Source organism: Agelaius tricolor, unplaced genomic scaffold, assembly GCF_023055355.1.
Source record: "Agelaius tricolor isolate 1412-34295 unplaced genomic scaffold, bAgeTri1.0.p SCAF_53, whole genome shotgun sequence".
Classification (NCBI taxonomy): domain Eukaryota; kingdom Metazoa; phylum Chordata; class Aves; order Passeriformes; family Icteridae; genus Agelaius; species Agelaius tricolor.
In genome coordinates this window covers 438,853-510,670 of record NW_027269313.1, presented here as the reverse complement: position 1 = coordinate 510,670, position 71,818 = coordinate 438,853, and the positions used below count along the sequence as shown (strand labels likewise).

The window sequence follows — 71,818 nt, the reverse complement described above, 5'->3', positions numbered from 1 at the left end:
GCAGCTTCGTCGTGCTTCCACTCTGTTACAGAGCAATAACAGCCTTTTATTTTCTGTGTTTGACATCATCTGCCAATTTGAGCTCTGCCTGAATTTTTCCTTCACTAACAACATCACCGCATGCAGGAGCACTATTTCTCTATTTCTTTGTGTTATTCTCACCTTTTCCATCTCTCTCACATCTCTCTTTTGCATTGGAGCTCCTTCAGTAACTCACTGTTTACAGGATGTTTTCCTGTAATGATGGTTCCTTTTTCTGATGAAGCATGTAGGCCAATTTTATGCCTTGAAACTGAAAGTATTCCAGTACTCCTGAGCTTCTTTGCCCTCCAAGGGGCACAGAAAAGCTGGTGGCTGGTGTAGCACTGTGCTGTTTTCCCAGCAAATACTGAATTAACTGGAGGATGGATAGCAGCTTGCATTTGAGTGAGTTGCTGATAATCAGATGAAGCTGCTTTTGACAAAGGGTGGTTTTCTTGCACAAAGGCATGAGAAGAGAGCCTGTCCTGCCTGTGCAGGATTTGCTGTGAGCCTGTACACCCCTTTCTGTAATAAGTTGAGACTGAGAAACAAAGAATCAGAGAGGTGCTTCTGAGAGCTGGTCATACGTAAGACAGGCATAAGGCGAATTTATGGCCGTGGGTGAGCACCTGAGGCTTCAAAACGTGCGGAGGAAAAAGATCCTTTCCACAGATAATTAGGGAGGAATAGAATTATTAGAACCTGATAGAATTAACAGAACCTGAGCTACCTGCTGAAGGATCAGAGAGGGCCTTTTAATTGCCATTTACTGTCTGCAGTGGGCATAGAGACAATGACAGCTCACTGAAGCTTGCCTCCTAAGCACAGTTACAGTCCTGCTCACTGCCTCCACCACAAAGAAAGAAACTGAGGACACCAGTTCAAGTGATCCTCACCTCTGTTTGACCCTCCCCATCGTTCCATTGACTTTGATGATTGCAGAGAAAGAGCCTGCAGACAAAATGTGCTCACAAACCCAGTTTTTTTCTCCTGCCAGCAGAACAGGCAGTCTGGATATTACCACCCTCAATTTCCTAAAAAAAAAAAAAATCAAGCCTCTATGGAGATTCATCTGAGCAGGAATTCTGCTGGAACAATAGATAACTCTTTGTCAGTTGTCCTGCAGCACCACTGGGGGTTCAGATGGTGTTGGAATTTAGGGTATAGGGAACATATTTTATTTCTACCTTTCTGCCAATAATTAATTATTTGTCTGTTCATGCAACATTTGCATTGTGGCTCTTTCTAACCAATCACCCAATGCTCCCAACACAGCAGAAAATGGAGTAGATGAAGAACAAGAAGGAGATCAAACAACACCCAAAATCCTCCATCTTGTCCTCTATCTACCTCCATACTAAAAACCCAAAACTCTAAGTTTTTCACCCTGTGATAAACTACACCACTATCTATTTCACACACTCATAGATTCCAGTTCATCCCAAAGTCTTGGAAGTTTTCTCCATGGACTAAGGTTAAAAGCAGTGTTTTCCTGGGGATCAGGACTTCTCAGGAACAGCAGGGGGACATTCCCTGTGCCCTGGGTTCCAGCAGGATGGAGATGTCTTGTCACAGACACATTTTGTAAAAAATCCTTTCCTTAGGATTTTTTCTCCTGAGAAGCTGAGGGACCTCAGGAACAAAATGTAAGCAATGATTATCTGCTGCTGTGGGATGCAACAGGTGCATCTGGGATTGGTCTCATGTGGTTGTTTCTAATTAATGGCCAATCACAGCCCAGCTGGCTCAGAGTCTCTGGTCAGTCACAAGATTTTATTATCATTCCATTCCTTTCATTTCAAGCCTTCTGATGAAATCCTTTCTTCTATTCTTTTAGTATAGTTTTAATATAATATATATAATAAAATAATAAATCAAGCCTTCCGAAACATGGAGCCAGATCCCCGTCTCTTCCCTCGTCCTGGGACCCCTGTGAACACTGTCACACTGTCTGGCCATTGCCAGCTGTGTCCTGGAAAAGCAGCTGTGTCCTGGAAAAGCAGGGGGCTCAGGGGCTGCCCAGCCAGGGCCACACAGCACTGGGAGCTCCAAGGTCTCACACAGATCACTGGCAGCAAATCCTAGCACTGAGCCCTTGCCCAGCAGCCTGAATCAAAACCTGGTAAAGGCAGATTCCCCCCGCCTGCCATTGCTTCTCTTTCACACCTGCATTTTGTTCTGAGAGCAAACTTTGGCTTCTGGTGGCAGAATACTGAGTCAGCCACTTAACCTGGCAGTCCTCAGTACTTATTCAATATTTAACAAGCATCATTTCACATTATGTTTTCTACAGTTGTTACTTTTGTTTACTGCAATGGTGTAGTAGCAATTAAGTTATTATGTCTGTTAAGTGATTAAATAAATAAAAATAGCTATTTTGAAGCATCATTCAAGAAGGAGTATTATTTGTCTTGTTGGGAATGTTATGCAAGTATGCAACCATACAGATCTGCATTAAATTAATCTTATTAACAACCAACATGTTATTTATTTACATGTGATAAAAGGTGTCATATTACATATCTGAAAAAAAAAAAACTATTGTTAACCAGCATGGGTAACCTTGGTGAAACAAATTTAAGAATAGAGAATTAGCATAGTTTTTAAGAGTAGAGTCAATAACAGTAGAATTAGAATTAATATGAGCTGTAATTTTTAATGATTTGGAAAATAATCACAGAGGAAGACACTTGTATGTCCTGTATAACCTAAAAAATCTACTACCCAAAACCTAAATAATACTCAAGAAATCCTTAACAAATACCTTTATCACAGAATCCATGCCACTGAGGGATGTAAAAAGTTGTTGATCCAGATGTTGCTGTTTTCCCAACATCAGTAACTGAATTTACAATGGATAAACTGGGAACAGGCAAAAATTACTCATCCAGTGTCTACATACATCTTGAGCAATCCATGATTCTGAAAGTCAGAAGAAATCCCATTGCCAGAAAAGGTTAGCCTCCTATCTTATTTAAGCCCGAATGGACTTCACTTTTTTAACTTCTCTTATCTATTTTATTGTTCATATCAGAGAGACACAGAAAGATATTTGAGTACCACAAATTATGAGGGATGAGCTACAATTATTTCATCCATAAATATTTTAATCAGATAAATGGCTCAATGCTTTTTTTCCCCCTAAAGGACTATTTTCTGGATTTCTGAAGAAAAATATTCTACCATACATAAGTTCTGTTGAGCTAAGAGAATTATTTGGACTCTCCCATCATGTGTAATTTAATATTCCTGTTGTTGGCAGTGCTAAAATGGTTTTGTTAAAAAGAAGAACAGCAGGAAAAAACCCTACTAGCTGAATACTTTTTCTTGTTCGGTTTGCACCTATAAAAAGTGCTTCCTAGGAAAGAAACTGGCACAAGACACTTTCCATGAGGACTGGTGTGTGTGGGATTAGACACAGACAGTCAGCTGTCTCTTGCCATCCTGGAAATGAAAAAGCAAATGGGTTTTACTTTACTCTTTATGAGAAGTGAAGTGATAATTACAAGTTCCTTTCTTCTAACAAAGTATAGAAATCAGAGTCCACTTTGCAACTGAATTCATTAGATCTTACATAGTCACTATGGGCTTTTTGGTATTAGTTTTTTTTTCACGACATGTAAGGAGCAGTTTTGCACTGAGTATTCATAAGTTATTGAATGCTATACATAAACTGTGAAGTCTAACATCAGGAAGCAATACAATTTAGAAATTATATTACTTTAATACATTTGATTCACATCTGCTCTTTTACCCAAGTCAGCATTCATAATAACCAAACTTCTGGAGAACAAATATTAGTCTAAAAAATGAACTTGAGAAATCAGACTTAAAATGAGATATAAAATAAATCCTCACTTAAAAGCATGATAAGAGAAATTCTTAAATTTCCTCTAAGTACCCTGAAGGAGAAAAGTAAGTTAAGCTTCAGGAGAAAGATCACCAAATTTTAAAAATGTGTCCATATACTATTGTCAAAAGATTCTTCTAAGTTAACAGCAGGCCAAATGGAAGCCTATTGAAATAATAATGTTTGCACCAAGATGTCGAAGCCAAAAAGAACCTGGTCATGGTCCGAGAAAGCGGTGACGTTTCTGGAGCTTCGATGCCATCTGCTGTCCGGGTAAAAAGAGTGCAGCGATCCCGACATCCGCACAGCACTTTTCCATTCCCACATGGAAAACTGACCACGGGCTGGCCCCACAACTGCCGATTCCTAACAAAGTGACAGCAGAATTGGAAAAAAAAAAAAACCAAACATCCCCAAAAGCTTCTTGGGACCCGGCAGCTCTCCAGGGAACGGGGGAAAAAAAGAGGGATAAAAGAAGGATGCAAAACAGTAAACTGACACCTCAATTCCATGCAAAGAGGGAATAACTGTTTCAAGAAAGAGGGAAGTGGGCACCAGCTTCACAGCTTTTGAAAAAGTTTCTCCAGCAAGATTCCTTTCAAGACAGTAACCTCTCTGCTTGGGTCCCAAAGTTAGGACAGGAGTCTTGTCTTTAAACAAGACTTACACTTCAAAGATGAGAGACATGAGAAGAAGCTGCGACAAAACTGCAAGTACAGATGCTCTAAGATTTACGTCTTATTTGTAAATGGCACTAAGACTGACAAATGAAACTCCAGGGATAAAAGATTCCAAAGGACTTTATGTCCTTTGAAGGCCCACAAAAGTGAGATTTCTAGTCTATTTTACACGACACCGGATTTCTGCTGTGCAAGTTTGGGCTGTTACACTGACACATTCTGTGATGTTCACAAAGCAGTAAGGTTTCTGTGGCACTCCCACTTCAGGGAGCAAATGGCAACGTCGCTTGGCAGAGAAAAATGAGGCAGTGCAGTAAGTGAGCAGTAAGGTTTGGGAATCTCCTACCTGAAGCAGCAATCAGACACTTGAAAAGTGCATCTTGAGACATGAGCTAACTATTTTTCCCAACCCAAAACAGTCAATATGTGCATATTGGATGAAACAGCACTTATCATACTACAATTAAATTTTTAGTATAGGCGTGAACAACATAAGTGTTTTCCTTGGGGAATGCAGACCTGAATCTTCATGCTAAGCCAAATAATCTCCACTGCAGTTCTTGGCTGTGGAGCTTTCTGCTCTTTTGGAGGGTCCTTTGCCCTGTCTTTTTTTTTTTTTCTTCAGCAGGACACTGAGAGTGTCTTCTGCAAAGCTGGAAGTCTCTGATGAGATCCCAGAACGGCCTGAACCATGGCAACCAGCTGCAGCAATCGTGCATGGCTGCTGTGCTGAATAGCTGGGGCTGGTATCACTTGGGTTTCCATGCACAGGACACATCCTCTGTCCTGTTCCCAGCAGGGAGAAGAGGTTTAATCCATCCTGGATGCATTGGGTGGCATTTGTACATGGATAAACATGTAATTCACGTGAGCTGCCTGTCTCTGGTGCTTCAGCTGGAAACATGACAGCCCCTGTTCCTTATAAGAAGCAGCACACTGCTGAGGGTTGTGGTTATTTGGGTCTTTTGCCTCTCAATGCGAAGTGCTATTGAACATGTACTATTGTTGCTCCACTGCCAGGTTGTTTCTGTTTTCCCCATTACTGCTCTTCTGCTGTTTTTTTAAGTGTGCACTCCTATGGAAGCAGGGTCCTTTCAGTCTTTTCTCTTGCAGCAACCATGCAACAGCATTGCTCAGGAGAAAGAAAAATTCATAACCGATAAATTTATAATGCTGATAACTCTAATTTCTCTCCTCAGTGCCAGTTAACTTGGACAACATGACCTCTCCACCGGGTCTCACTGAAGCTTGGTGAAAGTCTGCCTGCTTTGCCTGATCAGATGTTTGCCCTTTATACCCAATTTGAATGACTTTATGCTTAGTTTTTTTTAAAAGTTCTTACCTCAAGCAAATTATCCCTTTCAGGCCTCTTGCACTTCCAATATCTTATTTGTATGTGACAATTGTAGCAGAAATGAAGTGCCACTGTAACTACCAATATTTGTAACCTGACATGCAAGCGAACTCTGCATAAATCCTGAAACAGAATTGCTGTTGTTTGGCTCTCTCCTTGATCTCAGAAAACACCATTTAGCCAAGAAAGTATGAAGACAAACCCAGCAATACCGATCAAGTTTGATTTTCCCCTTCACTGAACCTGTTTTCTGACAAACAATTAGTGAATGACTGTTACTTCTGTTCTCGCTGGCAGTAATTTAATTTCCTCTTTCATTTTAATTAAAAAAAAAAAAAGTGAAGCTAATTTTCTGCATTTTGCAGAGTCTGCCCGATGGGAGAGGATTGAGCCACATACAGCTAAAATCAAAACCATTAGCTGATCATTTACTTTGGGCAGGATTAGCAGGCAAGCCTCTTTACCCCCAGTCAGGCATCCTCCCCACTCCCCTGAACCACTTCTTAAACTTGCAATTGGAAACTGCAGAAAAAGAAAAGAAGGGAAGATTTTAGCCAGTTGGGAGTAAAGAGGAGGAAAAAAAAAAAAGCTACTAAATCCCAAGGAAATCAACTCTCTGTTTTATTCATATTTGATTTCACTGGTAACCATGGGAAACTGGAGCCAAACCTGGTACCCTCTTGTGTACTGCAATCCCTCACTACACTGCAGACAGAGACAGAAGAGCTGCAATGGAGAAGGGCATATCAGCTAAAGGTGGCTCAGTTAGCACTAGAAAAGGCTTTACTTGAGAGGTTCAGTAGGATATCCAACCCTAAATATGAAATGGCCACTCTTGAGAGACTCTGCTTGGGAACAGCACCCTTGGACAGGGTATATTGCAGGGACCTGGCGTGTGCAGCCTGGGCACACGAGTCCTGGTGATAAGCTGGTGTCAGAACACAAAATACAACTAACCAAAGATGTGAGACTGCTGTGTGCACTGCAGTCTGAAGCACGATTCTAGGCTGTGGGAGAGAGGCAAGGCCCCTCTGAGCTAAGAGACTGCCACTACCTAGAAGCTGAACTTTTTTCCCCCCCCACCAAGGTTGACAGGTAGAGGGAACAATCTGTTCATCTGTTTTACACTTCAGCCTTTTCACAACTCTGTAATTATTCCGTCTGCCCTAGCTCAATTGCTTGCTGAACCTTGAAATTTGGCTGGTAAGTAGTGCTCGACTGGAATGTGTACTGCAGCCAACTAAGAATCTGGGCAGATCTCTCTTAAAGATAGCACCCAGCACGCTCCTCAGCCACCTAATGAAGCAAGGCAGTAATGCTTCCCTGTGAGCCTGCTGCCCCATTTGCATTCAAGCACTTGCTCTGGCAGTCGTGTGCAAATGTCTGTGGATGCCTTCCTAAAAAATGACATTGACAGCGTTAAAGGGAAGTACAGAACATGTATGAATGTACAGAACAGGGATATGTGTGTGTGTGTGTATCCGCTTGGGTGTTAGGAGTGTCTAGGCACAACAGCATCATTCAGCCCAAGTCATCTGAAGCAATCCAAAACATAAAAATAGCCTTGAGTACCAAGAGCCATCAAAAATATATTCTGCTGATGCCCTTTGCACAGACAAAACATTATCCACGTAACTCAAGGTCATCTGAGAAATAATTAGCATTGCTGGCATGAATGGTGATCAAGGTGCAACAGGTAAGGAGCTGACTCCAGGAAGAGTAGGAAAAGCAGGTGCAGAGAGAGGACCTTATTTCAGGAGTAAGATCTTTGAGAAATTCTCTGGGGACTCACTGTGAGTTTCCTTTAATGACAGCGCTGCAAAATGTGGAAACACTCTGCTGAAACTTAGGTGTATTAGCTCAAAGTTTACAGACACTGTCTGTGTGGAAAAAGATGTTCCTCTGAAAGCTGGGAGAAAGTGTATAAATGCAAGCAGCATAAACTCCAGACTCTCGTTTGGCAACCATAGTAAGAATTTCTGTGAGATCAGAGGTTGAAAACTGCTGAAAGAGACAGGAAAGTGTGTGCAACTGTGTCCTAAATGTATCAACATGTCACTAGGAAGAGAAAGCTGTGAGAAACTCAAGCGGTTCCACAGGGCAGGTGCAAAGCAAGATCCAGAAGCACAAACCACACCAGTGAGATACTGCACAGGCTCCAGCTCAAGTTCAAGAAACATTGAAACAACTCAGAACAATTGCAGAGAATAACAACTAAAATATTCATGAGAAAGAAGGCAAAACTACAGAAGTTTGGCATATTTAGTCTCACAAAATGCAAGCCGAGAGTAGTACAATTACTGTATCCTGAATACAAATGAATGCTGAAAACCTAAGTGGTCGTGCTGGCCCAAGACTAAACAGGTTTAAACTGATCACAAACACATTATACAGCAGACAGGAAAACATTCAGTTACAGGAGAAGCAGTTTCTGACTCATCATAATTAATTAAGAGAGTCACATGGAGTAAAATACCCTGAACAGAACAACAACACAAAGCCTACAACAAAATCTCTGTTTTTATTATGTTTTAAGATATTTCTAGGAAACAGGGACTCATATTTGTTATGCTGCCTCTGTCTCATACTCCTGCATTCTGCATTTGAGATGGAGCACAGTGTGGGAGACAGAACTACAGTGCTCCTGCCATGGTCGAGTTTCTGGTCCCCAGAATTGGTTCTCCTGGAGGAATTCATCATCCCTGGCACCTGCAGCAAGGGAAAGGCCACTAGGGAGATTTCTAGAGGATGTCAGGGATAACACAGACGTTAGATGTACCAACTGGGATTATGCTGATCTGGATGTGTTACTTAAAATGCTACTTAAAAATAAGGAAGAACTGGTCAGGGCATAACTGCAATGATCCAGACCCAGGGGAGTTCAAGATCCTGGGTCAGGGTGGGGAGTAGGAATGCCAATAGCCCTGACCCTCACTACAGAAAGCTGTGGCTTACTCAGGGAAGAGGTAGGTGTGAGACAGTTCTTATGGGAGCCAGCTCTTGTGGGGTTTGAAGGGCAAAGGAGTACAAAAAAAAAAACAAACCAAACGTCCTTGCTGATGGTCAAGGAAAAAACACAACAGATATTTTAGGAGGCTGGCTTGGCTGAAAAGAGAATTCATAGGAGAGCAATGCAAAAAAAAAAATTATAAGCACAGTAGGAATTAGGAGAGGTTATGACAGAGATTATATTATTATTTCTGCTGAGGTGTGTAGAGGTGTGATCAGAAGAACCAAAGCTAAGCCAGGGTTCAAGAAGTGCTTCTGCTGCTATGTAAGAAGTAAATCAGGTAAAGAAATTATGACAAATGGGTTCAGCAGTACATTGACAGCAAATGCAGGCAAAAATGAGGTACTTGGTGCCTTCTTCCTCTCAGTTTCCACTGCCACCGTTCCCAGGTGTTTTAGCCCAAAGGCAGGGATGAAGAAGAGGAGGAATTCTAGGAGTAGAGGGCATTCAGCTCAGGGGTCTCCTATAAAATCTTGTCTTATATTATTCCATTGAGCTGGGTGGGATTTGTCTGAAGGGGGTTGAGTGAGGTGGCTGATGACAGTGCGAGGCCACTCAGGACATTTTTGAGCCTGGGAGAGGTCCCTGATGATTTTATGTGCACCCAGAAGGTGCCTAATGATCCTGTGATTCCCAGGGCTCCCCCAGGTCACTCTGTCTGGGGCAGTGAACTCTGGGCACGTGAGGTAAGAAGGTTCATTGGGCAGTACCTCGTGTCTCCCTGGGAGGCTGCAGTGCAAAGTTCCACAGGCTCTTCCCACATCTCAGCACTTCTGGCCAGCCCTCTGGGCTCCCCTGATTCCTCCCCCAAGGAGATTTTCATAGAACCTTGGAATGGTTTAGGTTGGAAGAGATCCCTAAGATAACTTAGTTCCATCCCTCCCCTTCATCCCCAAGAGCAGCTGGATGCCATCCACTAAATCAGATAGCTCAGGGACCCATATAGCCTGGCCTTGAATGCTTCCATACAGAGCACTCACAGCTTCTCTGGTCAAGGCTGTCAGGGCCTCACTATCATCTGAATTAAGATTTTCCTCCAAATATGTGCCCTCTTTCAGCTGAAAGCTATTCCCCTTTGTTTTATCACTACATGCCCTTGTAAAATATCTCTTTCCAGGTCTCTTGCAGGCCCTTTAGATACTGGAAAGTGCTCTAAGATTTGCCTTCACCTCTCCAGGCTGAACAACCTCAACTCTCTCAGCCTGTCTCTCCTTAGCACAGGTGCTCCAGCCTTCTGAGCATCTTTGTGGCCTCCTCTGGACCAGCTCTAAGAGGTCCACATCTTTCTTGTTCTGGGGAATCCAGAGCTGGATGCAGCTCTCCAGGTGGAGTCTCCTGAGGGCAGGGTAGAGGGGAACAATCACTCCCCTTGACATGTCTTTCCCCTTGTTTTTGGTGCAGCCCAGGGTGTAGCTGCCTTCTGGACTGCCAGCGCACACCACTGGCTCATGTCCACCTTTATATTCCACCAGAAAACTCCAAAGTCCTTCCCTCAATGAGTTCTTCTCCCAGTCTGTGCTCATGTCTGGGACTGCCCCAGGTGCAGCACCTGGCACTTGGACTTGCTGAACCTTATTGGGCTCTTTGGGACCCCTTCTTGAGCTTGTCCCAGTGCCCCTGGCTGGCCCCATCCTTCAGGTGTGTCACTGTACCTGCAGCTTGGTGCCAGCTGCACACCTGCTGAGGAGCTGCTCTCCCTGTCTGTGTCACTTAGGAAGGCATTGAAGACTCCCAGTCCCAGAACAAAGCCCTGAGGGAGACCACTCATCACCAGCCCTCAGCTGGACATGGAATCCTGGACCACTGACCACAACTCCCTGGCTGTGTCCATCCATCCAGCTCCTCCTCCACTCAATCCTACACCCTTCAAACCCAGGTCTCTCCAAAGGCCTCAGAAATCCAGGTGGATGATGTTGGTCAGTCTTCCCTTGCTGATCATTGCAGTCACTCCGTCACAGAGGGCCACCAGATGGGCAGGGACAATTTTCCCTTAGTGAAGCCATGCTGGATATCTTAGAACACCTCCTTGTCTTCCATGTGCCCTAACATTGCTTCAAAAGGACCTGGTCCATGATTTTCCCAGGCACAGAGGTGAGGCTTCCTTTCTCCTGGTTTTAAAAATAGGAGTGATGCTTCCTTTTATCCAGGCCAGAATATTCCCTTGACTGCCATGACTTTTCAAATGTGATGGAGAGTTGCTTGGCAACATCAGCCAATTCCCTCAGGATTCTGGGATCTATCCCCACAGACTTGCATGTATTTTCTCTTCTATCCATGGCGCAGGGAGGTGGGCCAGGGTGATCCCCTCTGCTCAGCACCCACCAGGCTTCACTGGGGCACTGTGTCCTGTTTGGGGTCCCAGGCAGAACTGACCAACCAGATGGGCTCAGGGGAGGCCACTGGAACTGTGGGACTGAAATAATCACCCTGAGAGCAGGGTCTGTGGGGTTGGGGCTGGTTCAACGTGGAACAGAGAATGGTTTGGGGCAGCTCACAGCACACCCTTGTGCACGTGGGGACGAGATCAAGTGGATGGGGCCAGGGTCCTTCCAGTGAAGAACGCTCCCTGGCAGGAGGGCAAAAGACAGTGACATCAGCAGAACATAGAGAAGTTCAGCATATGGTTAGAAGGGGAAAAAATGAGAATTATTATGCACTATAGCAGGAGCCAGAGGAGGCTGTGGGGCCTCTGGAAATTTTCAAAATCTGGCTGGACAAAGCTCTGAGCTTCAGGATCTGAATTCATTCTGGAATCCATTCTTCTCCTCCAAGAAAAAGTTTGGGGTAGAAGCTACCCATAGTTTTCTGTGCCAACTACTAAGTTTTTTTGGTCTGTGACCTAGGAGTTGGTATTGTTTTACACGAGGCTTTATGTAGACAGAATAACTACACATCCAAGTGAATTCCTGTTGAATCCAGAGGGCTCACACTCCCCAGCTGTCAGGTTACACATATGCTAGGAAAGCAATGTACTGTAGCAGCCACATTACTCCACAGCAGATGGCCTGTACAAGCTACAAACACTGTGACAAAAGCTTCAGAGCACAGTGTATTGTTCTCTTTGATCTGGCAGTCAGTACAGAAAGCAACGTGTTGGAAAGTGCATGCTCAAAATCAAGTAATGTAAAAATCCATAGTTGGGTCTCTGTAGAAAAATCTGTTTTGGTGTTTGATTCCTCACACCACACTGGAAAAGACTGGTCTGTTTGTGTGGCTGTTCAGCTTAGGCCAAGTTTGTTTACATGAGTTTTAACTGCATTTTGATTAAATTAAAATACTTTCAGATAACCACAGTGATGACTGCAATATGATTAATGACTCATACAAAAATAAACTGATCTAATTTACTCATAGTAGGCCCAGCTAGACCTGCAGGATTTGATTCACTATTTTTCAGATAAATATTATTCTTGGAATCGATGTTCCAGATTAATTACTGATGATTCCTGACGTCATTTTCCTAGAAGCTTTTTATAGAGCACTCAGCAATCCACTCTGGAACTGCTCGGTCCCATCCTGAAGCTGGGAAGACTCACCCTGTGACAACAGTCAATAGAAATGGGCTGGCTGCAGTATTTGCCACTCTAATGGCTCATGCAATTATTGGCCTTGCTTTGGAATATTCAGATGTCTGGCCTTTCCACAGCAGCTCTGCAGAACCACAGGAGGACAATGTGCAGCTTCCGGCTCCCGTTTGTCCTTGTTATTACGGGACAGGCAGGGACACAGACAGGAGAGAAGCTCAAACAAAGCCCAAATATTAGAAGAGTTGGCAAAGAGTCTGCACTCTGAAATACTGTAAACCCCCCCGCTAGAGCCACAGCAGCCCTTCCTGCTAATAGACACAGACATCAGATAACTGTCTTCAGAGGCATTTGTCAAATCCCAGTCATTTTTATTCCCTTCCCTTTTAGCTGTCTGGCACTCCAAATAAACCAGCGATTAAATAAGGAAACTTTACATGGGTAAAAATATTTTTTCATTCCCAGATGAACTCTCTCGAAGCATACAGAATTCAATACCTCCCTCTCCTAGGCCGTTTCTGCACACAGAGATTTAAAGAGTTTGATTCCAATGCCAGTCAGGGCACTGACACTGCTGGGATAAGCTTCCAGAGCCACTATCCATGGCTGTTACAAGTCTGGAAGATGACCTCTTCTCTGAAATGCTTGGGGCAAGAAGCACTATGCAGCCTGGTACTCAACTTCAAGTCCCATTTGGCCTCTCTTGGCAAACCTCATTTCCTGCAGCTGCAAAATGACACTGACCTGATGGCAAGGGAGCATATAAAAAAACAAACAAACAAACAAACAGATACAGATAAAACGGATAAAGGGGTTAGATTCCAACTGCAAGCCCACTGCTGTTGTGAAGCTGGACTATGCTGCAGGAATAGCCCCTGGAGGCAGCATGCCTTGCAGACACACCCTGGACTGAGATGCCCCTTCCCACCCCTTGTCCCTTACTTCCTTAATAAGTGGTATAAAATAAATTAATAGCAATTTCAAATTAAGAAGTTCATATACTTACTATAGCTACCGCTCCTAAATCTCTGTATGGAGGAAATAAATTAAAGTAAAAGGCTTTGCAGCTGAATGAGAACTTTTATTATATGTTTAAGGAAAATTTGCAGATTAGAGTCAGCTGAGAAATCTTTTGCGGGTTTCCCCATACTTGGAACTGATTTTACTGATGGAAAATATCTTGATATTCCTAATACAATTACTACACCCACATAATTAGCATAATAAATATATAAGCCTGTCAAGATGATAGTCTAATGTACTTGCCACTCTGTTATTTAATAGTGAATTCCAAGTATTCTTGGCAGCTGTTTGAGTGTCAATCAGGCTAAAAAACTAACAACAGAAAAGCAGTTGCTCTCAAAATAAAAAATAAAAATTGCTCTCAAGTATGAACCCTGCATAAAAGAAATTTTAGTCCCTTTTATCAGTAACCACTGGGTTTCATTCTGATCTCATAATAACATTCCATCAGTGTGTGCAATAAAATTGAACTGTAGGTTCTTCTCTGCAGACTCCAGTGCTAACATTCATGGTGTCCAAGGGCTGATAGGAACTCCAATGGGAATTTCCATGCTTCCCTCATCCAAGGCAGTACCACTGCTTCAAAGTGAGATGTCTCCAAATCTGAAGGATTTTGCTGACCTTTTGCTGACCGTTTTTTTTTTCAGACCATGAGGCATGCAGACACGAGAGATTACAGATAAATCCAAAGAAAAGCAAGATCCAGACCCTCTTTTCCTGCAGCTGGTAGTGGCTGAAGAGGTTACAACCACCTTGCTGCATGTAACCACTGCCTCCATGGTCACTGCCTGACAACTCACTGTCTAATTAGCTGATCAACCTGCACAGCTGCTCTTTACTATTGTGACAAACAGTGTGAGCCTGCTTCAGTGTTAGTCCTGCACAATAAATGAGGATGATTGAGGAAGTGTGGTAGCAGTTTCACAGCACAAGTAAACCCCCAAATTATTCCTGTACCAGAAGAAACAATGCTGCCAACCGGAGAAAGATAAAGCTCCAGAGTGCCTGTGGAATAAGATTGAGGGTGAATTAATGAGTTACTGCAAACTGGAATCTAAGTAGAGGTTCACCTGCTCCAGAGACATGCCTGCAGTTGGTTCAGCCTCCACAAAAGGTCCACTGGTGTTCTCAACTAATTTGTGATAAAGGGAAAGCCAGTGAGAGGTCTGCATGGAGAAGTGTGGAACAGCAGAGACCAGTCAACTCTATCGAAAACCTCACCCTAATGGCAAATAAACACTACAGCCTAGGACACCTCCCATTAATTAATTTCTATTTCACGTCCACAACCAGTGGGAAAAGACTGCTTTTGAAGCATTTTTCAGGGATAGGTCCCTTATTGTGAAATAAGTGTGAAATGCTGCCTTTCATTAAGGGTAAGGTCATGTTACTGCCTGTCAGTGATGGTGCTAACCTCCCTCACCTCTCCATTACCAGCATGTGCTCTGTTGGATCCCAAGCCCCTCCAGGCTGTGCTGCCCTTCTGGGGCTCTGCTACCTGTGTAACAACTCTTCCTAACCCCTACCAGCAGCTCAAAAGCTTGCCTCTCCCTTCCATCACCTCTGTTATCCAGGCTGACAAGTATCTGCCTGGAGTACTGCCCTCTGCATGCCTCCTCCCAGTTCAACACAGACTAAAAAAGTTGCTTTCTACACCTTCAGGGCCTTGTTCAGGCCATTTCTGTCAGTGCTCCTTTGTTTTTCAAAAGCCTGCACCCACCTCAAAAGGTCTGAAACTGAATGTGCTGCTTTCTTGCGAGCACCGTTTCACTCCTTGCTTCCCTAAACTGCTCTTTGTAAATGAAGTTAGCTAACTGTGATGCTTCAGTCTGTACACAGGGCAATTACCCAAAATACTTCAGACACAGAATGAAAAAAAAACCAAAAAAACCACCAAGCACTGGCTGTCAAGGAGAAGCACTATGAAACTAAATGATGAGAGTGCTCTGGGGAAGAAATTCCAACCCTCAATTCTGCAAGTGCAAGAAAGAACTGGAGAGCCAAGCCCGGCCAGATTTTATGGAGCTGAATAGGCTGAGCTAGAGGAAATACCAAGAATCTGTTTATTCATTATATTCCCCATATAGTGAGTTGTCATAAGTTCTTGAACCACTCAGAAGAAAGCAAAAAAAAAATCACGACTTCTTTTTTATTTCCCCTCATTCTATTTCAAAATTCAAATAAAAACGGTCAGGAAAAAACCCTTCATCCTCAGCTGTTCACAGCCTCTGGAGTTGTTTCCCAGTTATTCTGGGGCTTTTACAAGCAGAGCTAAACAGCCACTGTGCAAATGAACCTTTAGCCCTGGGCAGAACGGCTTCACACACTAACCAGCAAACACAGAAGTCAGACCGAGTAGTTTAACACAATCTGAGCAGAAAAGAGTAGTGAAACTGACACAACCCCTCAGCATGAGGTACTTTAGTTTGCATGTGAAGCTTAGCACTTACATATATCTGGACTGCTGAATGAAACGTTTAAAAACAAAAAAAAAAATCCCTTCTATCTTCAAAGTATAGACTTCGGTATCAGGCAGGATAGGAGTGAAACTGAACAAGCAGCATATTTTAAGTTGTAACCACCTAAGCAAAAAATAGCAAGTGATATTTTTTTTTCTCTCTCTCTTTGTTTTTTTTTTTTTAATGGCTCTCCACGCAGAGCAAGCAAGTCACTCTGTGCTGTCAAGAATGCTGGATTCCTACTAGCAACAGTCAGCGGTTTCTTTTTAGTTGCGAAAGCTGCAGGAGGCTCTGGCTGTCTGTGTGTCAGAGCACGAGCAGGACGCTGGCAGAAGCAGCCCCTCCAGCCCTGTGTGTACGTGTAGCACCTCCCCATTCCCTCATTCCTGCAGGCAAAGGGGTCTCCCTCTTTCCCTCTGCCTGGCAATGCTGCCTGCTGGCTGCGCTGCTGGGAGGAAACGGTGAGGAAGCCAAGCCTACTGTAAAAAAAAGAATAAAATAAAGAGTTAGAAGATGGTTCTTATTACAAACATCAAGCTGACAATGTGGCAGGCTAGAAATTCTCTGGGCATTACAAAATGCTAGGAAATTTGGAGTTTAACTGCCATGAAGTCAGCCTGACACAAGTATCCCCTTCTGCAGAAAGACAGCCTGTATACAAAGAAAATGCCCCAGGAGATCCCACACCTGCAGATGGAAGAGGTTACAAGGTGCAGGGGAAAGCCTTTAACAAACTTTAACCAACACAGCTGGCTCAACTTTAAAGTTTATTTGTGGCAGCTCTCCTCCTATATTACCTAAGGAGCACCAGGGCAAACACAGGTTAATAACCCATCAAAGGCATGCATCAACTACTCAAACACTGAACTGCAAACTACTAAACTCACCATGAGCCAGCAGTGTGCACTCACAGCCCAGAAAGCCAAATGAGTCCTGGGCTGCATCCAAAGCAGAGTGGGCAGCAGGTCAAAGGAGGCAATTCTGCCTCTCTCCTCCTCCTGCGAGACCCTCACCTGCAGTGCTGCATCCAGGTCTTGGTCCTCGATATTAGAAGGACATGGAAATGCTGGAGCAAGTCCAGAGGAGGCCACCAAGTTCATCAGGAGAACCTTCCCTGTGAAGTCAGGTTGAGAAAGCCAGGGCTGTTCACCCTGGAGAAGTTTCCAGTATCTGAAGGAGCCTACAGGGAAACTAGAGAGGGAGACTTTGTAGGGAAGGGTAGTGGTACGACAAGGAGGGATAGGTACAAACTGAAAGGGGGGAGATTTAGGGCATCTCCCCTTTTTAGGGGAATCACCCCTATTTATCCACAGTTTAGGTTGGATATAGGGGAGAAATTCTTTACTGTGAGGATGGTGAGACACTGGAACAGGTTACCTGGGGGAGGCTGTGGATGCCCCAAAACCTGGTGGTGTTCAAGGGACAGGTTGGATAAAGCAACCTTGAGCAATCTGCTTATGTTCCACGAAACCAGCACTGACAGAACTGAGGTGCTACAAACCCGCAAGAGTGTATTGATAAACTTGTGTAACAACTTACAGGTGTTGTGTCCTGTGCCACTCATTTCCAGAAGGACATAGAGAGGCTGCAGCGTGGCCAGGGAAGGGAACGGAGCTGGGAAGGGAATGGAGCCCCAGGAGAGGCTGAGGGAGCTGGGCAGGGGCTCAGCCTGGAGCAAAGGAGGCTCAGGGGGCCCTTGTGGCTCTGCACGGCTCCTGCCAGGAGGGCACAGCCGGGGGGGTCGGGCTGTGCTCCAGGGACCAGGGACAGGAGCAGAGGGAACGGCCTCAGGCTGGGGCCGGGGGGGGGGGGGGGGGGGGCGGTAAATTTGGGTATTAGGAAGAAATTTTTCACAGGAACGGTGAAAAGCATTGGAACAGGCTGCCCAGTGGAGATGATGGAGTAATTTCTCCTGGCCGGTCTAGGGGAGATGTAGCTGGGTATTAGGAAAAATTTCTTCACAGAAAGCGTGACTAGGCATTGGAACGGGATGCCCAGGGAGACTGCAGAGTCACTGCCCCGGAGGTGCTCAGAGCAACGACTGGACGCATCACTTAGTGCCACGGCCGGGCTGACACGCTGCTGTCCGCTCACAGGCCGGACTCGCAGACCTTTTCCGCCGCAATCGCTCCGTTCCTTCTCTCTCTCGCTATATATAAATATATATTTTAGTATTTCTGCGACTCTGCCCGCGCCCCTCCTCCCGCTCTCCCCGCCCTCAAGCGCACACGCGCCTGCGCCGTGCCGGGCGCCTCAGGCCGCGCATGCGCGTCCCGCCCTCCCGCCGAGCCCGGCGCCGCCTCCCTCCTCCTCCTCCCTTTCCCGGCCTCTTCCCCGCCACCTCTTCCCGGGGAAGGGACGAGGGCGGCCGGAGCGCGGCACGTACCCGCCGCCATGCAGATCACGCTGAAGACGCTGCAGCAGCAGACCTTCCGCATCGACATCGACCCCGAGGAGACGGTGCGGCCATTCCCGGGCCCCCTCCCCGCCCCCGCCATTTCCCTTCCCCACCCGAACCACCATTCCCGGGACGCGGCCGTGGACAGGGATGCGGGGATCTGTGCCCTCGCCCCCCAGGAAAAAGGAGGGACGGACTCCTCCTGTGGAGGTGGCAGGAGATTCAGTGAGGGGTCAGGGCCGCGGGGGTGGTGCTGTGTCCGCCCGGGATGATTTTGGGGGATTTAGGGCCGCGGGGGGGGGGGTGAGGAGGGATCCCCTTTTTCCTCGGGATGCTGGTGGGTAGGAGTGACTTCCCATCGCCGAAGGAAAGGGGCTGCCGTGGCCAGACCTCCGGCGGAAGGACTTTTTCCCCCCCTTGTTTTTGAGGAGAACGCCCCGGAGGTGGGAGGGGGAATAAATATCTCACGTAGTCCTCGGAAGGAGAGGAGCTCTGTAGGAAAGGAAAGTTTCTCCTTTCGGGAAGCGGGGTACCGTGGGTTAGCAGTCAGTGGGGCGCAGTTTTATAATGGGAGCACTGGGAGAGGGGATATTGCGGGAGCATCCCTCTGCCGGGGTGGGGCTGGGGGTCCAGCAGAAGGAAAACGTGGTGGTCTGTCCCATCCTTCCATGGATTCCTACAAGGGAAAGGCTGGGAGGGTTGTGGGGCTTTTCTGCCGGGGCAGGAGCGTGATTCTGGGGTTTGCTGCCAGGTGCATCACAGTGTGCCCGGGCAGGTGTGTGGAGGTTTTATTGTGTGGCCACACGGGGCGAGCTGCAGTGATTAATCAGTGTGCACTTAGGAGGGGAGGGAGTGCAGCAGAGACTCTGCTGACCTCGGTGCTGGGGGGTGTGATGGGGTTCAGGCAGCCTCCTTCCCCCTGCCCAGCGCCTTTGGATGCTGTGAGCGAGGAGGAGGCATGTTTTGCTTCCAGGTGCACACAGGAGTCCGCTGGAAAATCCTCGGGGAAATGCAGTCGGAAGGGCCCTAAGCGAGCTGGCAGGGTTGGAAGTTGCCTTGTCACTTGCCTGAGCAGAGGTGGTTGTTTTGATAGCCAAATCCAGACAACACTTGTGGCCTTGGTTTGAAAGATCTGGGGAGGCTGGCAGCTTTCCTTTCCAGGCAGCTTTCCTGTGACAGGTGGGCAGTGAAGCTCTAGATACTATGGGGCATTGTATCTGCTTTTATAAAGGCTCTTGGTTCACCCTCTTCCATCATAAGAAAATAAAGGATGACAGTTCAAAGTTGGGCTAAGAGCTCGTTTGGGTTGCCATTGTGACTGAGGGACATGGCAAATGCCCTAGGAGAAGCAGGGCTCGGAAACCTTCAAATGTTTAAAACATAAGTCTTTGCTGTTACTGAGAAAACTCTCTTTTCTTTTTTTTTTTTTCCCTTTCTTTTTTCCCCCCTCTTGCTCTCTGCATTCAGTAAGGTCCTGGGAAGTAAATTCAAGGAGAGGACTGAAGGAATGTTGCCAGTCAAAGCCCTCACCAGTTTATGAGACAGCAGAATGCAATGACTGGAAGTTGGATTGTGGGAAAATGCGACTGCACCCTCTGTTTATAAATGTAGCTGCTACAGTAGCTCAAAATAAAAATGTTCCTCATAAGCGTAATTTCAGCTTTTGGTCAGGAATGCATGATAAGACAGAAGAAATCTGGTAAAATTTGAGGGGAACTTTGTTTTAAAAAGGACAGGATAGAGACTTGATTTTATTGTATTAGCTGTAGAGGTGAAAAATGTGTTTAAATTTCTGTGGCACACTTAGAAAATTACTAAGAAAATAACTGTTGGAAATACTAAAAATCATAGAACTTAGTAAAGAGAAGTTCAGCTTTGAGCCTTCACTTACAAACTGAGTCTTAAAATCAGAAAACACTTTGAAATAGGCTATGTTGAGGAAGCGCCTCACAAGTGTGTGCTTTGAAGTTCTCAGTCAGATTTTTTTTTGGAATACACGGATTTTACCTAAAAGCGCACTGGTTTCTTAGATTAATTTCCTGGGACCTTGGAACGTGTTTCATGGGGTTTGGGAAACATTACTTTTAGTCTTTGGACCATGTGTGTGTTTCTCAGAGGTAGGCTTGTTTACTTGGATTTCTGCCCTGTGCTGTGACAAGGCCAAAATTCATGTAGTTGCAATAGGCACAGGAAACCTGTTGCTCCAAAGCCGGGTTCTGGTTCTGTAAAATTGCTTTTGTGCTCCTAGCAATTTCTCCCCTTACTCTCAGTACCCAGTTTAATCAGGAGAGACTTGATGTTACTGTGCAAGGCAGCAAGGTTTAATGCTTGTAACTGAGAGCTGTCGTTGATAGGAATATTTAAACCAACCTCCTGTAATAATTTGAGGCAACATACTTCCCAATAACTCATTAGCCTTGCTAATTAGCTCTGTGCACAAGCAACTGGTCTTTTTTTTTTTTTTTCCCCTATTAAATACACAGTCGAATTTTAAACTTGCCTTCAGTAGTGTGGCTAGTTTTGGTTTGGTTGTGTTTTAAAACATTGGCCAAGTGAGTATTTTGAGTGAGTGAAAAATCTGCTTGAAGCTATTACCTTGCTTGGCAAAGATACTCTCAGGTACCCTGACTGACTAAAGAAGATGAAAATATTTAGCCTCGGGCCCTATTATTGGGGAAGGCCTGTTATCAAATTGAATTTTTGCAAACCTGGTTGTTTTTCCCTTAAGTTTTGTTATGGGTCCATCAAGCTCCGTACAGGGGTGGATTTACCCCTCGTGGTGTTCCAAGTGGGGCCACTCAGGGCTTGAGCATTTCGATTTAACCAGGGTAAATGAAAGCACGTATCCATCTGCACAAGCTGCTGCTTCTTTTTGTTGGCTCTCTGTGAGAAAGTAAACATGTTAAACATTGTGTTAGGAGCGAATAATAAGCGCTGTCTGACACTGGTGCAGCCCTGCGTGGCCACATCTCTTGTCTGAGGTGACACTGTAGGGTTTTAAATGTGGCACTTCTCTTGTAGTTACCACTGTGTAGACACGAAGCAGGGTTTTAAAAATCTCCAACAAACGTTCTTAACTTGGAGGGTGAAACACCAGGCAAAAGTTTAAGTCTGTCCCGTTTTGTTTTCAGCTCCCCCTGCGCTGTTAACCTAAAAACCTGATTGTCAGAATGCAGAGAAGTGCAAGGAATATTCAGGATGTCAGCAGTCTTTTGGCTGCAGCCTGTGTGTCACACAATATGGGCTTTCACATTTCGCTGTTCCACCACAGCCCTTGAACACCCAGGCAAAGCCAGCTTGTTTAACACCGTGTCAGCAGAACGCTCAGCTGTGGAAGCCCGGGCTTCTGCCGTGTTCTGGTGTGTCCTTAGCATGTGTGCGATTTATGTGGAGGTTTCGGGATGCTAACGTTACTGTGTCAGAAGAATCAACTTTGTAGCAGTTCTGGAAAAAAAACCGGGCTGCTGCTGAGTGAAATGGTGAAAGCTGGTTCCTGGGCTTGTAACTTGTGAATGAGTGTGAGCAAGCCCTTAAAAACCTTCCTACGTGTGTTTCAGTTAATCCTACAGCAGTTGTAGGTAAGAGGGTTGTTTTTCCATTTCCCTGGGAGTTTCATCATTTTATGGTTAGAGGAAAGTGCTCAGTTCAAAATCCAGAGGTACCCTTCTAGGTTAAAGATGTTTTTCAGGTCTTGGTATTCTTTTTTTAAATTACTCTTTGGGTTGTACAGTAGGTATCTTTCTCCTCTTCTGGAGGATTGTTTCGTTGTTCTTGCCTCTCTTTAGCATTTTTATTATTGTGTGTGTGTGTGCTTGCACAGGCAGAGGAAGTGTGAGTTTGAAGGGCTTGTACTTGCTGCTTGTGGTTTGATACATGACTCTGCAAAATTGTAACTTCAGAGATCACTAGAATAAAAGTAGCTCCATTTTTCCCCCCATTGTTTTCATATCTTCTTCACAGACTATAGCATTTTTGAGTTTTGGTCTGTTACAATTTATGGTTGTTTAATTAACTCTCTAGGGGCTTTTTGCTACTGCTTTTTTTTGGTGGATAGTCCTTTTCTTTTTCCTGATTAGACTTAGGATTTTCAAGCAAGGAGGTTGTTCTGATTCTTGGCTGAAGAAGGCTAAGCTTTCACAAGTACAGGAATATTTTCCTGAAATTCTAGTGAGTGTTTTAAATAAAATTTCCAAAGAACTTTGGGCAGGATGACACATTTTTTTAAAATTTAATAAGGGAAAGGATAAGATAGCATAAATTACTTAATACAACTAAAATTATTTTATTCATATTGGAATATGTTTTTACATGTTGCCCATTTTTCAAATGCTATGGCTCTGCCCATATTTTTTCAACTACTTTATTGAGGATGTTCTTATCTAGGTTAGCTGTCAGCAAAGAAAAGTTAGCTTTGTACTTTTAATAATTTGGCAGTGTTATGTGCTGTATTTCTCAAAATCTAAACTTCCCAAGGTGGCCAGTACACTTAGAAGTTAAATATAGAGATTGTACACACTTAAAGATGGTTCTATACATATATTTAAGGTCTGTTTTGCAGTTACGACTGGAAAGCATAGGGTATCTGTCCTTGACATGGATAACAACAGGCTGGAAGGTGTTCCCTTTGAAAGTTGGTGAATAAGGAGAGTATGATTTAATTAAGAATAATAATTATGAGCAGATGATCCTGCTGCTGGCTGGAGTCCCATTGCTGCCCTTGTGTGTGAATGTCTGTATTTACTGACAAACCTTTCGAAAACATTTTCTTTGAATTCCTGAAACACAGAAAAGGTTATCTGTAGGTGTGAGGTACGGGGGTGTAAACTTAAAGCACCGAGGGGCACAGCTGGCAATGTTTTCTCCTACCAAGGTTTGTGTCTTTGGTCAAGGTTCCCGTGGGTGGAGTGGGCTCAGTGGAACAAATCTCTCTGTGTTTCTCAGGACGTGGTGATGTGCAGCCTGTCTTACCTAGAGCCTGTGAGGGTGGCTGTCCCTCTGCGTGCTGCCCTGCAGGGAGCACCAAAGGAACGGGAAAAGGAGAGGGAAGGGCTCGCCGCGGCTGTGAGCACACAGAGCGTTGTCTGCACGCCGGCTCTGGTTCTCCCCCTCCTTGTCTTCCCCTGTGTTTTTGTGTCAGAGGCATGCAGTGTTGGAAAAGGGTTTTTTTTTTTTTAAGTGTCTTTTTGACATTGGTCGAAGTGGCTTGTCAGTTTTCTTCGTACTCAAACAACTGTGGTCACTTTTATACTTGTAAATTGGCTTGTGGGGAATATGCCTATTGTAAAAACTGTGTGCCCAAATCTTCAGGAGGCTTTTTTTTTTGTGCTAATCAACAAGACCGCGCAAGAGTCACCACTCAGAATGTAAGCTTTCTTCCTAAAACAAGCCTTTGTGGCTTCAGAGGCAGGACTGTCCATCTTGCTGTTTTTCTTCAAGCTGCAGATAGCTGGAAGCTCTGCTTTAGGTTGACATTTGTGTCCCTCTGTTAGTACAAAGCTGCTTTTAGTCACCTTTTTGCATCAGAGAACTGGCCCCGGTGCCTCCTCTTTCAGACAGGGCATACATCAATTTTAAAATGCAGGGCAGAAGTGTGTGGAGGCCTGGAGGCCAGCTTTGAAATCAGAAATGATTTCTCTTGATCTCTGGTCAGTGCATAACGATTACTAGACTTAAAAATTTCACTTGTGTGTAGATGAGCTCAATTTTGTAGGGAGGAAAATAGAAAGGTAGAGGTAATTGCAGAGAAAGTAAATGTCAGGGCAAAATTTGGATTTTTACCTTGACAATTCCAGATTATTTTTCTTCAGAGGATGCTGCTTCTTTCTTTGTATGCGAACTTCAGCAGCAGTAAATAAAGGAGCTTATGAATGCTTTATCCTGTCTGTTTTTAAATGCTGGAGTAATTCTAGATGCCTTGTTTATTTGAGTACAACTGTTTTTTTTTTTTTTTCCCAGGCACTTACTAAGCTCATAAGCCTGACTGGATTCACAAGCCTCTTCCTCTCCTGTGGTTCTTCCCAATTACTGTATCTGTTATGCCTTTGAGGCCTGAAGTAGGGCAGTGATCTTTTCATGTAACCACCATTATTATTGCCTTCTGACTAAATATGACTGTCCTGTTTAGAAAGAAAATATAAGAGAACACTGTAAATGGAGTTTTGTGCCCGAAAAGCCTGCTTTTATGATTTGTAGAAAGAAGTAGCTGGAACCAAATAGATTCTTACCAGAAAAAGAGCTGTAAAGCATTGACTTACAAGCTTGGTAATTTCTTATCCTCTGCTTGTTTTCAGTAGTAGGCACAGTATTTGTCATTAATCAGTTGCTGATCATGGAGTTTGATTAAGGGTAGTAAAACCTGTTGCACTGGTCATTTTGTTGCTTCATTAGCAGGTTTATTGTCTGATACAGCTGCATTGTCCTCGCCTGACTTTGAGCAGTATCTATGTAGCAGTATAGCATGTGGTAAATACATTTGCAAGGGCAGTAGGAGGAGAAAATTCAGGAATATTAAGCTTAAATTCTAAACAATTTTTCGGACTATGATGCCCTCCCTCAGGGAGGAGGAAAAGAGCAAGCCCTTTGGAGCAAAATCTTTTGTCCTTGTCTAACTATGACTTTTCTCAAAGCCTGGGAGAAACACGTTAGCTTGCTACAGAAAAGATGAAGGGTGGTACAGAATTATAATGTAGATTTGAAAACAAACCCTCTGTGCAGCATTTGTTCTCCAAGAGAAGCAGTTCAGCAGAGCTAGGTTGGCAGTGAGGGTCTTTCAGAGTTGGTCTCTTCACAGTCCTTTAATTCACTTGATGAGAATTTGATTACAAATCAACAGAAGCATGATGTCACTGAAAAACACAAGGTTGAATATTGGTACCTGTCTGCCTAACTGAGGGTCAGACTTTGGTAAACAGCTCTCAAATGAGCAGCATGGATTAATTAGGATTGGGTTCATTAAAAGATGAAGTCCTGAATATCATAGATCCTGAAACATCCAGGGAGAATAGTGATGCTCTTCTTCAAGTGTGCTGGCCACCTGTTCCCAAGGACAGTGAATTTCTACCTTTGGAAAGAGGTGCCTGGAGCCTGTGGAAAACTGTGGCTCTGACATGAAACTAAAGAGACCTGCTTGGTTTAGCTCTAAGTTTTGGTGAAATTATGTAAATGTTTTACAGTGGCAAGCATCAGTGGATGTGGGAAGGCTACTCATGCTTGAATGATAACATCAGCACAAGAACAAATCAGTATTAATAATCTATGAGTTAACTTGGGGTGGAATCTAGCAAAAGACTTCCAATATCAGAGTAAACTTTGTAGCAGCCTCACGGTAGAGGTAGCAAGCAACCTTGTCTGTGGGTGCATCAGATTCCTGATGGAGATCATGGTGTGGAAGATGGGTTTGTGGCTTGATGTCAAAAGAGATCCATTCCAGCTTTATATTCAGTTTCTCCCAACATCTCAAAAAATTCAGCAATTTTTCTTGCCCGTGTAATTATACATTAAAACTGATGAAAGTACACTGTTCACCTTTTCATTAGGATTTATGAAACGAGTCTCTGAATAAACTGATGATTCTTGCCTCTTCTGTGTTAGCATTTATATGAGGTGGGAGAAATGAAAATCCCTGTGTGAGAGGGAAGGGGGAATGGTGTGGGATCAATGGGAGCTGCTTGCCTGGGTGGAACCCAGCATGCCCTGCTTGCTTAGCTGGCAAAAAGTGACTGCAAGGAGCAACTGGGAAACTCAGCACTGGTGATTTCATGAAGAAACCCATTTTTAGATGCAGTTGATGACTGGTATTTCTTTGGAAGACCTCAGTTTTTCAGTTAGGAGTCAGTCAGCTCTAGCTCTTTATTAAACAGATTGCAGGGCATAATGGATTCTCGGGGACGTTGCGTTCAGTTTCTGAGTTGTAGGGAGAGTTTCACCTCTGAGTTCGTAGGGGGACAGAAGAAAGTCATCTTGGCTTGTAAGTGTGCTGTTTCTGAATCTTTAGGGTAAAGTGTTTGTAGATGAATTGATGCTCATTCTTAAAGTTATTGCCATAAAGTAGAGGCTCTGTTTATTGAGCTGTGAAATTTTATAAGCGTAGAGGAAAAATGGGATTTGGTGAGGTCTGAAATACATTTTGAACCCTAATCAGGTTGACTAAAGCTACAAAGCCTGAAGGTTTGGTTTATGGATCTGTATTTATGAGTAAAATAAATCATAATCTATGAATTATTTCTCAGTTTGATGGATCAATGTGCTGGGTGTGCTTCCCCAAAATTAATTTTCACTTAATAACCAATGGTGGTGCTGGAGTTAGGTTCTCAGCAACCTAATTTGCTAGAGGCAAAGTTTAGGATGTTGCTTTTTTCAGCCTTTCACTGCACCAGCAGCTGGAAGATGCAGTTGTATTTTCTGAAAAGCATTGAGAGGGCCTCTCTCTCTCTTTCTCTCTGTTTTTTAATTCCTCCTTGAAAATGGGGCATCTATAGTTTAAATCTAAATTAAAGTGGATCATACTACTGTCTGACATACAGTTGCTGCACCGTTATGCATTTTCCTCTCTTAGCAGAATTAATGGCACAGTTATTTCTCACTATGCCTTTAATCACTCCAGTTGGAACTACAAGGGGAAATTCTCTGCCACTGGAATGTTACTGCTAAAATTGATGTATCTGATCTTATCTATTCCTTTCTTTTTTCCCTGAGAATTAGTATTGTATCCTCTGCAAATGATGTGTTTCTGGCCTCCTAGGCTAGGCAGTGATGAAAGCCAGAAGATAGGAAAGCATTATTTTAGCCCGAGTGTTTTCTTGAACCTGTCTCTAATAGGAGAATGATGAAGTCTGCAGCTGACTGTATTTTCTTGCAGGTTCAGGCTCTAGTAGTTAAGAGTTGGTTTAAGTCCTTTTGTTTGTTCCTTTGAATAGTTGTGATCCAATCAGTTAATTGTATTCATTTGAGACAGGACAGATTCCCTTATCTAAATCACTGTTCTTTATAAAGCAGTTAAGCAATGCTCTGAAATGTTTTTGAATGTAATCTTGAAATTACTTGACTATTTGATGGTATTTTCAGTTTTAAAGGAGCAACTTGAATGACGTGACAGAATTTTAAATTTGTGATTAGGAGCCCATGGTGGAGTACTGTCAGTCACCATAAGATATTGAGTATCTTTGGATGGCAAAAGTTCACAATAGAGTGAATGTCCATTTAAATGAGAGACCCATGTAAATGATCTTCCCCTTTGCAAATGGCAGTGTCCCTGGGCATAGATAGCAAAATACTGTAAATTGGCTTATGTTAAGCTTAAATTTCTTTTAGATTTCTGTAAGCTGTCAGCCAGAGAACAGAAGTAATTTAGGATATAATCTGTTCTTAAACTGATTGATGCATGTGGCAAGAATACAGGCAGAGAATAAAGACCAGCACTGAAAACTGTAACAGACTTTTCTCCTCAGGATTTCCAGTCTTTTCAAGAATTAAGAAGTTAATGGTGGCCCCTGTATTGGCAAGCTTTAGCCAAAGATTATCTCTGTTCTCTAGGAGAAAATCTCTAGTCTGTTTTTATGTTCAGAACCACTATGGTTCTGTAACCTCATGGTGTTATTTGCATTGATAACCATTTCACTGAGGCAATAAATACCAAACTGCTTCACGTGGATTCAGTTACTGCACACAGTAATTAGCACATGTCTTTAGTCTGTCCTGACCTAGACCACCACAATAATAAAAATTATGTCAGTATTAGTATGCAGAGAGGGTTTTTGGGTTGTGGAAGGTGCCTGTACAGCTGAAGCACAGCCACCTGAATATCCAACAAGGCTGAAACTGCCCTTGGGTGCTGAGTTAGTTTTCCTAGGTGTAACCCTGTGGGATATTATGGGACTGTGTGCTCTTGGTGGTGCTCAGCACATGAAGGATGTGGACCTTTAGGAGCTGGTCCAGAGGAGGCCATGAAGGTCTTCAGAGGGTGGAACACCTCTCCTATGGAGACAGGCTGAGAGAGCTGTGCTTGTCCAGGCTGGAGAAGGGAAGGCTCTGGGGAGATCTTGGAGAACCTTCCAGTGCCAAACAGAAGGTTCTTTATAAGAAAGATGGGAACAGACTTCTTAGCAGGCCTGTTAAGAGTAGATGTAAGGAAGGAATTTTGTACAGTGAGGATGGTGAAACACTGGAACAGATTCCCAGAAATTTTTTTTTTCTCATTTCCCTTGGCTCTATGGTGTAAATGGAAGTTTGCCTGCGTCTGGAGATGAATGCCACCTGCCAGAGGGATGAAAGCATAGTCCTGTTTGTTGCAGACTTTAAGGAAGGGGGGATGTTTTGGGAGGTTTTGGAAGAGGGCAGTGCCTCAGGTCGCTTGCGGTACATCAATCACAGCACAGTAATAACAAGGGGAAATGCTACACGCAGGTGGTCAGCAAAGGCAAATGAATTGTTGGATCCTCCTACAGTAAATATCTTAACTCCTTTTCATGGATCCAATTATTGTGTAGTAAATCAACGTGTGTATTCAGTGTATCCTGACCTGGACTGTTTGCTGTTCAAACATTTATGTTTGAAAGAACACATCTTGGTTTTGTTCTCTGTGGGAAAAAGACTGTTGTCTGGAATAAAACAATAGAAAACAAAGGAGACTAACTAGACATTTGAAGCCAGTACCTTGATTTATGCAGTGGACATGAAACAAACTTTAATTTTCTCCCTGAAAATAGATTATGCACGTTAGTCACATTTCAATATTTCTCACAAATCTATGGCAAACCTGGTACCTGGGTATAAAAGAAGTAGTCTGGAGTCATTATCTTTGAGTGATTGGTACAAGAGCATAAGAATACGTAAGGAGAGTGTTAAAAAGTAGACATTTGCACACATAACAGGCTTTTAACATGATTCAAGGGATTTGCCCTAGTGCATGCAGGACTTTAACTGAAGTTGTTTGAAGTATTAGACATTATTAAAGTTTAGGGAAAAAATCCTTGATGGCTTATCTGTGGTGAAGGAGATTGTTCAGTAGCAGCGTGAGTCACTTCCATCCTTAAAACTGGGGAGGAATTAACAAGCTCATATTTTTAATTTTCAAGAAAATATGCTTTAAAAATAAATGTAAATCCAAGGATGGGACAGATTGTTGTAAAGTAAGTGCATGAGAATGCTGATTATTTCAGCAAACTACTGTCAAATTTGATTATCCTCAGGACTTATGGGTGGCAGTGAGCTGCTCTCAGTTTTGCTGTGGGAGAGCAACTGCCTGGTTGGAGACTAATTCCAAAGCATTTGGCAGGTGCAGGGATGGCATGCATGGTACAAAATACCAAAAGCATCCTTTCTTCATCTGCTGGGGAAAAAGAGCTGGCTCCCTATTTTTGTTTAGTACCATAGAGGGAAGCAATATGTTGCGTTCTGTATCCTTGAAGAGCTTTATGAAATAGATTTTTTGAACGTTCAGGAAAAAAAAAAAACAAACCCAACCTTTGGAAGGTGGTGTTAGCTTGTAGTAATAAGCTCATAGCAGATTGGTTGTCTTTGTTTTCTCTGTGCTGGGAGTGTCTGCAAAAAAAGCAAGAAGAATTGACTGCGTGTGCAGGTAGTTTGTCTTAAAACATGACTGCAGATGTGTCAGTGCAGGAATGCTCTTACAGGAGCTTGCTTTACCTCCTCAGGGTAGCATTACAGAGCCTTCCTGGAGAACTGAGACCATTCTCATATATGACAGCAACTAGCAGGGCCACTTGAGCTATTGGTGCTGTGAAAGTGTGGGTGATGCATCAGTGCAAGCAAGTAAATGTATAGGCTTAGAATTGCTGTGTGAAGCTCCAGAAATTGTGGTGGAGAGGGAGGAGTTGAAAACAATTTATGTAAGATAAGCTTCTGAACATTTTGCACAAGTCTTTGCATATGGGGAGTTCAAGGTTGGATGTCATGGTGATCTTACCAAAAAAAAAAAAAAAACCCAGGCATTCCCCTGAAAAGTGGTTATGATGATGAAAACCTTCCTCTCTGTTTGTAGCAGCTGTATCCTCTGCATTCAGGGAAAGAACAGGGCAAATGGGTCAAGAGATGAAAACATTTTTGCTCCCCAAATTTCTTAATTTACTTTTTCACTGTGTTGTACACTCATACAAATAACTTCACATGGAAGAATTAATTACCCAATTTGATTCTGCACAGGAGACTATTTGGGAAAGGGGCATGTTGCTCTGCAAAGTGGTTACAGTGACATTCTGAAGGCTGATAAACTTGACATAATCAAGGCATGATTGAAACTACTCTTCAGTATTTAAAACTTGAAGTATACTTAATTAGGTTTGTACTGTGAACTTTGTTTTCATTAAGACTGTTTTTGTGCTTTAGGTGAAGGCACTGAAAGAGAAGATTGAATCAGAAAGGGGGAAAGATGCCTTTCCAGTAGCTGGCCAAAAACTAATTTATGCAGGTAATGAATATTCTGAAGATAACTTATCTGAACGTGCTTTATTTTATGTTGTTGTTTGACTTGGATGTGAATGTTAAGTCTTCTAAGAATTCTAAGAACTGAAGTACAGACAGGATAAAAAACCTCACTAACACAAAAATTAACTCAAAGGGAACTCTTGATTTTGAATTAGAATTTTTTAGGTTTTAATGCATGTGTGTCTGTCATCTTTTCTCTTGTAACATGATGTCTTAGGGATATGCTGGATGAAGAAGAAATAGCTTTTTTTTTTACAAAAATTCAGGATTTAAGCAGGTAAAAGCTGCTGTTCTGGTTTAATTCTTTTCTTTTTCAATTTATGCTGTGTATAGCTGAAGCATTGCTGTATATACCACAGAGAATTAAAAACTAGATTATTTCTTTTGGATTGACGAAACAAACCCACCACCAAATCCTTGCTGTACAAAGGTACTTTCAATAGTTTTAAGCTCTGTCACTAGAAATGTGCATTATGTACTAGCAAAAAGCAGGCTAATGTCAGTTAAAAACATGAAATTAACTTTAGTTGAGCTTTATTTTACTTCCCTTGTTCATTCTGGTGCTAATGCAGAAATCCATTTTTTTGTTCTTACTTCATGTCAGATCTTTGGTGCTATTCCAGTACTCCCTCTAGTGGTTTTTTTTTTCTCTCTAAAACCGGGTTTGAAAGAAGCTTTGGTAGACTTTTCACTTTTGTCATGCACTGCTTTGTAACAAGTATTGTCTCTTTCACTTGTGATAAGCCAAAGCCACTGTTAACAGTGGAGAGATGCTGATGGGAGAGAGGTTGTGAATCTCTGTGTTTGTATAGCTCCTCTGGACCACATCTCAGAGCAAGTTTTATGTCCCTGGTACTTCAGTGGGGGCAGTGCATGCCAAGAGCATGAACGTGGAAGTCTCATGCACAACCAAGAAATGTGAACCAGGGAGAAGGCTTTGTGCAATGTGTGTGACTGCATGGCAGTCTTAATATTGTGTTACTGTGATTGCAAAAATCAAAGATTGCATAAGATTCTGTGACATGACTCGAGTGTTTTGTGAAGTCAGAATGTATCTGCAGTATTGAATAACCCTCACAAGCAGTAGGAAATATAGGAAATAAGATTGAGAATATAACATTATACAAAGACAGTTCTCTTTTTTTTCTTTTTCTTGGACAAGAGATATGACGGTATATTGATGACATTTTTACTTTTATTAAAATGAACTGTAGAATTTTCCTAGTTTGGTAAAGCAAAGTGATACCCCCAGCTGACTTTGATTAGAGAAGCTCTGATTGTCCATTGTGTTGACATCTGAATTAGGGTGAGCTCTAGAAACCCTGAGAGTGGTGGGTTCTGAGAAGACAGGATGTCTCTATATATACTTCCATAAAGTATATATATATTATATTGCAAACACATTCATTAAAGCCTTCCCTGAAGTGCCTATAAAAATTGTGAGTAAACCCTTGTAGGTTCTGAGTCAGATGCTACAGGTATTGCTATTACTGCACTATGTGTAATACTTCCTTGAATGTTTGACCTGCAAGACTGGTGGAACCAGTCGTTTGTGTTCTGAGTGCCATAAAGTGTATGTGTTGCTTGATTTCCTTGCAATCATCAGGATGTGTCCTTCTGGTTGCAGTCCACCAGAGAGGTTATGAAATGGAAGTAGTCTGTGGCACATCTTCAGAAAATTAATCAGTTTAAATTGTAAAATATTCTCTGAAAATTCTGTAGTGGAAATCAGTGCTATAAAACTTACAGACTTGCTTTTCTGATTTGTGGTGCTATCTCTGAGTCAGCTTATTCTAAGAAAAGGCAAAGAGTGTGTGGTTGACTGTGTTCCTAGAAGTTCTTGTAGAAGTGTTGCAAGTCTATTTTGTCACAGGACCACCTCTGCTTAGGAAACATCAAAAGTCATAGTATAACAGAAGTTTCTGGGTTTGTCTGATAATTTTTCATCCTTCTGTCCAGGTGGCAAGTTATGAAATGGTTCTAGATTTTTCTAATGTTTTAGCCTTGCAAATTGTTAAAGTTGCAAGGTCACACACTTGTTATTGCCGGTAATGCTCTTATCTGAAGAACAAATGGAAGATAAGTAGAACGGAATTTCCCTTACTGTGTAAGCAGACATAGGTTACTTGTTTAAGCTTTTTGTCTGTTAATGCTTTTCCTCTGTATTACGTGTATCTTTGTTACGGATCTTTCCAGATTCCAGTGAATCTTTCCAGACTTCATGCTTTTATTTTAAATGGCTTTAAAGCATCTGCAACACTTAGGGCAGCAGCCCTCAAGCCATCCACTACTCTGTACATCACATGAGGAAAACTGTAGCTCTGCTGCCAAAGCTTAATGGCCAAACTGCTTTTTGTTGAATTAACAGTTATTTGTAATCTGCATAAAACATGTTTTCTTGAGGGAATCCCAAGATCATTTATTGATTTGTTAAACAGCTTCTTAATTTCTGCCTGTTTAATTTCCCAGGTAAAATCCTTAATGATGAAACTGCTCTTAAAGAATACAAGATAGATGAGAAGAACTTTGTGGTGGTTATGGTGACAAAAGTGAGTAATAACTTCTTTGGAGTAGGAATCTTCATTAATTTAATTCTATTTTTTTCTTGTGATGAGTAGTTGTATATATCCATTCTAAAAACCAGTGGAATTTCATCATAAGCAAATTCAGATCAACAGTAAAAAGCTTGTGTGAAGAGATAAAAAATATTGCTTCATAGTCTTGGTTTGCCTAGGCTGATTTTTACTTTTGCTCTGAGCTGAATGTTTGGATTAAAGAAAAAAATTGCCAATGGTTGATTTTACTGTTTATTCTTTCATGTCTCTCTGTTTTTTTTTTCCCTTTTATTATTAAAAGGAAGAAGGCAACCTAGGTAGTTTGTGGTTGAATCCTCTGTATGGAGCTCTTCCAGCCTTGCCATGTTGCTTTTCATAGTTCATGGCTTTTTCTCCTGTCAAACTCAACAGCATAAACCAGTAGAGACAGGATACATCTGGCAGTAAACAAACCTGTGGGTTTTGAAAGCCTGCAAGTGCCATTTATAGGGAATGACTGTGACACGTGTTTGAAGTATTTCTTCTCTGAACCACTTGTCAGGCTGCTTCCAGGAATCAAGCCACTGCTTTTCCAGGCATTCCAGACCATTGCGATCTGAATCAAACTGGCTTCATTTGTGTTTTGGAATATTAAATTAATTTTGAAGCTCGAGTTCCTCCTCCTAACAACGAAAACATGTTTTCTGATGGCCCTTATTTCTATCTAGTAATAGTAAACATAATTAAACCAGTGGGCTTGTTAAAAATAACTGTTGTTGCTGTCTTCCTGAATGAACAGCTTCCTAATTTGTGGTTTGCTGCAGGGACATTTATCAGTACAAGAAAACAGGTGCAGATGAGTTGTCAGAGTCCAGTTTTTCATTTTGTTGATAGCAGAAGGCTCCAGAAGAGAAGTTGTGCAACTGCCTCTCCTGGAAGTGTTCACGAAATGTGTGGCTGTGGTACTTAGGGATGCTGTTTAGTGGTGTGTGTGGCAGTGCTGGGTTAGTTTCAATCATTTTAGAGGTCTCCTCAACAATTCTATGATTCTAAAGGCAGATCTCTGTGAAGAACTGCTAAATTCAGTATATTCTGATAATAAAGGACCTGTACTTTGGGCATTTCTTCAGTCTTACAATCTTTTTGCTAGTCTTGGAGCTCAATTGCCCTTTCCTGATTCTGTTGTGGGTAAGACATGCCCAGTCATGTAGGCAGAGATTGCTAACTTTGTCTGATGCTCAGGCGTTGTTGCATTAAGGGTTTAGGAATCCAGCAGAAAATAACCCTCCTTGCATTCCTACTGTGTCAGTGTTTTTCTCTGAGTGCCTATTAAAATGTTATTTGCTCTGCCCATCATGTTGGAAGCTATTAATTCTTAAGCTTTACCTCTCCTTGCAGACAAAAGGAAGAAGTAAATGTTTTCTTCTTCAAGCAGGCAATGTCTGAAAGTGGTGGTGCACCTTGAATAAGTAGTTTTGTTAAAGTTCAGCTATTTCTCTTGGAAAGGCAAAGATTGGAGTCAGCTTTGTCAGCCCTTGGGGCTATTTCTGTATAATGGGATTAATACCGCATCCAAGAAAAATTCAGGTTGCCATTAGAGATCTGAAGATTATTTCACAATTGCATACAAGTATTATTCACTCCAAATATTCTGCTGTAAATTTGGTAGTCCTTCATTCTGCTGTATCCTTGATGCTTACTTCATGAACTGAAGTATTTGAGATGTTATTTTAGTGCTCTGAATGCAAAGATTGCATAACCAAAACATGTTGCAGGTGAAGTTTAATTTTTTTTCTCATCTTGTGTTCCAGCAAACATAATGAAATGTGATTTCTGTCCTAATTACTTTTTTCCACATCTGAGTGGTGAAAAAAGCTTATGCTTGTTCTGCAGATGTTTTTTGGCAACTCTCTTGGTTTCTTCTGGAAAATGTGCTTTTGTAAAACACAGGATTGTTTTTGCATTTAAAATATTGTTGCCTGTAAATATTTAGATCTTTGCATTTCACTTTATCCTCAGAGTGTGAGCGCTCAGGTGTGTGAGTACCTCAGTGACGCTCTCAGTTGCTTGTTTAAACACAGTGAAGGGCGAGAGAGAATTAATGTCTTGCAACATTTTAATGTTGTGCTTGATGTTGAGGCAGCGACAGCAAACACAAATGGTCTTAACAGAACTCAGAGAGCCGTGGATTTATGATCTTTGTTCTGTGCCTGAACTCTTTTGTCCTCCTGCAGCCCAAAGCAGCAGCTGGAGTGACTCAGCCGTCAAATGCCACTTCCACTGTTGGCTCAACAACTGCAGCTCCCACAGCAGTTGCTGCACCAATCCCTGTTCCTGCCCCTGTGCCAGCTCCTGTCCCTCCACCACCAGTACCAGATGCAGTGGCTTGTGAACCAGCACCTGTGAGTGCTCCGAAAGAGGAGACGCCAGAAGAAAAACCACCTGAGGCACCAGCTGCTCTCAGTCCATCATCAATTGACAGGTATGGATAAGCCTCCAAAAATGGGTTCCTGTTTCTGTTGCTTCTAGTTTTGATTTTAAGTTTTTATTACGGTGTTAGGCCAGTCACTCTCTCCATTCTATATAATTTTTCTTCTTTCTTGACTATAATTTCAGTCTCTGACTCAAGTATGATATTACTGATTGTGAGAAGCACCTCTTCTTGCTTGTGCCTTCTGTGGGAAGTGTGGTCTTGGGAACAAACCTGTGGAGGGGAGAGTTAAATGACACAAGATTTGAGCTCTTGTTAGGCATTTCAGAGTTGCTATCGTGCAAGTTTCTTTTCAGGCTGAGGATATTCACCTGCAGTGGGCATCTACTGCTCACAAAGCTCTTGAAGTCTGAAGAGAAATGTGTCCTGTCGTGCTCATAACCCTCTGATTGTGCTTTTGATGATGTTGGTCAGATTCAAACCATAAATTCCTTATTGCTGTATGAGTCTCTTAATTTTTGCAAAGAGCTTTTTCTTCCAAAATGTAGGATGTGGTATTGCTCTTAATCATGTAATGCCTTAAAGCTACAAGGTTGGGGTTTTTTTTTTCCCCTGAATGTTCTTTGACCCATCTGCAGGTAATTAATTGTGAAACCTGGGAAAACTTTTCACCTCAATTTTCTACAGTTGAGAAAATCAAGAGGAAGTTAGAGGTTTCATCCCTGTTGTATGCTGTTGCCTTTTTTTGCTTAAGTTGCTGAAGTACTGCATGGGATTAAAATGTTGTTAACTGGAATTTAATGGCCCCTGAAGTGCTGCATAGCATCAAATCTTCATTTTTCATGCTCTGGGTTTTAATTATTTGTGTGTTTTTTCTGGGAATACTGGTGCACAAGACAGTATTTTTAAAGTGATTGTATTTAACCACCATCGAATACTGATTTGATGATAACAAAACAAAACTTGCAATTGCCTAATGTCTTGAAAAACTGATCACAAATTTCTTGCACTAAATACAGACATTGATGTTTTAATTTCGCAGTTCTGAGAAACGGGTATCTCTTAGAAATGGAATGCAAATGAAGGTTCATTTATCAGTCAAATTAACTTAGTTGTTAAAAAATACTAATGACTGGGCTTATTTTCTTTTTTTTTATCCCTGCTCAGTTTGTCAAGTGGGTTCAAAGATCAATCTGTCATACTGAAATAGTGTTTTTATGTAGAGATTGCAGTTTTGTAAAACTGCAGTAAGGGACCCTCAGTGTACACACTTGACAGGGAGAAACAAAATAATTTAACATAGACATCAAAGTTATTACCTGCCTTGATTTCAGTGAATACTGTTTTCTTCTGATTTGCTTTAGAAGCTAAATTACTAAGGCAAGATTTATTGACCCAAGGCCAGGCCAGCTGGCGTCCTGCTTTGTCTTTGATCTTTTTTTGATTGTAAATCTTAACTACTGACAGATTCTAATGAAGCATTCTTGTTGGAACAAATTATTTCTTGCACAGATCTTACAGAGATCTCTCCAAGTTCCTTGCTGGATTTTTCGTGGCATCTTCTGAAAACATTCAGATCAATCTGATGATCTTTCACTTGCTGGTAGGAGTTGCCAGCTCTGGTAGCCTGATAAATGTGAGGCTTCTGCAGCTCCAAGTCCTCAAGTCTATCATGTTTTCAAGACTGTGTATTCCCAAAATATACACACAATATGGATATACCTATAAATATATGTCTGCCTGCTTAGGTCAGCTCAGGCAGGAAAAATCCCAGCACTCATGCAAGATACATCAGCCACATCCTCTCCCCCTCTGGGTGTTTATAGCAAAGCCCACTACTGCAAAATGAAAATGTACAGAACACAAATGAAAAATAAGAATTTCTCTTTTGATAGCTGGCCCCTTAGAGTTTGCCAAGTTTTTGGTACCAGGGCATGGGGACTGCCTGAGCCCTGCCACCCCATTCCAGGCCCTGATACTCAGATTCCCACTGCACACACACACACACACACACACAGAGACTTACCCAGGAACTGGCTGCAGTCCTTGGCCTTCAGACTTCCACACTGGTCTCAGCAGTTGCTGGCTCCACAGGTGTCTGGATCCCTCTGTCTCACAATTCCCTGTCCCTGTGAGCACTTGGAATTCCACATACGTGCATATAGAATGGAGACACACACACCCCACATTATGAAAAATTTTTAGAAGTAGAACTTAATAAAAAGACAGGATGGGTGGGTGGTGAGGTGCAGAGCACGGCCAGGCAAGTGTTTCTTATGTAAGACTGGCCCTTTTTCTCCTCTTTTTGCTCTCTTGACCCATGCTTTTCTTCTGCATGGTGCCTTAAGCTTTCCTTTCCCTGCCTTTGGTTCCTCCTCTGGATTTCTTCCCCCAGCACTTTTTCCTGGCACCCCACAGTGAGTTGCACCACCCTATGGGCTGTAATGCCCTTGAAGGAGTCCTGCTGACCCACCCTGGGTGTCACCCTGAGACCAGGGGGCTGATGCTTTAATTTTGCAGCCCTGGGAACTGGGCAGCCTTGGCTGTAGCTGATTAAAACTGGTATTCCTCCCTAGTGTTGTGCCTCTGTGTTCCTTGCTGTTCACGGAGGTGAGCCTTTAATCCCGTAATTTTACAACTTTGATAACTTGAGATGGAGTAATTGCAAATGTTAGCAGTTTATATTCCTGGGAAAGCAGTATACTGAGGTTTTAATAAGTGCTTGCCACCAGCCTCCTTGGGTCCTCATTGAGGTCAAGCTGGTGGCTGTGGGGAAGCAGTTAGTGAGACTGCTGTGTGCTTTTGAAAATCCACCTTGTTCTCCCACCCTTTAAAGCATTCAAGCAAGCAGATGGCTAATCCCTGAGCAGATGGGCAAGAGCCAAACTTCTGGGGGGTAGCGGGGGAAGGTTGGCCTTGTTTTAAAAATGCTAGCATTGTAAGTTTGTAAAAATCTATTCTCACTACAGGACCAAAAGCGAGCTCTTTGGAAAGCTTTGTTGGTTTTTTAGAAACAAAAGGGGCTATTAGAGTTACAGCTGCTGCTGCTGCTTTTTTTTTTTTTCTTTTTCTTGTTTTTTTTGAAAAACAGGAAGTTTTCCAAAGTTTTGTAATTACCATTGCACTTGTCTTCATCTTACAGTACAACAGGTGATACATCTCGATCAAATCTTTTTGAGGATGCTATAAGTGCACTTGGTAAGTGGAGAGTTTTTTTTTTTAATGTAGACATTATTTTGGTGCAGCAGAAACATGATGGATTAGCAGATGTTGACATTTTCTTCTGTATCTGTCATTGTCAAAGTTATAATCAAAGTACTCTTCTCTAAGACCTGAAGTTGATATCTTGGAACCAGCTTCAAGATCTGAGGTTGATATCTTGGAACCAGCTTCAATATTCTTCTTTACTGACGAATATTTCCCTTTATATATTTTTATTGTGTAAAAGGAAGATCCTTGAACTCCTGCTTCTTTTCCCCATTTGCTTTAATTTCTCTTCTAACTATTCACTTAGAAGTAGCTTGAATAGGAGACTAGATGTAAATATGTGTGTGCTTTTCACTTTGGCATACCAGAGTGCAGGGCTGGTAAAATGGCTGCCTTTATTATTCACTTGTTTCAGCTTTGAAAGTACTTTGCTTTTTGACACATTAAGATTAGATAAATTCACCAGATCTGCTGCTGAGAAATGAATGCCTCCATGTATTTACAGTCAACTTACTCTTATTTTGACAGTTTAAATAATCTTTGTTTCTCAGTGAAATAGACAGAATAAAGACAACAGGAAGCTCTGCCCATCATTTATGCTGATTTGGGTAGCTAGGAAATTATTAGGCAAACACACAACTCCTTACTCCTACTGAAATTTTTGGGTTGTTTTGGAGTGTAACAAATTCAGGTACAGAAATAAGGAGGAGGTGGGGTTTTTATTCTGTCTTTTGTCTTTAAATGTGAAGCTCCAATTTGGTACAAAGAGTGAAACCAAGTAAAGAGTTTCACTTACGTTTTCATGTGGATATATTGGAGGCAGGTGCTGTAAATTAAGCAGCTCAGGGTGATTTAGAAGCAGCAGTAATATTTTACATGACTTAGTGGTAGCTACTAGATTTAGTCTGTCCAGCTGCAGCTTAGATCTTAGGTGTGACATACTGTTTTAAATTGCATGATCCAAAATAGCTGATAGAGGAGACAGGAGACAAAAATGTAACACTAAAACTAAACTGGCTGAAGTGATTGCTGTTCCCAAAGGTGGTTCCTTAACCATTCATATTATCTTAGTGGCCAAGATGATGTCATCACCAACACTCTTGTTAACAGTGTTCATCAGCAAGTTAAATGAAGCTGGTGGTCTTGATTGAAATCTCTTCAAAGCTGGGGAAAAGAAACCCAAAATATTTCAAGAGCATCACCTCATGATCCATTTTGTATGGGAGTTCTTTGGTTGGCGTCTGATGGAGTAAACCCATGTGTACCTAACATTTTTGAAAATAAGACGTATTAAGTGTGATTTTCTGGGTAAGCATACTGTGAGTGTTGTCAGCCAATACATTTTCAAGGACAATAGGCATGAACTGTGCCTATTTTCTTTAAAAATTGTCCTGAAGGGAATTTGCTTGCACAAATTGATGGAGTATGTTTTCACATCCTAGGTTGGATCCTACACATATTCTAACTGTGGCTTCTCAATTACATTGTCTGAAATTAATTGACTCCACTTTAAAAACAGGGATTGTTTTCTATGATTTGCTGTTGTTTTCAGTTAAATGCTGAAAAGTGATGTGGCTTTGTGTGCTCCATGAAGATCTGCACGTCTTGCAGTCCTTGTGCAACCACATCTTTCACAGGAGCAGCCTAAGATTTCTTCAGGGCATGGGATGAGAATTATGGTGGGGACTGTGATGAACTGGATTTGAGAGTTAATCCAGCTTTAAAACGTTGCTTGAAAGATAAAAGGAAAGAGCAGAATCAATTCAGCATTGACCTCAAACATTTCCACTAGCACTAGGGACAGATAGGCCTGACTCTGTATCATGACATTGCTAATAATTCAGAAGTGTGCAACTTCTGAATTATTATTCTTGGTCTCGCTCTTGCACAGCTTATGAAGTAGACTGTATGGAGTACATGCACCTACATTTTCAGTAATTCTCTTTTCCTCCTTTGGCTTTTAATTATGCCTTATGTAGCAGCCTGTGCTACAGGAGCTAGCCAGCCTTTTTGCACCTTTCTCCTGTGTCAAATCTTCTAGTCTCTACCATGTTTATATTGGAAAAGCAATACAGAAGTGTTCAAGTAGTAACTAATTAGATCAACAGGTGTTCTGTCTGCTTGGTTAGTTTCTTAGGAGTAGTAAGGGTAAACTAGTGCCATGTAAGGAAGAATGTGAGCAAAAGTAGCAAATTCATTGTGTTGGGACAATTATTGGCTTGGCTTTTTTGCTTCCCTGAAGATAGAAGTATAGAAGTATGTATCTTTAGAGCAAAGTTTAGGTGATTTTTTTTATTTCACATTTGAAAAAGTGCAGGTAGATGTGAAATGAATGATCTTGTAGTTCTGTATGAAGACATGAAGAACTTACCATTCCTTAAATTCAGGTTGGCACTATTACTTTGAAGCCCAAATACTAAATAGTCAAATTAGTCAAGGCTTTTAAAGCTTTTATTTATGGATAATGCACAAGTACCCTTGGGCTAGGGCTGTTTTTATTGCTTGTTCTTGAGCATACTGCCCTAAGTCATACACCCACTGAGTGTTTAGAAGGACATGTTAAGAAATAGACAGTGGGTCTGTTTTAATGTTGGCTTGAGTTAAACGCCTTCTCCCTAAGGGAATAAAACATCATGTTTTCTTTGGTTCTTTTAATTACAACTTACTTGCTTTAACAGAGTAGCTCTTGTATTTGTTTCCTCTGGGTTTTTTTTTTAAATATTATTATTAATTAGTTGTTTTTTATGATGGCTGTTAATTGTTTAGCTTTCCTGCCACTAACTTGCTAGTTACAGAGTCAGTCAGTAGTAGGATTTCACTGAGATCAGGAATACCTTTATCCAAGGAAGGAGATGGTATTTTAATGCCTAGGTTTGTTTGTGGCTTTTTTCCTGCCAGGAAGATAACCTTGAAGATTTGCCCAATTTCAATGTATGGTAGAATAGCTACTTTTTTGTGTGTAATTGTACTACTTGCTGTCTGCATTTGAGGCAGGAATATTAAAGGGATTATGAAAAGAGATATTGATTGTCCTTACAGTGACATTAGTGTAGTGAACATTTGCCCTTAAATAGTTCCATATATTGTGTGTGTGCCTTTTGTCTTGATTACTGCAGGTGTGGGACAGTTTTCATCTATTTTTGCTGTAAGAGGTGGGGGATTTGTTGTGATGGATGTCTAGTCAAATGTTAAATTGAGTGAGAAAAATTAAATGAGATAACTTGATTTCCTGAACCCCCATTGAAGTCCTGAGTTTCCTAGATACAACTTTTAAGTCTTCTGCATGATTTGAGTTGGTCCATATTAAGTTGATTAAATTACTGTGATCATCATCACCAGCATGTAGCAATATATAGCAATATCTAATCACTAATTGTCATCTATCTAACAACAGCATAGCAGAAAGTCTTTATTTGGAAAATCCTCAATGGCTAATAATTTGACAGGCATATTTCAAATTAATACATTTCCAAATGTGAGCTGCAGGAGACTTATCTTGATTACATCAGGAATTGAATATTAGCTGTGAGGATGCCCTTGACCTTAAATGAAAACTTGAAGAGAGAACATTATTTCAATTACAAGTACAGAAGTATCACAAGTACTGCTTTTGTCAGTAGAAGTTTACATTATCTTCATTACCCTTCACTATTTCCAATCAAATTCATAATGAAACCACTGAATATATTTGGAATTAAAGCCACAGAACCACGGCTTGTTTAATATGAAGTACTCTTTTCAATGAACAACTGAAATTCAGGTGGAAATTACACTTACTCATTGAAACTTTTTTTTTTTTTTTTTGTGTGTGTGTGATTATTTTCATCTTATTCCCTTAAAATGGTGGTCCTGTGACTTCTAGTGACTGGTCAGTCCTATGAGAACATGGTGACTGAGATCATGTCCATGGGCTACGAGCGGGAGCAGGTGATTGCAGCACTGAGGGCCAGCTTCAACAACCCTGACAGAGCAGTGGAATACCTTCTGATGGTGAGCACTTACCTAACCTGCGCCTTTGTTTTTCCACTTAATACCTTTCACTTTGATTTTGGTGTTATTTTGAACGTTGCTCAGTCACTGAGTGTGACATTTGCCATCTGGAAAGATGACATTGACATTTTGACAGACGTGGTGTGTCATAGAAAACACTGAAGTAATCCCTAACCACCTGTACCACTTTGCTTTCATTTTTTGTTGATTGATATAGATATGTCTCTAAAGTATGTCCAGTTACAGTGATAGCTTTAACTGCCAATGGTTTTGTGTCACCTCTTAGTGACAGCATTAGTTGATTAGTTGTACTTTTGTATCTATATCATCACCATTCTTAGGTTCCAGTTCACTGTTTTTGTTAATAATGCAGTGTTCTTAATATACTTCACAAACAGAAAGGTTTGAGAGGGTTTTTTTTTGAACTGTGCTTAATTTAACTGGCATTTTCATTTCAGCAGTGTTTTAGAAAATAAAGAATTTTCATTTGATAAATAAAGCTTGAAGGGTTGAACAAACTTCATGGGCAAGAGAGGAAATAAAAGTGTAGTTTCACTTCAGTGAAAACCCTGGACTTTTTGGATTTTTTTCTTATTGTATACCTTAATCTGACAGGTGAATTGTAACCACGTAGAATCTCTCTAATTTTGTTGCTTAATCAGTATTTCCGGTACATTTAATTTTTGCTCTGGCACACCATTTTTCCCTTGATGAGGTTTTTCCTTTTAGCAGATCTGAACTTTATTAAAATCTGGCAACCAGATATCTTGACCTAATCCTTGCAAAATACGTGTGGATTGAATTTCTGATTGATCGATGAGAAATTTGGCATCTTTACCCTCCAATTATAAAACTTCAGTTTTGTTAATGAAGTTTTCCTTCAGTAGTTACAATTTCAAGTCCCTGGCATGCTTCCTACTTATGTTAATGTTCCCAAGACTGTAATCTTCAGATTTTAAATTGACAACAAATGTTTTGAGTTCAAGATAGGAAAAGTTTAATTCCCAACTAGCATTAGGCCAAACAAGGGTGAATGCAATAGCTCCCAACTCTCTGTCATAAGTCCTCAAGTTCAAACATTTGTTTTTCATGTTGTAGAAATGTTGGGTTTACTGTTCATCTGGTCTGTAAATACACCATGAATTCAGTGCCTCCCCTAAGTGTTTGGCCTGCTGTGTGTGTGGCAGTCCTACACAGTGTGCAGTTCTTGTGCACTCAGTTTCTGGCATTCCCCTCCTCTAGTTTATTTCTGTTTATTTCTGTTCAGGAGCTCCAGAATAGAGATAGAATATCCCCATGATGGAGCTACATGGCATATCTGCCAAATGCATTGACTGCTATGAGCAGTCCTTGCATTTTTATCCTTATTATAATACCCTTATAATTAACTCCTTAAGTTTTAGTCCTTCAGTAGGTCCTGTATCTAAAGTGGGTCCTTGTGTTATATAAGATGTCCCTTTATATGTCATGTTATCCTTCCCTGGAAAACACCTTTTCTTTTTTTCTTCCTCCTGCTGGAAAAGGGAGTAGGGAGGAATGGTCTTGCTCTTGGAGACTGTATTAGATGGCAGATTTTTGCTGTCCTTCTAGAAGAATCCTTTTGCTGTAAATGATCTTTATAACTGTCCTGGATCTGCTGGGGTCTGAAGATGTTCCTTACTCTCCTGCTGCTTCACAAAAAGTTTCTTTTTAGCTACTATTGATCTGATCTGTTGAGGACATTGTTCTCTGACCCTGTCTCTACATTACTTGCATCCAAACTACCATGAGCACTATCTTTTAGATAATCTGCAGATTAGGATTAAGACATTGAGATCTGTAAGTGTAGCAACACTGTCCAGGTTTAAAGAACCTGGGTACAGCGAGGGTAAGGTGTTGGAAAGGGCTTAAACCTTAATTAAAGCACAGCTGTTCCTCAAGTGAGCCCTGAAGAGTCCACTTGTTGTCCATGGTTCAGATGGCAAGTTCTTCAGTTTTCATGGCATGATCACTGAGGATTATAGATGTAATCCTTATATTTGTGGAAGGACTTGCAAAAGATGATCTTTTTTTTTTCTATGCACCAGACTCATCTTTGGGGATATTTCCATTCAGATCTCTCTTTTGGCCAAGGATTTACTAACCTCTGGTTAAGAAGGAGTTTTGTCATCTCTTCAGTAACCTTATTTGGATATTTTTAGGGAACATTTCTTTAGTGTGAGTATAGTCAGATATTTAACATAATTCCTAGCTAGAGAGGTGGTCAACGTCCTGTACCTGTCAGTGTTTCAGCGACACTTAGACAATGCCCTTTAAGGCTTTAACTTTTGGTCAGCCACGAATTGGTCAGTCAGTGAGACTAGATGATCATTTTAAGTACCTCCCAACTGGAACTATTTTGTTCTCTTTTCTGTGCAGAAGCTGGACCTGATGTGATTATTGCCCTGCAGAGAGCAATGTCAGCTAAAAACCGCTGTACTGCTCCGTTAAACAGTAAACAATTGTCTCATCCACCACAAGGCAACAGTGGCCTTTTTTGCTGTCCAAGCGGAGTTTGCATTCAGAGTGGCTTGTCTATGGTTTAATGCCATGCTTTATTCTGTTGTGTGGCCATGTGAGCAAGGTCCATATGCTTCACTGGCATTGTCTGATTGCAACCATACACAGTCTCTGTTATTTGGAGAGGGGTACTTCAAGCTTGTGTTCAAGAGTTAAGATGATGTTCAAGATGACAAATAATTTCTAAGTAAATTTGTTTGAACTAGTTTACACAGTCCTTCCATTCAAGAGCAAACTTAGGAGTTTAAACAAGCACATGTTGTTTGATCTGGACAGAGATTGCAGTGATGACGTGTGCCTGTGAATAGGTGAAATCAACTAGTAATTTCATAAGATTAACCCAAATTGTTACATTATACTTAGATTGCCAGAAATGACTGTTTTGATGGGAAAAGTATTTAATCAGTGCTCTGTAAGCCACTGATAAGGGAGGGTTACATCAGAATTATACCATGAATGGAATCCTCCTCCCCCTCAGAAGAGGGAGGGATGTGTGCTGAGCTTACTGAGCCATGTGAAGGTAATGAAGTGTGTGGCAGGGAAATCTTGCTTTTATGCCCCTGAGTGGCTTAAATGTGCACTTGATGATCAGGTGATTTATACCTTGATGTGCTTCTTAATTAACAGGTAAGGCAAAGAGCATTGCTTGGAGCACTGTCCAACTCTCCCTTTCCAGATGTGCCCTCTATATTAGCTGTATATTTATCCTTTCTGTTCAGGTGTAATGATGAACTTACCATGTGAAGATCATGTTACAGCAGAACTTTTAATCTACATTACCTACCAGTGATTTTTATGGTAGGCTTGACAAACCTCTTCATTGTCTGGTTACCCTGTAGCTCTGTAATATTTTCACCCACACCGTTCCTTACATTTTGTGGTTCCCCAACACAACTGGGTGACTCTCATTTGGGTAACTTCTCTGGGCTTTTCCAACAGGGTTTGTTATAATATTCTTTGTGTCTGTCCCATGAGTAAGTTTCCAGGCTTCAGAAAGGTAGATTAAAAGGACAAACTTGGTACAGGAGTTCAGTGCCAGTGAGGAAGGCAGGATTAGGGTAGGAAGGATTTCCATGCAGGAGAAAAGTAGCCGAGTGAGGTATCATTGTTGTATAGCCAGCATTCTAGTTTATTGTAATATTGTGTTTTAGCTTTGTCCATTTCAGACCTCTGAGCAGTCAGTTCCTATATAAAGTTGCTTCCACATAAAAAATAAACAAAAAGCAAAAGTTAACTATTTTTTTAAAACTTCCTAAAGTTGGGTGATAACCTTTTCACCTTTAAGATATAATGAATTACAGGTTTTCATTGAGGAAAAAGGTCCCAAGAGCTGTGTTCTTGTATGTCTTCTCAGTTCCTTGCCAGTTGTATGGAATTGTTAATCTTAGTTAGCATTTTATACTGCAGTTTGTTGCTGTAATGTCACTTTTGCACAACAATATAACATAGTGTAACAGTGTATTTAGTTTAACTTTTTCATTTACATCAAATATCTTTAAACAGGATTCAAAGCAAGTATTTTTAATCAGGCAAAGTGTGTTTTAAAATGATGTAGGGCATGCTTTTATGCCTTTTTATACAAACCACACATTTTTCCTGCAAAAAAATAAAATTAATCTTTTCACTGTGTTTTCTATCAGTTACAAATGCATAACTCACAGGAATCTTGCCTTGTATTTGCAGTGAAAGCATTAAGTTCTTTATTTTTTCCCCCTTCATTCTGAAACCCAAATACTGCATGCAGTTGAAACGTGTCTGTCAGCGTTCTGTGGGTAATTCTGATGTGAACTGTGGCTTTAGGGTATACCTGGAGATAATCAGGCTGTGGCTGACCCCCCTCAACCACCAAGCACTGGTGCGTCTCAGTCTTCAGCAGTGGCAGCAGCAGTAGCAACCATACCCACGACTACTAGCTCACTAGGAGGTAAGAGAGGCTGTACTGGAGAAGATGTGATAAACAATGTGCCCTTAACCAATCCATTTTTCAGTAAGTTTTTAAGTTCCAGGTGCTTGTGAGCTCTTCAGAAGGGAATTGGGTAAGAGCTGTTAATGCGGTAATTCCAGGTGTGGGTACTTTCTTGGGAGAAGTGGCTTGTTGTATGTCATGTGCAGAGTTTTCTAAAAATGCAGTGAACTTGCACAATTTCTTTAATTCAGTATTCAGGATTCTGAAGTGCAAGACCACAGATGAGAAAACACAGATTGTGTTTTCTCTCACTTAAACTCTGATTTTCTACTCTGTGAGTGACTGAGGACTGTCCACTGTGACTGCATTAATATATTTCCCACACAGAAGCTGGGATTTCAAGGGAGAAACCTGAAATTAAGCCATGAAGTGTAGCACTGGAGGGACCTATAAATGACCTAGGACTCCTCACTCAGCAGTGCAGCACTTTGACAGTGGCTGGTGCCTGCTGAAGAGAAGGGTATTTATCATGTATTTATCTCCCTCTTAAAGGGAGATGGATAAATACATGAAAGGAGCCTAATGAAGGGGTAGGAAAGGTCTGTCTGGAAATGGTGCTGAAGATACAGGAGACAAGACAGTGGATTGGGTAGATGTCTGATTGAGATGAACCAGAGATGAGATATCCAGAGGAAAGTGTTGGAGATAAGGACCAGGCTATTGGATCTTAAAAGAAGACTGGGTGAAAAGGAAAGGCATTGTTTAATCTTAGAATAAAGAAGTTTTCCTTAAAGCTAGACTGAGGAAGCAAATTCTTTTATGCTTCAGTGACTGGTGTGCTATCCACTTTCATGTCCTGTTTCTATCTAAAATTGAAGTGTAGGTATGCATTTTATTAAGATTCTCATAACTTTAAAAAAAAACATGTTATTTCACTGATCTTTTTTTCAGGACACCCACTTGAGTTTTTACGAAATCAGCCTCAGTTCCAGCAGATGAGACAAATTATCCAGCAAAATCCTTCCCTGTTGCCAGCATTGCTTCAGCAAATTGGAAGGGAAAACCCCCAACTACTGCAGGTGGACCTTAAAACAAGAAAATAATGCTCACTAATTCTGATTTAGCTTTTGCAAGAGTGTCATATGTTGATGTTGTCTGGGATAATATGTTACTAGCAGTTACAACATTCTATTGCTGGCCTTTCAGCGGTTGTTGCTGTACAGAATGTATTTTCTGTGACATTGGATACAAATTTGAGACTTCATAAGAGGCGCAGAGGGGGGTGAGGAAGCGGGAAGGATCACTGCAGTTGAATTGAAACATTAAAATTGCACTTTTTATAGTCAGATATAACAATTTTTTTCTCTGCACTTCTTGCACGTCCCTTCGACTTCTTAATTCTCTGAAAATAAATATTTTTACTTGTCCCTTGGCACGCTTAAACTTCAGTTACTTAAATATACGTGTTTCTTTTACTGTTCTGTGCATCACAGCAAATAAGCCAGCACCAGGAACATTTTATTCACATGTTGAATGAGCCAGTTCTAGAGTCTCGCCAAGGTTTAAGTGGCAGTGATGATGGTGCCAGCACTGGAGGAATAGGAGATGTTGGGAATGCTCATATGAACTACATTCAAGTAACACCTCAGGAAAAGGAAGCTATAGAAAGGGTGAGCCTTTCTTCTTTGAAATTCTTGTTGCTTTTGGGTGTTGACGCCAATGCATGCTTAAGACCTACCTAACTTAAACTTTGTTGAGCTCAGTAGTTCTTGCACCATATTTGGTTTTTTCATACTTGGCATTTCACAGCTGTTGTAGCCTTGTTTCAAATCATATCCTTTCTTGCTTTATAGCAGTTGAGTCTAAAATATCTTAAATCTGTCTTACCGAGAAGAGCCAGAGCATTTTAAGTGATCTGAGACCATCCTGTGATAATTGATGATGGAAATGGGTTTCCTTCAGGAATTATTCAGGAAGTAATCCCTCTTGCAGAAGCCTCAGCCAGTGCTGTTCTAGATCAGGCCATGACAGGTCTCCAGGTACAAAGACCTGGCTGCTTGAGCACTGTTTGCAAAGTAGTTGGAAAGTAAGAACACTCATAGTTAAGTAGATAAGTTGAAGTCAAAACTTTGCTCAGTTGTCTGTCCATGACAATTAGTTAATTACCATTTTCTAAAAGTACTGGTAAGCATGAAAATATACTCTGAGGTAGTATATTGCCTTAATAAATACTGTGTAACTGACCAAATATGGTTTTGCATAGATGGCAATGCCTCTGAGATTTTTTTCAGGACAGATTGCAAGAGTTTTATCATACTGTGGTAGTGGTTTGGTACTCCAAAGACAATGTTTTTTTCATCTAGCAAAACAAAAGTTTAAGTAAGGATCATTAGAAGATGCCTATTTGAATATAGGTGTCAGTTCTCTAGATCTTGAGGAAATTGGCAAATAATAAAATTAGTCTAATAAAACTATTTGTCCATGTACTTATTCACAGGTCATCATCTTTAGACTGTTGCATTTCCTTTTAAAGTCATTTTATGCAGTAGAACTTTATTAACTCTACTGCCTGTTCCGAAGCCCAACAGAGATCCATACGCTTCTTTCTCTTTGTCTTTCTCATGAAAGACAAACCTCAAAATTTAAGTGTCTTAGTATTGCAGCTGATGCCTTCATGTTGTCTGTGGGCTGGAAGTAAAATCTAAGAATGGCTTGTGAGGGATAATAGGACACAGTTTTCCTCATACTTATTTGATCTGCCCCATACATGAAATGCCTTGCAGGTGCTGTGAGGATTTTAAGAAAATCTCTAAATAGTGGAGTGTATTTGCCTTTGGCTAAAACAAGAATTCATTTGCTGAGTGCCTCCAAGTGCTGGCTAAACCCTTGGCACAGTAATAAGTTCTTCTCTGATGTTCTCATGCCCTCTTGTTGCAGTGTTCCAGACGTTAATTAATTCCTTGACTTCTGAAAACCAGATTGCTCTCAGCTTACTTGTCTTGGCTGCAGTGTGTAGTTAATTTTTTAAGATAAACAATTCAAAATATGGCCTAATGTGATGTGCTGGACAGCCTACTAAGGATCACAGGCTGGGAGCTTTTGTTCCAGGCAATTTTTTGTTAAAAGTCCTTTGGAGCTTTGTATAATTGCTTAAAGTGAGCATTGTTTGAAGTTGTTTTTTTTTTTTTTTCCCTGCAGCAGTGCAATGTGCCTTTACTTCATGGCAATACTGTGACCCAGGTCTGCTTTAGGCTTACTGTGTCTCTAAAGAAGTGACAAGTTTTTATGGTGGTTCATTAGACTTAATCCAATCACTTTTTCAAGCAAGGATCCTAAAGGCAGAGGCAGCACCTCATTTTTTACTTGCTAAAATCTTCATTGAGCTAGGCAGCAGTGTTATTTTCAAGAAGGCAGTAATTGCTTAAGTGACATCTCAAGACACAAAGACATACAAAGAAGCCTAACATGCAAAATGCACTTCCTAAATATGTTTCTTTTCTTCAGTTAAAGGCATTGGGATTTCCTGAGGGACTCGTGATTCAGGCATATTTCGCTTGCGAGAAGAATGAAAACCTGGCTGCCAACTTTCTTCTACAGCAGAACTTCGACGAAGACTGAGAGAAAATTTTTTTTTTTTTTGTCTATTTCACACCTCACACCAGTGCATTACACTAACTCTGTTCACTGGATTGTCTAGGATATTTGGGCTTACATTCATAATGCTTGGTGTATGGAATATAGGGGGTGGGTGGAAGGGAGAACATAGGAAACAAAGCAAAGAAAGCAACAAGTTTTCAATGTCTGTTTTAAATTAGCAGAAAATCGCACAGTGTAAAAAAAAAAATATATATACAACCAAAAAATCAGCTTCTGCAGATAATTAGTTCCTTCTGTAAACTGTAGGTTAACTTTTTCTAGGTTTTCACTCTTACTGTACTAGTTCCAGAAATGTAGTGTAATGCACTGCTTCATGTTCCTTTCCACTTAGTATTGACATTGGAAGTAGCCTGTGCTACGTAGATTTTACAGTCTGTATTTCATGGCAACACTGGATAGCAGCTTTGTGAAATCTAAAAGATCTGAGCAAATGTAATCCTGAATGCCAAAATAGGGGTATTCGGGTGTTTTTTCTTCAGCTGTGTTAAAGTAGTGCAAGAAACACAGTATTTTTGTCTAATGCTGAATTAGAACAGTGTTGGCTTTTTTATTTTTTTTTGCAATGAAAACCCATTACAGTTAAAAGTGTCCTGATTATTGAGAAACACCACCCCCTCCTTTGTCCCCCTGAAATGATCTGAGAAACTATATACATACAGAAAAAAAATTATTATCCTGTTTACATATTTTCTCTTTGGGAAAAAAAAATATAGATACCTAATTACTGTTCTTTTAATGTTATCTTGCAGTAAAAGTTTTAAAAGCAATAGATTGCATGTTTGGTTTTGTTATATGCACTCTAGTGAGTTGAATATTCTTTTTCTGCCAGCAAACAAAATGCAAGCTTCATTTTTGTCTGCTGCAATGAGAATTTATCAAATCAAATTTCACCTTCCCAACTCTGTTGAACCAGCTTTTATAGTACAGCTATAAGTGTTCTGTTGCTCTTGAGTAGATTGTAGTGTTCAAGCTATTTCTGTTAAGTAAGGACTTTTGGGGATTTATTCACTTTATAAGGATGAGAAGTTCAAAACTTGATATATCAAGCAAACTATGAATTTATTCCAATGTAAAAAAAATTGACACTCGAAACTTTATATTGAAAATAAAACTCTGGTTACAGAGTTTTGAATCTTACTTCTTCATACCTACTTATCATTTATTTTGTTTAGTCATCATAAAATGTTAACAACTTTTTTTTTATACATGTTTACTTTTAGAGGTAATTTTGCCCATCATTGCAATACTACGAATAAAAACAAATGTAAATTTAATCTAAAGCTGTTCTGTGCAACGTTACCTGAACACAACATGGGGATAGTTTGATTTTTCTACTGTTGTAGTCCAATTACCTGGATTACAAATTTACCTCTACAGTAACCAGGAAAAAATATTATTAGTGGTACAGCCCTGAATTCCTGTACTACTAATGATATTAATGATTTTAATGATTTAGTAGTACAACTAAAAAATTATTTTCTGCTGAGTTAGTTTATCAGTGGATTAACTACTTAGCTACTACTTAAGCTCAAAGTACAAGTCAAGTGTCTTGAAAAACGAGCTAAAAAGACTGAAAAATTTGTATTTAATTTCTTCATTGATTGGCCATAGTCTGTAAAAATACCTGCACAAAACAATGAAATGTATTAAAGCCTTTTACTTTTTTTTTTCTATTCTTATACATCTGTGATATTTTTCCAGATAGTGTGTATTTTAATTATTCAGATTTTATTCTTTTAAAATTTCTTAGGTGAATGTCGTCTAAGTGATCAGTAGCACAACCCAAATCTATCAATAGGAGATGTGATACTGCTAAATAGGAAATAAGTCTTTCATAATGTTTTCATTTTAAAGAAGTTAACATTAATGCCTGAGTCAGCTAGTAAACATCATCTAAATAGGATTCTCAGTTTGTCTGTGAACTGGGAGAGATGGATTTTGGTTTAACACTGCATGCCAAAAGGGGCTGTTTGTTATCTGTAAAAGGACCAGCTGTCAGGTACTTGAAAAACACCAAATTGATACAAGGACTTCTTGAATGTACTTTTACTACATAGCTGATACCTAACTAAGACAAAAGCTTTTAGTTTGTGGGAGTCTTCTGTACTGATCAAACTGCTCTGAGAAATAACCATTCCTTCTCTAGGAGGGTAGAGAGTAAAGCAAGAATGTCTGGGTGTTTCAGTCCACTCCCTCCAATTTTGATTTTGAAATGTTTACTTATTATAAATGTATTTGAATTAAAGTCTGTTGAGCTTGTTCTTTGTAAAAAAAAAAAAGGCAAAAAAAAAAAAAAAAAAGCTAGTAGCTTTGTTCATTTGTAACTTTGTATGCTGAGTGACTGAGGGATTTATGGCTGCTGTGTTTGAAGCCTTACTAGTCATGCTGTTCCCGTTTTTCTCCAGCAGTGAAACAGTGTTTTTGTGACTTCTGATGAACAACAGGTGTCTGACCTTACATGCTAGCAAAAACTGTTACCTGTCCAATAGCGGGATACTTGCCAGGGAGAATCATGTCTCTCTTTGTAGTAGCTGCCAAAAGGGAAGAATACATGGAATTCATGTGGTGTTGAGGAGGTGTGACCTGAGCAAGCTGCCTAGGTATGTTGTGCCTCGTTTTCTACCAAGTACTACCGGGAGTTGTCTGCACAGAGTGCTTCTCTCAGCTTCTCTGCTGCAGATCTCTTAGGGATTTGGGGATCAGTTTCCTCAGGGCTTTCTGAACAGTAGCTGAGAAAATAAAAGTATTTCTTCCTAAGTTTTGGTACTGTAGTCCTTACCTTTGTTGTAAAACTTCTGAATATCTGCTTAGACAAAAGCTATTTATGATGCACTTTTAATTGGGATTAAAAAGTTACTCTGAAGTGATATTAATTCTGTAGTTGTCTGTTCTTAAGTCTTCTCTACAGCTGCATTTTGATGCTGTGGTTCATTTACCTCGTCCAGAGCTGCCTGATGAATCCAGCTAAAACCCAAGCAATTTTACTGATTAAATGCCCTGTTCTTACCCCACACTAACAGAACTTTTTAGGAGTGTGAGATAATCACTCCTGAAGCCAGATTGTGACTGATTTTGGAGTGCTGGGTTGAGCTTCACTTCAAGAACGTGCATGAATGAATCAAGCAGAGACACAAAGCCAAGTCCTCAAATAATGCATGCAGATTTGTCACCCGTGGTTTCATTGGATATTTCATTTGGTTTTATAGAGTTTTGGAGGCAGCCACATCTTTCTTTTTTTTTCAGATTTCTCTTAAATCCAGCTCTGTGCACAAAACTAACCTAGAATTTGAAAATACTCTCTAATTCAATGGAAACAATAAGGTGGGAGTGGGGAGAACAGCTTTGTCAGTAACCTTTTTAGTTTTCTCCCACCTGGTTTGGGATGCCAACAGTGTTCAACACACCATCTTTTGAAAACATTATTTTGACACAGCTACAACCACCACTATGTAGTTATGAAGCCACAATTTACAAATTTTCGTGTCTTCACTAAACCATCCAGAAAAGCAGGCTTATTCCACCTGTGATTAAGTGATGTATGGGGAAAACTTAAGTATTCAGTTACTACTGAAGGCATGACTGCAGCTGATGTTGCTGACTTGTAATGGTCAAGTGCCAGTTTTGTATTATATAATTCTTAATAGAATATAGGACCTGTGAGGGGGAGGAAAAAAAAAAAGGTCATGAAACTTTTTGGGTTTTTATCAGGACACAATTTCTTTCCTTCTGTGCAAGAGAAATAAATGTTAAACACACACAGTTTAACTCCATTTCTAATCAAAGCACATTTTCATGAAGACACCAGCATATCTGGCATTTCCTGTCCAAACTACAGTGAAACTAAAATAAAGATAAATACCTGCTCTTCAATAATGGTAGTAGTCTGGAATAACTTAATAGTTGTAGAGTCTGAAGATCTTCCCTCCACGTCACCCCTTTGCCTTGGCATTTTCCAAATGGAAAATTGGTGAGCTGTTACAAAGCATTATCTGCTGTGTGCCTCCACCTGCTGAAGGTCTGGCACTAAAAACAGTCCTTAAGGTTTTGTGTTGTGTGTGTGCTCCACGCAGTTATGCCTCAGGGACCTGGAGTGCAAAGTGTCCTTCAAAATAGATGTCTCTCTATTTTTATATGGCTCCACACATAAATGTGAGGACTCTGTGGGGCTGAGGGCTAGGAGCAACATCCTTGGAATTCTTGTTGCCTGAGATAAGAGATTTTAGATGTGATAGACGAGGAGTAACCAGATACACCAGCAGGCAGCTCTTTGCCATCCCCAAGGGCAGGGTTGGTTGCTGTCCTTGTAATGTGAAGCATTTGACTTTAAATGTGCAGCAGCCAAAGATTAAAAAAAAAAAAAAAAAGGGCAATGTCTCCCACATGTCTGTGTAGCTGTATCTGTAGAATTGCTCAAAGTCTTGTCAAAGTCAGACACGTATTTTTAATTATATATTTGAATTAAGCTTGTTCCCACCCCCACTCCCTTGTCTTTACTCTAAATCTTTTTTTTTTTTTTTTTCCTTTTTCACTTTCTTTTCATTATTGAAGAAAGCGTGCCAGCTGCAAAGGGAGCACTACCAGCTTCTGTTGGAGGATGGAAGAACAGTATTTCAGAATAGGAAAAGGGGCAGGAAATAGCCTTCAGGGTGGGATATGAACCAGGACAATAAAAGTGCTGAACATCTGGGATAGAGATCTCCATAGGGAGGTTGAGGTGAGGACTCTGGACCTGGAATTGGCAGAGTATGTGAAAGGAAATGCCTGGGAGAGTTACAAGTGTGATAAAAGAGTGGAGTGGTGTGACAGGGCCAAATGGGGAGTCAGAAGGAGCGAACCTTTGCTGGGACTCTGGATGTATAAGTAAGAGATGGATGGAGCATTTGGGAATAGAACTAATGCTTATCTATAGGGACACTTCAAAGGCAAAGAAATTATTTGTTTCTTGTAGCTTATCCAGTAGCTTTTTGTGTAGTGCTTTGGTTCTAAGACCAGTTCTGAGGGAGATGATGAAGAGTTTACAAAACAATGAGGGCAGTAAAAAGAAACAAACTAGTGTGTACCTTGGCAATTTACCTCACAGACATGATACAGTACTCTTGGATAGTCTGACTGCACTGAGGTCCTCCTGCTTAAATGTGGAGAGGAAAAAAACGTAATCTAAATTTTGTTTCTATGAGTCTGTGTTGCTTGAGGTCACAGAGAGAAATGATCTGCCTAAAAGCATGCATTTCATATTAACAAACATGCTGCTTGCTTCCCCTGTCTCCATGTTAAAATACCAAATTTCCCTTTGGCAAAGGGCAGGACTGTGCAGGACACTGTTGGAGCAAAGCTGCAGAGTCCATTTGGACAACTGTTCCTGATGGGATTGAGCCTTTTGAGCATGAATGTAATTTGTGATCCATGAGTGTCCTAAAATCTGAGATGTGACCCGTGGAAAGCTGAAAAAAAACCTGGGAACACTCATTCTTGGAAGAGCAGCAGGGTTAAGATGAGAAGCTACTGGAATATATTAAACATGACTGTAAGTCAAGGAAGCTGCAATTTCTTTTTCAGCTGCAGTAAGAAATTGTTGCTAAATGTGTACATAGCTGTATTTTTCACATTTCACAGGATTTGCAGTAAGTGGCTCTCTGGTACACAAACAAAGGAGGCAGAATACAGAAAAAGCCATTTTCCAAATCTAGTTGAAGGGTGCCTGTGTTTCCCTCAAAACCTGTGGCAAAGGGTCATTCCCGAAGCACTCATTTTGCCATGAACAAGGGTGATTTTGCTCCCAGGCAGGGGCAGCAGGGTGGAGAGCTGTTACTGCTGAGATGAACTCTTTGCTGTGGGAGAGGCTTGCAAATTCATCCACTGGCTCTTGGCAAGAGGGAGCTTTGTGATCCCAGTTCAGAATTCCCTTTGCTCCAGGGTTGTTGGGAAATGACCTGTTGCTTTCCAGATTTATCAAAGTGTGGCCTTTGTCACTTGAGAGTCCCTGCTTGAAGGGGAGGGTAGCTGGGAGCTAGGAGTGCAGGATCCCTGATGAAGGGGTAAAGCAGTTCTTGGGAAGAGTCACAAAAACTAAAAATAAGCACTGGCAATCATTCTCTCAGGACACCATTGTGTCTTGATTCTTCCTTTTGTTAGGCCAAGTATTTTTTTTAATCCCCTGGCATGATTTAGATATTTACCGAATGTCTTTATTATATCAAAAGTCACATTGCACTGGGTGCAATAAAAAAAAAAATAATTGGAAAGAAGTTTGTGGTTAGGGCATTTATTTCCATCCAAGAAGTGGAACTAAGAAAATGGTGTCCACATAAACCAAAAATTCATAGACTACATACTGCTTTCCTTCTAAGCATGAATCTTTCCTCCCAAGAGAACAGGAATATGTAAAGTGTCTTTACTAACAACACTGATATAAAATTCCGTAGCATAAAGAAAAAATAGGGTTGATAATCTTCCCATACTAAAAAAACTGGTTAAAACTGCTTGCTAATCTATTAATCTGATTGGTAAATGTTTAAATATTGGACTGCACTTTATCTAAGCACCCTTATCACAAAATTCACCCAACACCAGATAGAACATGGGGTGCTGGATAATGAATTTAACAGCAAAATCAGCACACCTGTTATTTAACCATCCTGATGCCAAATGAGGCTGGGAGTTGAAGCCATGGTGGTGTTCATGCTGTCAGATACAAACGTGTGTTTTTAGAGGAGACAAACACCCTGTTGGAAGGTAGGGTGGCAAGAAAAATAGGTTTGCCTGATGTGGCTGCTTCTAGTGCGAATTCTGCCGTTTTTATATTTGGATTTTGAAAGTGAAGCCTCCGATGCTGCAGTTTTGTTTCCTTACTGCACAGCTGAAGGTTGTGGTGCCTTTAGAACGCTGTGTTATTCCCTAATAAGCCTTATCATGCCCTAATAATACCTTCTGAATGCCTTGGATGTGAGTGATTAGGCCTGTGCTTACACAAATAAGTGCCTCAGTGGTAAGATGTTATTTGCATGATTGTGGTCTGTAGGTGGAGAAGCTTCAAGCCTGTCATCAAATTACTTGTTCCAGCTGAAAAAAAAAACCAACAACTCGCTCTTTGTGGCTGTCACATCATCATCATCATCATAGCTTGCATGGAGCAATTAGTGTTATTTTGCAAGGCACTGGAATTCTGTCCCTTTTCTTCTCCCTGTTTTGCTTTATGGTGAGTGTGCTGGTTTTGTCTGGGACAGAGATGACAGTGGGAGGATGTAGCTTGGATTTGTGCTGTAAACAGTGCTGATAATACAGGGATTTAAAAAAAAATATTTTTATTATTTTTATTTTTTTTATTGCTGAGCAGTGTTTGCACAACAAGGCCTTTCTCTGCTCCTCTCACCACGCTGGCAGCGAGGGGCTGAGGGTGCTCAAGGATTTGGGAGGGGACACAGCCAGGACAGCTGATCCCAATGGATCCAAGGGGGCATTCCAGACTGTGTGACATCATGGCCAGCTTAGGAAGTAGTAAGGACACGAAGGAAGGGCAAGGGACACTCACATTCAGGGGTTTTGTCTTCCCAAGTGGTGGAGCCCAGCTTTCCTGGGGATGCCTGAACGCCTGCCCGCCCATGGGAGGTGGTGAAGGAATTCCTTGGTTGGTTTTGTTTGTGTGTGTGGATTTTGCTGTCCCTCTGAGGCTTTTTTTATCCCAACCCAGGAATTTTGCAGCTTCTTACCCTTCTGATTCTGTCCCCTGTTCTCCTGCTCAGGGGAGTGAGCAAGTTGCTGACTGGAGCTGAGCTCTGGAAGTGAGGAGAAGAAAAGCCAATTAGAACACTGAGACAAATTTAAGTTTTTTGTACACTTAATTTAAGTTTTGTGTATGCTCACCTTTCCCTGGATTCTGCTAATTCCCTGTGTGTTTGTGGACACCCCTATGCTCTGCAATTTATTTATTGCTTTTCTGGGAACAGAAGCAGGGTCATCATTTTACACTGGCCTTACTCAGGTGGAAATATAGGTTTCTTTAGTTTTAACCCTGCTCTCCCTTCACCTCTGACCCCAGCCACAGTGTTGGTTGTCCTCCTGTTTAACACTCAGGTTTTGTAATCAGGAATTGAGCCACACTCAGGGGAGATGGAGAATGAGCTGCTCAGTTGTCAAATTAAATTAGCATTTAGAGAAGTGTGGGCAGAGGTCACACGGAGCTGACCAGGCACCTTGCATGGTTGGCTGTCAAGGAAACTGGGGGAAAAAAAGGAGGGGAAAAAGGGAGAAAAGTGATTAATTCTGCATTTGGAGAAAGAGAAGGGGAAATGCTCGCCAGTCTGGGGAGTTCTGTGGGGGCTCCAGTGCTGAAATCCCAGGTTTGAGAGTCTTAGCACCACACCAGTGAGGTGTCTGGAGAAGGGAGATGCCCAAAGAAACCCTGAGGGGTTTATAAATATACAAAAAATATGTGTAGCTGGCAATATTAGGGTTGGGCTTAAGCAATTTCAACTCAAATCTGTGTCACTTCTGCCAGGCAGACTTTGAGTGTGGCAGAATCTTGGTGGAGACTGCTACCCCAAATCTGACTTTGTAAACCTGGGGGCAAGAAACACCTCAGAGAGCTGGTGCAGGGCTGGGAAAGGCAGGCCTGTGAGTTTGGTCCTGGGTGTGGTGGTGTTTGAGGGTCCCCAGGATGAGGGAAGAGATCAGAATCTTGACTCCATGTTTCAGAAGGCTGATTTATTATTTTATGGTACATATTATATATATATATACACCATATATATAATGGTATATATTATATGAAAAGAAAAAAAATTGTATATATTATAATAAATATATTTATTTAAAAAAATATATAATAATGGTATATATTAAATTAAAATAAAATATACTATATATTTTATTATAATAATGATGATATATTAGATATTATTATTATAGACTAGATATGATTATATTATACATTATATATTAATTTTATATTAAATATTATAGTAAATATTATATTATATTATAGTATAGTATAGTATATTATAGTATATTAAATTATCTATAACCTTATATATAATTATTATATTATATGATATTTTATATTACTATATAATACATATTACATATTATATATATAATATAATATATTAATATAATATATTATATTAGATATATAATTATGTACTGTATATTAATATAGTATATTATATTATATATTATTATAATATATCTTATTATTGATGATTATGATGATATTAGAACTATACTAAAGAATGAGAAAGGAGACATCAGAGGACTAGCAAAGAAAGGAATGAGTAATAAAATCTTGTGACTGACCAGAGAGACCGACACAGCTGGACTGTGATTGGTCATTAATTAAAACCAATTCACATGCTGGGTAAACAATTCTCCAAATCACATTCCAGAGCAGCAAAACAGGGACAAGCTGAAGCTTTCCATCTTCCCAGGAGAAAAGATCCTGGCAAAGGGATTTTTCATAAAATATCACAGTGACACACCTGTGCTTGATCACAGGTCTGCTCATCAGATGTGAACAGTTTAAACAGTGTTAAGGACTACTAATTTCACTTGGAAAAAGTCACAAAGATTGTGAAGGTGGTAGGATGAAGGTTTTGGAAAGATTTCCCATTCTGGTATTTTACTGAACTAAACACAACCTTATTTACATCCTCTATTCTAAGATTTTCTGATCTGTTCTTTCTAAGTTTGCAGCTGGAAATGAACTGGAAGGAAACTTTCCATGCTTGGTGTCTGCCTGTGATTTTGTTTTGGTTTGGGGTTATTTGGGGTTTTTTTGGGGTTGTGTGTTGTTTGATTTGTTTTTTTATTTTTTGGTTGTTTTTTTTTTTGGGGAGGGGGGTTGATACTTTGTTTGTTTTTAATGTTTCCGATAACAACCGATTTTACTGTTTTGGGGGAAATAGAATTGAGGGCAAGGAGAATACATTACTTTTTCAAATTTCAGTTTTCTTTCACTGAGCAGAGGCACTAGGTATCTCAATGTTATTGAATATGGGTCCTATTCTCCCCCACATTTGTTCATGGGGCCAGGAAGATGAAAAATTATGAGAGTTGATATTTTTTTTTTTTTCCTCTTTGGTTTCCAGTGCTAAGTGCCCAGGCAGAGTTTCTGTGATGCTGAAAGTCTTGGCTGTATCCCTTGTGCCCAAGCCAACAAATCTGGAAGCTTCCCTGTAGCAAGTTAATGCTTCTTTTGTGCATTCAGGTGTGCACAATTTACCTGAGCTGTACTGGATATCCTGGTTTTGCTGTTCATGCACTGGTTTATTGTAGGCATGGAGAGCTGGTGGTTCTTGACTCCTGTGACAGCTTAGAGCCTGTGGAATCTGTAGGCTTGGAGGTTGGACCACTGGAAAGCAAGAGAGCAGATATTGCACCAGGCTTTGGTTAAAAAGGCAGGTTTTGAGGCACCTGGAGTCAAAACAAAGGCAGCTGACACTCTGTTGTGCTCCATTTACAAGTTTGTAAAACTTCAGCTCTCCATCAGTGCCATTGTTAATAATATCATTTTTTCCTCACTTCTGGCCTATGCTAATTTTTTTTTCTCTCTCTTTTTTTTTTTTTTTTTATTTTATTTGAGATGCCCTAATTCAGTCTGTCCCACCTCGTGGTGCTGCCTGTGCAGATCGCAGGGTGCGAATCACCGGGCTGTGGCACACTGAGCTCTGGAAACAGATCCTCAGAGTCTGGAGCACCGTGTCCTCCGCTGACAGCAGGTGCCTGTGAAGGGTCTGTGTCATCCTGTCTCTCTTCTGCTCGAAGGACAATGTCCTGTCAGGGCCATTAGCTGCTGCTTTAAGCTGCGGTGGAAAGGCTGTGCGGCTCTGACCGTCACCTGTGAACCACAAAAGGGTGGAATCTGATTAAATCTGATTAGGTTTTTCTTATGGTCAGCCTGGCAGGGGAGGGGGGATGCACTGTTCACACAGAATTTTTTTTTTTTCCAGGTTTCAGTGGTGTCTCAGCTTTTCTGAGTAATGGAGGACATTGTTATTAATAGGGTGGAATAAGATTGGAGTCACGTATCGGAGCAGGTTGTGCTGTCTCCACCTTTGGAGCTTTCCAGGTCCAGCCTGGTTGAAGCCCTGAGTGCTCTGATTTAATCCTGTGGCTCACCCAGGATAAATGAAGATCTCCAGAAGTCCCTGGCTGATCCAGGTCCTCAAAATTAATTATTTTTGTCATGCAGCTTTACCATTCCAGTGGGGATTTATCTTCTATCTTAAGCTTGGCCTCAATTTCCATATCCTGCCCTTTCTTTTGTTTTTTTTCTTTTTTTGAAGTGTGGAAGCTGCCTAAACACCATTTGAATACTGAATTCTGCCACCTTCTCCTCATTTTTTAAGCAGACCTATAGAAATTAACAAAGCAAGCTTGTCTGACATCGTTACTTCTTTAAAAATCCATCAGTGGTGTCATGACAAATTAAATTAGGCCTAAATTTATTTCTTCCTTAGGTTCTGATAGGCAAAGAAAAGAATTTGCAGAATCAGAAGGAGTTATGTGACTTATCCAATGATGAATTGGACAGAAGGATTTTCTGAGCTGGCATATAAAATAGATGCCCTGGATTATTTACTGTGAAATTTTCTGACGTCTTTTATTGTTGTGGAAGCAGCTGCCCATTTGTTTATTTCCAAAACATTGCTTCCCCACCTCACCCCCTCCAGCTAAAAGCATATATTAGTGCTTGTGAAATTTTTCCAAGAGGCAAAAGTCCCCCCCAAAAAACCCCTTAATCACATGGCTTTTTTTTAAAAAACATTGCCCAGTTTTTTAAAGTGAATAGAAAATGTGACTGGAAAGCCCTTATTTTTCATACAGCTCAGGGATCCTGTTCAACCTTCCAGGGCTGGGAAGAAGTGAGTAGAATAAATCAATACACGAAACAGATTTCAATATATTTCAAATACCAAACAGATTTCAGTGACCTGAACCCCAGGCTTGCCCTGAAGAGAAAACCTGTGGAGTCCCTTGGGTGAGTTGCTGGAGAAAATTCACAGTGAGCTCAGGGAGCACCTGAAAATCGTCTGCTGAAATCATCCTGCTGGGAGAAGCAGGGAAATCTCCTTTCTCAGAGTGTGTTGGGTTTTCCCAGCCGTTCTGATGGGTGTGGAACAAAGCAGATGCACAAATCCAGTGCTTTCTCTTCCTGCCTTCTGCTTGGGGTTGGTCTCCTGCCTCCTGCTCTTTCCTTCCACTCTGGGACAGCTGTGATGGATCTGTAGGATGGCTTCGTTTACTTTCTTGGGATAAATTTGTTGGGGTACCTAAGTTCAGCTTTTAACACTGGTGGTTCAGGGGGAAGTAGCACCCTGGCATTTCTAAACAGAACTAATTTTCTTTTTTATGAAGTTTCACCTTTGGCTGAAAGTTAGAAAGAGGTGGAAATGCCTTCCACTACTTTTAACAGCTGGTACTGAAAATTTTGCAACAAAATTAGTCTTTCGCCACTAAAAAATGTGTCGTGACTCTGTTGCATCTTCTTGGAATTTTGTGCTTTATAACTTGCTTATTCCAGCTGTCTGAAAAGGAAAATAAGGCTCTCATTATCCTGACCCAGTCTGTCACACCACAAAGTGTAAATCAGTCCTGTTTATCAAGACTTTTAGGAGCCAGAAGGTCAAAGCTGCCTTTCATCCATGAAAATAATGCATTTAGCTTCTTGGGATGTGCTTGCTAAAATATCCCCCGACCCTTCAAGGCAGAGCTGCCTTCTCCATGCCACTAAACCACTTTGTTCACTGATAAATGGCAACGTGAAAAGGAACCTCCAGGTGGAAGCCTCTCTGAGGATTTGTCTGAACTATTAAGAGCAGGTTGGGGGTGGGAGGAGGAATTTCCATTCTGGAATGGGACAGCACCAAGAGAGGTACCCAAAACTCTGTTTCACTTCAAAGGACCCCCCCACCATTCTTGTACAATAACTCCATAAGCTACTCCTTCTTCTACATTGACAAATAGTTCAAACAGTCTATTTAAATCTGGTAAAGTTAGTACTGGAGCATTTGCCAGCTTTTCTTTTAGGTCTTCTTTTTCTCACCATTTTCATCCCAACATTATGGGCTCATTTTCAACTAATTTATCATATAGAAACTTAACTAATTTTGTGTGTCCATCTATCCATAATTTAGAATACCCAATTAATCCTAGTAATTTTCTCGCATCTGTTTTTGTTTTTGGTGCTGGCAATGACAGTATTCCCTGAATTCAGTCAGCACCTAATCTCTTATATCCTTTCCCAATTATATGGCCTAGATCCTTTACTTCTGGTTCCACAAATTGTAACTTCCTTTTAGATTCTTTTAACCCCTTTTCCCCTGGGAAGTTCAGTAAATTAACAGTTGTTGTTCGTACCTCTTCTTTCTGTTCCCCAGAAATTAATAGATCATCTGCATACCATCAGCACCTTTTTATCTGAGAGAAAACTGAGGGGTAGAAAGCAGCAGGTGCTTCTCAATCCTGTCCCCCTTCTAATGGCACAGGCTGGGCTGTCTCAGGCACAGCCCTGAGCTCATTTCAGAGTGCTAAAAGGGTCCTGACAAACCCAAATTGAACAGGTCTTACTGCAGTGGATGTGGAAAGAAATATTCTGGCCAAGAGGGCACTTTGCTGTTCCCCTGAATGGAGGCCCCGCATTTCGAGTGCCTGCTTGCCCACTCTCTGTCCAAATCTGAGCCTGAGCAGACTGAAAACAATCCTTTTGATGCCTGAAAATAACCTGAGAGGCTGAAAATTAACGTGCCTGCTTTTTAGACTTTTGTACACTGTCATGCAGCGGGCTCGTTTCCATGGTGCCTGTTTTCTGCACGGCTCTCTGATTTGTGTTAGCAAATTAAAAACCTTGGATCTGCTTTCTTCTCTTCCATCCCGGACCCAGTGCTGAAGATCACCTTTGAAGCAGTCAGTCTGATAATAAATGGAGTCTCCATGGTGACTTGCCGGGTGTAAATGATGTAATGAGGCAAGAAGGATGTTTTTCACAAACTCCCAGCTCAAAATAACCCAGGTGCCCCCCCCCAGATCACCTCACCGTGGTCTAGCCTTGTGAAAAGAAAAAGAGAGTAAAAATGGGGCTGTGATTCACACCAGCTGGTCCAGGGCAGTGTAAAGGACATTGTTATGTTGTCCTCTCATCCCTGCAAGTCTCCTGTGATCATAATGCAAATCTTGCTCACATGAGGAACAATATGTTCTTGCCCCTGAAAGAGGAACCATCACTTGGGCGACCTTGGCCAAAGTGGGGCTTTGTCACAGACACGTTTTATGAAAAATCCTTTTGCTAGGATATTTTTTTTTCTCCTGAGAAGCTGAGAGGAAAAGAAAAACAGTAATTATCTGCTGCTGTGGAATGCAACAAGTGCATCTTTGATTGGTCTCATGTTGTTGTTTTTAATTAATGTCCAATCAGAGTCCAGCTGGCTCGGACTCTCTGGTCAGTCACAAGATTTTATTATCATCCCATTCCTTTCTATTTCTCTCAAGCCTTCTGATGAAATCCTTTCTTCTATTCTTTTAATATAATATTAATATATCATTTTAATATTTTAATACAATATATATTAGAAAATAATAAATCAGCCTTCTGAGGCATGGAGTCAAGATTCTTGTCTCTTCCCTTGTCCTGGGACCCCTGTGAACACCACCTCAGGGCTCTTTGTGAGACTTCTGAGCTTAAATGGAGGTTTTGAGCATTGTGTTTTATACAAAGCTGGAGGGTTTTCCATGCCCAAGTGACAGCAGAGCCTTCGTGGGGATCTTGGTGAGGGTTTGGTGCCTTCAGAAAGTTTTCAGTTCTCTGGGAAACTTTTTTTGATAGTGGGATGCTCAAAATGAATTTTTGACAGCTGGGTCATTTGTCACTGGCCCAGCACTGGTGGCTTTCGTTGTTTATGGCAAAATGTAGGAAAAAATGCAGGTAGGAATTGGCTTTATGGGAGTTTTGGCTGACAATACCTGCCAGGAAGTCCCTTGAGTGACAGAAATAATAAAAACCCAATTTACATGTGGGTTTGTGGCTGTCATTGAGCCCTCACACAACTTTTCCCTATGTTGAGATGCTTATAAAACATTTTTATTCCTCCTCATGTCAATTTTTTTTTTTAATTTCTAGCTGTATTTGGAGGAGTTTGCAGAATAGTTTGCTTCTCCTCAGCATGACCAATCTGTCTTAGGCTGCTTAACATCCTGGGGGTGCCAAACCTCTGTTCCAGTCAAATCTGTTGAAAAATTCCTTCTGTAGCTGGGCACCAAGGACAAATGATCCAAATCTCAGCCCCAAGAGCACAAACCCCGTGGGCTAGAGAGAGAAAAACAAGCAGGGTGGGACTGCATGGGCTAAAGCTGGAATGGGACAATGAACTGCAAGATGCAAATGGAGCAGAACTTAGAAAAGTGAGAGACCCTGTGACCAGTTGTGCATTTTGTGACCATTTTGGTTCATCTTGGGTGCAGCCCTGGCTGGGCTCTTGTGCTGCCCAAGGTGGATCCATGGAGGAGATCCTTTTAATAAACCCTGTTTTATCCCTTGGGGAGGGAGTGGAGGTGGCTGAAGAGATCTGTGGGACCACAGCAAACCTCAATTTATCAGCTCCATTGGTGCAACTTCCTAGGAAACGAGGTTCTCTTCAAAAACCTGATGGAAAACCTCAAACCCCTGGGACTAAGCACTGAATCCTCAGTGGGATCTGTTCCCTGTGTGTTATTTTGGACACCTTCCTCCACACTGATGGGCCTGAGCCCATCTAACATTTAGATTAATAGACATTACTGAACAGTTCTTTTATTTGCTGATGGATATCTCAGCTGCTGTTGTTTTCCCAAGTGCCTTTCCAAGCAGGCCTTTATTAATTTTTAAGTTTTAAAGACACTGTGACCTTCACGCCAAAGCAGGGAATAATTTGTACTGAATTACATTACATTTTCACATTATATAATTACGTTACATTTTTTTTAATGTTACATAATTACATTTCAGATTTTTAAGATTTGTAATTAAAAAAAAAATAAAAATTCAGGTTTCCCTTAAAGGAAGGACTGGAAAGGGACTTTCCTCAAGGGCATGGAGGGAGAGGAGAAGGAGGAATGGCTTTAAGGAGAAGGAGGGCAGGTTCAGGAGGCACTGAAACAAAGACAGTGAGCCTTGGAAAATCCACTTCTCTTGGGCACCTCTTTCCAAAGCCAGAGCCCTGTAAGGAAGGCTGAGAGTAAATAAGATTAAATCACTGTTCAGTGTGGCAAAAGGAGCCACTAATTTTCCTTTTGCGGTAGAAAAACAGAGGATATTGCGAGGGCCAGAGCATCTGCTGACGCAAATTACCAGAGTTTTACTGGCCATGGGGTTCATATCCCATTAACCCAGCTGGGAATGTGTCCCTGGGAGATAGTTTAATGATTTACACCATCAACATGGAAGCAGATGAAAAAGCAACATTAAAAAAGCAATATGCTTAGGTCGATAGGTGGGGCATTAAAGGCCTACATTAAAAAAAAAAAAAAAAAAATTGGAAGAAGCTTTTACTTTGTTGCTGGTTTGGAAATGGGTTTCTAGTAGTGTGACTTTATGGTCAGGTGGCCTTTTCGAATCTGAGGGTTTTTGTTTGTAATTACTGGCTTTACAGATGAAATAAAGTTAAAAATAGGACGAACTGGAGCCTTGCTCCTGCAAATGCTCAAGTGTTCTTGTAAGCAGGACCTCAGAGTTCAAAGGGGTCTAAGGTCCTTATATGAGCAATCTGAAATGCAGAATTTATGTGTTTTAATTCTCTGTTTTCCTGAGTTGTTTTCTCCTGGTGCAACTTGGGGTGCTTTGTTTTGGAAATCAGACCAAGCACATCTGGAAATTCCTAGGGTAATCTAATTACCTGCTATATAAACAGCTTTTTTTTTACTCTTTTCTCCCCCACCTTCCCATTCCCCTCCCTCCTTCCCTCCACACAGTAGATTTCTTTGCTTTTTTAATTTTTCCCTTTCCTTTCCTTTCCTTTCCTTTCCTTTCCTTTCCTTTCCTTTCCTTTCCTTTCCTTTCCTTTCCTTTCCTTTCCTTTCCTTTCCTTTCCTTTCCTTTCCTTTCCTTTCCTTTCCTTTCCTTTCCTTTCCTTGAAATTTCCTTTCCTTTCCTTTCCTTTCCTTTCCTTTCCTTTCCTTTCCTTTCCTTTCCTTTCCTTTCCTTTCCTTTCCTTTCCTTTCCTTTCCTTTCCTTTCCTTTCCTTTCCTTTCCTTTCCTTTCCTTTCCTTTCCTTTCCTTTCCTTTCCTTTCCTTGAAATTTCCTTTCCTTGAAATTTCCTTTCCTTGAAATTTCCTTTCCTTGAAATTTCCTTTCCTTTCCTTGAAATTTCCTTTCCTTGAAATTTCCTTTCCTTTCCTTGAAATTTCCTTTCCTTGAAATTTCCTTGAAATTTCCTTGAAATTTCCTTTCCTTGAAATTTCCTTGAAATTTCCTTTCCTTGAAATTTCCTTTCCTTTCCTTTCCTTTTTTCCTTTCCCCTTTTCTTTCTCCTTAACTTTCCTGGAACATTTTCCTTTCCATTTCCCTTTCCCTTCTCCTTTTTCTTTTTTTCTTTTTTCTCTTTTTCTTTTTCTTTTCCTTCTCCTTTTTGTTCTCCTTTTTCTTTTTCTTTTTCTTTTTCTTTTTTTTTTTCTTTCTCTTTCTCTTTTTTCATCTTTTTCCTTTTCCTTTTTTTCTTCTTTTTCTTTTTTCTTTTTTTTTCCCTTTTTCTTTTTCTTTTTCTTTTTTTCTTCTTTTTAATTTTCCTTTTTTCTTTTTCTTTTTCTTTTTCTTTTTCTTTTTCTTTTTCTTTTTCTTTTTCTTTTTCGTTTTCTTTTCTCTTTTCCTTTCTCTTTTCCTTTCCCTTCCTTTTCTTTCCCCCCTGAGTGTTTGTGAAAGGCTGCAGTTACCTTCTGCCCAGGTGACAAGCAGCCTGGTCGGGCACCAGGTCACAGAGGTGCCAGGAGTGTTGCTCATCTCCTCCTGGGTGTGTCACCCAAAACGTGGGGTAAGTGAAACTCCCTAACGCTGTTTTTTCGGGAGCTGGCATTCCCTTTTTCCCAGGCTGGGGAGCGTGAGGGAATAGCTCCACCTAGGTGCACACGGCTTTCAGAACTTATTCATGCACTTCAGGCAAACAAATCGCCATTCATGGGCTCTGAATTACATATTCTCTTTGTTAATTAGTGTTTTCTCTTCTGCTGGTTATTGTTTTCTCGTTTCTCTTGCTAACTTATCCACATTTTTCTTGTGTCTTTTCATTATCTTTCTTTCACAGGCAGGGAGTTGCCAGCATATGTTGAATTGCCTTTGATAGTCTTTTCTTTATCTTCTGGTCACTCCACCATCTCTTTGGAGGGCTGTAAATTCTGGATTCCAGGTGTCCAGGGTTTTGCTCCCCCAGGCTTTCTTCACTGAAGCTTATCAGGGTTTAACAAAACTCAAAGAGTTTTGGTGATCTCATAAACTCACTCTAAAAATACCAGTCCGTGAAAAAAGCTACGTTCTGCCTAAAGTGGAAAATTACACTGCTTAACTGCTTGTGGATAAAATACACTGCTTATGATTAAGTGCAATAATTAATTTAAACCGTTAATGACAGAAAAATTAATGAGGGAAGCCATGTCATTCGCAAGCAGGTGCAGGGGACATTCCTGGTGCTGGGCAGGAAATATCAAAGGCTGAAAGGGGCTGATCCCCTGTGAAGGCTGAGCTAGAACAGAAGCTGGATGGAGTTAAAGAATAAAGTAGGGGTTTATTAAAAGGATCTCCTCAATGGATGCACCTTGGGTAGCACAAGAGCCCAGCCAGGGCTGCACCCAAGATGAACCAAAATGGTCACAAAAATGGACAACTGGTCACAGGGTCTCTCACTTTTATAAGTTCTGCTCCATTTGCACATTGCAGTTCATTGTCCCATTCCAGCTTTAGCCCATGCAGTCCCATCCTTCTTGTTTTTCTCTCTCCAGCCCACGGTGTTTGTGCTCTTGGGCCTGAGATTTGGATCATTTGTCCTCCAGCTGGAGCAGGAATTGTTTTGTCTCCCTGCTCTGTGCAGAGAGCTCACCATGCCCTCATGTGAAGCCCAGACCCACACACTAAAGCAGCACAGAATCTGAAAAATATAAAATCCAAACCCTGAGGCACCAGGGCAGTGTGTCTCCCCACAGCTGGGCTGGATGGAAACCTCCCTTTTTCTCTGCTATTTTCCTCTCACTGGTGCTCCAGCCCAGCTCTGTGGGGCTGGGCAGGGGGAATGGAGGGAGGAGGGGGTCCCTGGAATTGTGCCCTGGGCTGGCAGCTGACCAAACCTGTCCGAGCCAGGGCTGTTTGCACAGCTTTACTCACTGCTGTGCTTTGTATTCAGAAGCACCAGCACTGCTCTGAGGGTAGCTTCGTGTGACCCAGCCAAGGCGCATTACAGCTTGGCTGATCCAGCCCAATTAGCCCTGAATGTCAAAAGCAGCAGATTCCAGCAAGGCTGCTGTGAGAGGGGAGTTGCCTCCCCTGCTTCCCACTGAAGTTTTGTTGTGTGCCTTTGTGGGCCTTGCTGGGGGAGCAGCGTTTTGCTTCCTAAACCAGATTAGAAACCCTGCTCTTGCCCCTTCCATCTGCTGGGGGCTGCTCCCTTCTGTCTGGCTCTGACACTCCCCAGGCCTCCCTGCAGGTTTGCATCCGTGCCTCCTGCTTCACAGAGGTACACAGCAAACAAGTCCTTCATCTGACTCCCATTTAGGTTAATGAGAATCTTTCACTTCAGTGGCAGCTGAAGAGAGTCTTTCATCTTTCTTTCTCAGGAACTGGTTGGTCGAGGTCTCTTTTTGTTCTCCTTGTGCTGGCCATTGTCCCCCTCAGTCTCTGAGCACTTCAGTCAGCAGTGGACTGCTCTGCCTTGTTCTGGTGCTCCTATTCTCTTTTGGGCAATAATGATGTCTAGAGTGTTCTGCATGTCCCCATCTTTATCGAGGCTAAGTGGCAGAGATGAAAGGACAGGTTTTCAAGATGTGGATGAGAGTCTGCTGTGGTTTTTTCAATGTGTTTAGAAGCTCCAGAAACCACCACTTTGTTCCTGCTCCTTTAAACCCTGTAACTGTCCTGAGAGGGCCCAGCATTAAATAGGTTGAAGGAGGTCACGGGGGGGAGATCTGCTGCAGAGGGGGCTGGAGAAGCACCAGTTCCAAATCTGCCTCTGAATGTTCCCTCTTCTGAAACCTGGGCACCTCCAAACCTTGGGCTCCACCACACTGTAGTGAAGGCCACCAGAGAAGGACCCCACCTGGAAAAGCCACTCTCCTGAAGCACCTGGCACTGGGTGTGGGCTGATTTCAGCCCTCAAAGGCTTCTCTGCCTTTCCTCAGTCACCATTTTTCATGATTTAAGAGTCCATGAGCTGAGGAGATCCAAACAGAGTAATGTTTGCAAGGCCCAAAAAATTACAGAATGGCCAATGTGTGACTCTGACTTAAGGTTTCAGAGGCAAAGAGCAACCCAGGGACTTGTTCCTTTGGCACAGGGATGTGACAGAGGCAAACAAAACACAACAAACCAAACCACAACACGTCTGCAAACTGCTGCCTTGTTGACACAACATAGCCCCATTTCAACCCAGAATATTTTCTGCTTTTCTGGCTGCTCTGGGGGTGCCCAGATATGCACACTACAGCAATTAGGTGTGCCAGCAGTTATTTGTGCCTCCAAAAAATGGAGCCCTTCATTAAGGCCTGGCCTGGGATGTCAGAAACCAGCAGTTCACCTGGAATCTTTGAAGTCTCTGAATGTTGAAAGTCTAGCAGTAATAATGTGTAAACACAT

General features: G+C 41.3%; 1 protein-coding gene across 1 annotated transcript; it reads left to right on the top strand.

Moving 5' to 3' along the window:
- Nucleotides 1-18,186: 18,186 nt before the first annotated feature.
- Nucleotides 18,187-53,890, top strand: RAD23B (RAD23 homolog B, nucleotide excision repair protein). The gene is made up of 10 exons (XM_071455736.1): nt 18,187-18,381; nt 30,662-30,743; nt 33,230-33,309; nt 35,529-35,776; nt 38,868-38,923; nt 42,795-42,922; nt 47,261-47,384; nt 48,318-48,445; nt 48,860-49,036; nt 50,871-53,890. Exons 1-10 carry the CDS (start codon nt 18,316-18,318, stop codon nt 50,982-50,984), a joined length of 1,203 nt encoding a protein of 400 aa, XP_071311837.1. The 5' UTR covers nt 18,187-18,315; the 3' UTR covers nt 50,985-53,890.
- Nucleotides 53,891-71,818: the final 17,928 nt, after the last annotated feature.

Coding starts and splice junctions, on each gene's coding strand:
- RAD23B (XM_071455736.1), top strand. CDS start 18,316: ATGCAGATCACGCTGAAGACGCTGCAGCAGCAGACCTTCCGCATCGAC. Junction 38,924..42,794: donor GGATGCTATAAGTGCACTTG/GTAAGTGGAGAG, acceptor TGTGACTTCTAG/TGACTGGTCAGTCCTATGAG. Junction 49,037..50,870: donor AAAAGGAAGCTATAGAAAGG/GTGAGCCTTTCT, acceptor TCTTTTCTTCAG/TTAAAGGCATTGGGATTTCC.